Source organism: Dioscorea cayenensis, chromosome 5 (genome assembly GCF_009730915.1).
Source record: "Dioscorea cayenensis subsp. rotundata cultivar TDr96_F1 chromosome 5, TDr96_F1_v2_PseudoChromosome.rev07_lg8_w22 25.fasta, whole genome shotgun sequence".
In the NCBI taxonomy this organism is placed as follows: domain Eukaryota; kingdom Viridiplantae; phylum Streptophyta; class Magnoliopsida; order Dioscoreales; family Dioscoreaceae; genus Dioscorea; species Dioscorea cayenensis.
Window position 1 is genome coordinate 15236830 of NC_052475.1, and position 71248 is coordinate 15308077.

Consider the following 71248-nt stretch of genomic DNA (forward strand, 5'->3'; position numbering starts at 1 on the left):
GTCATTACGTATTAAACAGTGGAAGGTCTCAATCATTACCTGTCAGGATACTGGGCAGATCACTTCCAATTTTACCGAGGCCAGTATTCTGCACCAAGCCCCGGGCCGAAAGTTTGGACCATTCAGTTTGTTACATCACAGTTAACTCAAGGAATGAAGGTAGAATAGGCAACGATGCACGAGGAAAGGACCACCTCGACCACTCCTTCAACCTCCATCTCTCACTGCAGTGTGGCGTCACCACCACAAGGCCACCAACAGCAGTCTTGCCCTCATTGTCACCCAAGGAATATGCCTGAACAATCAAGATTAACGTTGAAGTTACCAAACACTGACCACTGAAAGCATAACAAAGAGACCAATGAAACGGTCATCCTAGGGAGTTCACAACAGCTTCAACACACTCATTGCCTCCATGGAAGCACAGCAATCAAAGAAACAGAATGCATAATGAATCCATAGACAACCCTTCGATAGTCGTGTCGATGGTCTGCATGAAGAGTCCTCATCGTAGCAGTTCCTTTGTTCTGCCTAGGATACACCCTGCTATTGTGTACAACTCTAAAGTTTTTCCCAATAACCTTCTTCCAATGACGACACGTTGAAGCGTAGAACCTCCTAGTTACAGTTACACCTTCAAAACCCCTAGCGAAGACCTATCTCAAGTCGTGAAAAGATCGAGAAAAGAATGCTGAAATCTGGCCGACCTGGCTTTTAAATAGGGTCGAATCGGGATCCACACGCCTGCTTGCTAGCACGGGCGTGGAAATGCCCACACGCCCGCAGGGATTCTCTGCTCGCTATTTTTCTCGCCGGGTACCGATGAACGAAGCAGCTGCCATGTACCGGGTCATGAGAAACCAGAGAAACAGAGAACATTGTTCACAAATCACGAGAAACCAGAGAAATGAGAATCCATACGCATGGGGAAATTATCCACGCCCTGTGGAAATTCCGACGGGCGCTGGAGCATCACATCACGGTATTCGCTCGATTCTAGCCCCTATTTAAAGTCGATTCAGACCCACGATTTTGGTATTCTTTTTCTCCATCTTTTACCCAACTTGAGAGGGCTTCAGCTAGGGTTTTCGAGGGTATTGGGTCAAGGTTTTGGAGAGGTGCTACCGGTTCTACATTGTCATTCCTTAGAAAAAGGTTGGTAGGGGAGCCCTGACGTGAGGGAATCCTTGCACGATCTGTAGAGGACTCTCCACAAGACCATCGACACCACTATCGAGGGGGTTTCTTTATGGATTCATTGCTTTTTACATTCTATTTCATTGATTGTACTTAGCTCCATGGAGAGCTAAACCCTAGTGGGTACTCGGCATTGTGAACCCTCTAGAATGTATTTGTTTCTTTTGAACCTATTTATTATGCTTTTCAATAAATTGATGTTTATTGTGAGTTCCAACCTCAATGCTTGATTTGTATGAACATTTCCCAGAGTGATACTAGGGTTTAGAGTTCTTGTTGGTAATCTTGTGAGTGAGTGACACACCACCCAGGCCGCTAGACAAATCTAGGTTGGAGAGGGTTGAGATGGCAGCCCGAGAGGCACGTGGAGTGTCCCCTTCCTCTAGCGTGATAGATTCTACCTCCGTTCCTCGAGTTCTTTGCAGCTATAATAGAGTGAATGGTCTAAGGGATGAACTTCCGCTTGTGCTTAGTTGGGCGTGCAACGGAGTGAAGCGCTGAGGTGATCTAGTATCTAGGGCTCAATTGTGGTTAGGGACCTTCCACCGGACCAAAGGGTTAGGTCTATATTAAGGAAGAGATTTATCACTTGGAATCCTCTAGAGCTCATTGCAACTCTATGCGAAAGTGCGTAGGTGTTGAGATTGTTCGATTTTCCTCCGGGACATGTATAGAGTTAGGCATAGTTGACCTTAGATTTGGGACTATGTAATTAAGGATGTCCACTGACTCACCATTGCATTGATTAGGAAGCTATAATAGAGGGTTCTTGCATTTGAAACAATTATCCTAGGTGGAGTATTATCCGGTACCCCATCTTTATCGCATTGCCTTACTTCTTCTTTACTTTTTGCGCATCTTTCTTATTGCTCATCGCTGAGAATTGAATAATTGTCACACTCATTATCATTGATCTTACATAGCTAATAATCGAATTGAGTATTTTTATTCCCTACTCCCCTCGGATCTCGAGCACCGCCACCCGGGATTATTATTTCGACAAAACCCGCACTTGCGGATATACGCAAGACCTTTGTCAATCTTCTATAGTATCCCGCCCTAAAATACTTCCTAATCCATACTTCCATCGAGGTAACACAAATGGGCAACACGCTCACGCCGTGATCGCTTTGCTTTTAATGATGGAAAAGTTGCGGAGATCTTGTTCTATATGCATAAGCTCGGAATGCTTGATTACGACCCGCCTCTTGTGCCCCTCCAAATGGTTGTACTAACTCAAATGCGATGAGGTTGGCACACACCTAGCATCTCACACCGACCCATGTCTTCGTCATTTGAACCATAGCAAGATTTCCTCAAAAATTGGTGCATTATGATCCACATTGTCTTTTCCTTCATAATCGGCCTCACAACCCTACCCGCATAAAAGTAACATAAAAACACACATATTAGTGTAAAACTGAGAAAGCGTAATGCTTAACACAGGAAAAATGCCGCATTTATATATATCACAAGCACTTATCAACTCCTCAAAGTTCTCACGATAAGGGACTTATTTATCTTCAAAAGGTAACAAAAATTGAGAAAGGGTAGTAGCTTCCCATATCCTCTAAGGCAGCCCTTTCCAAAGCCGCCGCTAAGATGGCTTTCACACTCTTCGAGGTGGTAGCTCTTTTCTACCATAGTGACAGTATCGCACATCCCATGAGATAGCTCTTTCTCTCATTAGGGCATCAACTAGTATCCCACTTATGAGAGTAGCTTCGTACATCATAGGTGGTAGCTCTTTCCACCTAACATGCACAACTAAACAATAAAAACAATCTTTTTAGCAAAAATAACATAAGAAACAAAAACTAAAACTAGTCAATTTAACATCAAACTTGAGTTTCCAGAAGAGTTTAAAGAGTGAGTAGTGCACAAGTGTCAATCGGGCAAAAATTTTTAAAAAGTCAATCAAGAACTAGAGCTTGAGAACATTCAATGTTAAAAATTCTTCTATACTCAAGAATACAATCATTGAAACTAAGGTGAACCGCCATTGGCTATATAGGGAGCATGTATAACAATCAAAAACTAATATAAAAGATATGTGCACTATGGAACTCCCCCCAAACTTAAGTTGTACATTGTCCCCAATTTACATATGCAACCTCACTCATGATGTATATAAATTGAGAATAAAATGCGGAGAAGCATCAAAAACAATACTCCCCGACCCCTAGTGTTCCATCCGGATGGAGCTAATTCGCTGGGGAGTGGTGTTCCAACGGGTTATGCAAGCACACGCACTCAAATGTCGAAGCACCTTGGTCGTGTCTATGACATGTTCTCAATTACCATGATGACAAGACCATCTGCACGCATACATGAGGGGGTTCAGTAAAGCTCAATAAAACAAAAACAGCTCGAGTAAATAAAAGATAGAGAAATGAATACAACTCGAAGTAACAAAACGAAAACAAACTCATAAGGAAAGTCCTTTCTGAGTATACAAGTCCATAATGAAATCAAAATAAAGAGATGAAAATGAAATCAAGTGTCGGTGCCACGCTCTGGCTCCTCTGCTGGATAGTCGAATGGCGCTAGTGGATCTGGTGAGGATAATGCAGGAGGTGCTTGAGAGGTGTGGGGTTATAGCACAAACGGTGAGGCAACATCTCTCTGGAGGATTTGCTGTAGAACATCGAAACTTTGCATGAACTCGCGAATCTGCGGTGGCTCGCGATCGCATGAACCCTCTATTGTCTCTACTAATGCCTCAACAATCTCAAATCCCAGATCACCCCCACAACACCTCGAGCCTCTCAAAACGATCATGGGCTTGAGATGGTGAGAACATGCGTACTGGCGGTGGGTCCTCTGCCGCAAGAGGTGCGTCGGTCTCCATCGGTGTCGGATGAGGCTCCAAAGCAGGTTGAGAAGCCTCGACATCGCCTCCGGCCCACCTCAACTATCTCTGTGGCAGGAATAATCGAGCATATACTCCGACCGAACTCCACTACGATCCCCATCAATTTTTGTGTCTCCATGCCCAGGGGAGCAGGTATAATAACCTTCTCGGCCTTTCTGATCGCATCGAGTAAACCCATACTGACGATTAGGGCAGGAATAATCAGAGCATATACTCCTGACTGAACTCTCCATACGATCCCCATCAATTTTACTCGTCTCCATGCCCGTGGGAGCAGTATAGTAACCTTCTCGACCCTCCGATCGCTGCCGAGTAAAACCCATACTAACGATTAGTCTCATGATATAGGGGCTCGAGAAAATCATTCCAAGTCTGGCATACTACCCCTGATGTCGAATATGGTCTTCAGAGATATGCCCTAAATGTATCGGTGTGTGCCGCACCATAGAGTACAAAGATAAAAGCTCCCTATCGCCTATGCACACCAAGATCGCCACCTTGCCCACCAACGACCTACTCAGAACAATGCAAATGTATCTTTAACTAGGGCGGGAGAGGCAAGTGGCCTTCAAAACCCCAGGCTCATGCTACCCATATCCACACAAGATTATGTATGCACGTCACGGAGTCAAACTCCCCGAGATAATCTTTGGACAGCTGCTCATACTCCTTTGTCTCTGTATAACCCGATTCATATAACTCCATCAAGATCGGAAACTGAGTCAGGCTTAAACTATGATGCTGTCCGATGGCTCTAAATTGAATGGCACTGACACTGTCGAAACTGTAGTACGAGTGATCGAACTCGAACGAGGCTAGCACCTTGAGTGTCAGTGCGCGGATGGCAGGATCTCTGATCGATAGTAAAGTGTCCCAGCTGCCAATCGCAAGCATGTCCTCGATCTCATCTGCCATACCCTCTGCCAACTGAATCTCCCTGAGTGTGCTCACATCGTGAAATCTGGTCTGACTAAATCTGAGCCTAGTCAGCAGCTCAAACCTCACCTAAAGCTTGGGAATTGTAAAACTCATGCTCTCAGCCTCGGGAGATGGTTCACGCAGCCATTTATCAGCTTGCTTCTTTGACCGAAATGCCATAACCAGCAAAATTTGAAAGAAACTCGCTTAAACAAGTTAATTGAGTAATGCTATAGAAATTCGCACGGTCGTGTGGAATTTCTGCACGCTCGTGTAGATCCATAGGGCGTGAACAAACGCACGGCCGCGCCACAAAAATCCAATAATACACTTTTAAATTCTTTCTAACTTCGTTCTAAACATGTATAATCATTCTAATTATAGAAACAAAGCATGATTGACTAGTTTCATCGATGAAAATCAAGAATTGACGAAGATAAACAAAGATAAGGGCTTACAGATGAGTTGAGATGAAAAACTTTGAATTATCCGGAACACAAAGAAAAAATCCATCCAAATTGGCAATACGAAATCGGGAAAAAGTGTGAATGTGCTTGCAGATGAATGGGAAGTGTGAAAATGAGAAGAAATGATGATCCTTTTAAAAGGACTCGCGCCTCTTGGCATTCTGTACATCCGCAAAGCCGTGCGAAAATTACCCACGCCCGTGCACCTCCATAGGAGAGCTTCACAGGGGCTGATGTACGCCTGCAGCGCCGCCGGGAATAACCCTCACTGCCTTTAAATGCTTTTGTATGGGCTTGTAGAAAATACCCATGCCTGTGCGCCCGACCCACTGTGGGGCACCAGACGTCCCCTCGTGACTTCTCTCGTCTCAACCGAAAGAATCACTAGAGCTTTTCACGCCTGCGGAAATTTCGCACGGGCATGGACATTGACATACCCAACTCACAGGGGCAGCCGCACGCTCCTGTGTCATCTCAGGATGGAGAAAGCTCATTTGCAAAGATCCGCATGTGTACGTAAAAATTCTCCCATGTCCAGACATTTTTTTCACAAGGGCGAGTCCATGCCCTTGTGTGCTCTCGGATAATTTGCCAAGTCTCATAGGAAAAACACACGCCCATGTGGAAGTTACATGATAAGTGCTTGAGTGAACATGTTTTTATGCATGTTTTACATACATTGAGCATCATATTTTATACGGTTTATGTCTCATTTCGTATTGGGTGTTCTTTTATGCATATAGGTTGTGAAGGCATTGGGATTTCAAAAAGGGAGCCAAGATAGGCTATCATGGCATAATATTGGGAGTTCTTGTACAAATCAAGTTGGAAGACACAAGAGGAGTTCGTGTATGAGGAGATGTGTGCCAACTTCCATAGTTTTTGCAAGCCAAGTTATTAATGGAAGGGCACAAAGGCAGCCATGTTCCACATTCCTCCTCTTTGTAAAGATTTCAAGACCTTTCAAGACGCATTGATGAAGGAAAAGCCAGATAGTCTTTACCATATGATCGTGTGCCCGATCGTGGCCTTAAGAGGAGAATGTTTATCATCGTGTAGCAAAAAGTATTGTAGAAGAATTCATCAGAGCAGTAATTACTATTCACACGCCCTGCTGAAAAACCCGCGACCGCTGAAATTCCTCGCAGCCCACGCGGGCGCTGGGGGCACGTGATGCACGCTGTCAGAGTCTATAAATACACCTTTGGCCGATTCTAAAGGGACTTTTTATGGAGCTTTGAGCATAGACATTGAGAGAGAGGCGGCTAGGGTTTGAGGAGAAGGCTTCACGATTGATAGGGAGTTCTTCACCAACTTTGATAGATTCCTTCGACGTCATAGCATTTTGGGGAGCCATTGGCGACCTAGCTTCGGAGAGGAATCCTTCAAGACGTAGAACTACCAATCAAGGCCAATCCGCGCGAATTCGAGGGGGTTTTCTCTATGGGTTTTATTGCTTTTCATTGTATTCATTATTGTTTTGTAACTAGGCCCATGGAGGGCTAAACCCTAGTGGGTATTTGGGCATGTGAACCCTAAGATTTATATTTTTGGATTGATTCTCTTAATGTTTCTAGTTAATCCGAGTTGTCTTGAGTTTTAATCTTGTGATTTAATTGCTTTGCTAGTGTTGTTAATCGTTGTGGTTGATTTACATTGCATGATTTAATACTTTTAATGTGAGAGGTCTCAATTAGAGTTAGATTTCCAAGATTAAAAGAGGGTTGAGATGGTGAGCCTTGAGATGGAGGAGTGTCCCCTTTCCCTTTCGATTGAGTGTTTCCTATCTCCGTATTCCATATTCTCTTTGCAACCATATTTGGTGTGAGGCGTGAGATTGCTCGATTTCTCCCCCGGGACCTTGTAGGGGGTTAGGATCCTTCGCCGGGAATTAGGGTTGGATCTACATTTAGGAATCGGTATCACTCTTAGGTTTCCTTTAGAGCATATTACGGTCATATGGGGTGTGAAGTGTTGAGATTGGTTGATTTCTCCACCGGGACCTTGTAGGGGACTAGTGCCTTTTGCTTGGAGACAAGGATTGGTTATCGTTGGACTACTCCTCGACTCATTAGACTCGATTCTAGAGCATTTAGTGAATCTTGAGCTTTAAAGAAGATCTTAGGGGGATTATCGTCCCGAATACCTCATCCTTAGTGATTGAGACTCTTCTACTTTATTTCTTGCATACTTGTTTGCTTTTGCTTTGCAATTAGTTCACTTCATTATATTCATTGATTCTCGACTCAGATAATTGAGAAGTGGTTATTACTAGTACTCCGCTCCCTCGTGGATCTCGACTCACCCGACTCACCGGGTAATTATTACTCGACACCCGTGCACTCTGCGGTTTACACACGCATATCTCGGACGTGTCATTACACACCCGGGCGCAGTGAAAAATTGCAAGGGCGCTCACGTAGGTGAGCCCACGCCCTGCGCTCTCTCGGATGAGCTCGCAATAAAATCAAGACGGCCCTCATGGAAATTCCATATGCACGTGCATTTTCTCTAGATGATATAGAAAAAACTCGCAGGCTCGAGAGAAATTTCCTCGAACATGTGTACACATTCGTGAGCTCGCCTTTTTATGCAAAAAAATACACCAGTGAAAAAAACACTAAAAAGAAGCTCAAGCGACTTAAACTCTTGCCAAATCCCTCATGAAAAAACATGATGACATTAAAATACACAATACAATATACAATAGAAGCATCTAAAAATCAAGACACCAACACCCAACAAGTTATTCATGCAAAAAAACTAAACTAACAACTAAGAAAAAGAAAAAGTAAACACTTGGATTGTCTCCCCAAGAAGCGCTTTGTTTTACGTCACTAAGCTTGACATACCTCGCCCCTTACCTCACGGGGGATCATATATGAATGTTGCCCTCTTACCCATGGCTTGAAAGCATGACGAGCAAAGTTTCTTGATGATAGAGGGAGAGTTATCGGGCTTGGGACCACCTAGCAATGGTTCATCCAACTTGGTCTGTTCACGCACATCTCCAACAGCCTTGTGGCATTTCTGTTGACGTCTCCTCACCCTCTTCATCTTCCGAAGCACCTTCTTCAGGATCCCCAGAGTACATGGTACTTCTTCCATCGAGCCAAGCATCATTACTTCTTCATTTTCCTCCTTTTGGTACTTCTTCCGGATTGAATATTTTCTACATATATTCATCAACAATCTCATCACTAGTGTCTAGAAAATACAAAGTATAATTGAAATCTAGAGAATGCCGCATGGCTTTAGCAAGGCGGTATGTGAGCTTGTCATCTCCAACTCTCAAAGTTAGCTCCCCACCATCCATGTCAATCAATGCCTTGGAAGTCCGCAAGAACAACCTCCCAAGTATCAAGGGTACATCCGCATCCTCATCGACGTCTAGCACCACAAAAATCTATATGAAATATGTACTTGTCGACCTTAACAAGCACATCTTCGATGATACCCCTCGATGTCTCACCGCTCGTCCACCAATTGCAAAGTCATCCGAGTCGGCCTAGGCTCGCCCAAGCCTAGCTTCTGAAAGAAGGTGTATGGCATGACGTTGATATTGGCCCTTAAGTTTGCCAATGCGATTTCTTTACCAAAATTGCCAATGTTGCATGAAATGATGAAGCTTCTTGGGTCTTTCCTTTTGTTCAGCATGTTCTTTTGCAAAATCGCTGAGCAAGAAGCATCTAAGATCACTACAACACTCTCCTTTAACTTCCTCTTGTTAGTCAACAAGTCCTTCATGAATTTTGCATACTTAGGCATTTGAGACAATGCCTCAACAAAAAGGAATGTTGATGTGGAGTTGCTTTTTAACAAACTCGTGGAACTTCTTGTATTGTTCATCTGCTTGGTTATTCTTCAACCCTAGAGGGATAGGGGATTCTTTTGCTTGAAAGGTAGTGGTGCCACCTCCTTTCTTTTCTTGTTTCCTCTTCAACCTCTATGACCTTGAGTGCGTGTTCATTGGGCCGCTCACCCGAAAACCTCACCTTCAACATCACGACCACTTCTCAAAGTGATCGCCTCACATGCTCTCTAGGATTGGTCTCGGTATTGCTTGGCAAGCTTCATTGTGATCTCTTAGATAGAGACTTCGCAATTTGCCCCACTTAATTCTCAAGGTTGTGAAAAGAAGCGGTGTGGTTGTGAAATGTAGCCTCAATTGATTGAAAACTTGTAGCCAATGATTGCACAAATCTAGTCAAGGCATTCTCCAAATTGGTCATTCGGGTCTCCAAATCGGAAACTCGGTTCTCCGTGTTTGGGGCTTGTTGTTGTTGGAATCCCGGTGGCCCCATGGCCTTTTGTGGAACTTGGTTACTCCACGAGAAATTGGGATGATTTTTCCAACCTGGATTGTAGGTCTTGCTATATGGATTCCCTTGATTCCTCATCGCATTACCCACAAAATCAACATTCTCAACTGAAGATGCATCACCAATAGAGATCAGGCAATCGGAGGGAGCATGTCCTCTACCACACCCATTGCAATTCGTCACGGCCGCTACTCTATTTGAAGTTAGGAGATCTAATTTCTTACTCAAATTTTCCACTTGAGTCGCCAATGAAGTTACTGCATCTATCTCTTCGAGACCGCCCACCTTTTTCTTCTCCCTAGCATTCCATTGGTAGCTGTTTAACCCCATTTCTTCAATTAACTGATGGGCCTCATCGGGGTCTTGCTACCTAAGATACCTCCTCGCTCGCATCCAAGAGTTGCCTTTGTACTCGGGTTCAAACCGTTATAAAAAGTCTGAACAATCATCCACTCTAGAAATCCATGTTACGGGCACTTTCTCAGGAGCTCCTTGAACCTTTCCCACATCTCAAATAGAGACTCCAATTCTGATTGTACAAAGGACGAGATCTCATTCCTAAGCTATGCAGATTTTCTGGGAGGGAAATAACAGGCAAGAAAAGCTTCTACCATCTCCTCCCATGTGCTAATTGATACTCTAGGTAATGAGTGTAGCCACTGCTTCACTCAACCCTTTAAAGAAAATAGGAAGGCTCTCAACTTGATGGAATCATCCGTCACCCTGTTTATCTTGAGCATATCATGCACCTCGAGAAAGTTCTCTATATGACTATTTGGATCCTCATCGGCCAAACCATTGAACTGTGCAGATTGCTGCAACCTATGGATGAATGACGGCTTCAGCTCGAAGTTTTGAGCTATAATCGGTGGAAGGAAAATACTCGATTGTGTCCCAATACTGAAAGTCTGGTATAATCGGATAATGTCCTCTGTTGTTCATTTTGTTCCGCCATATTATCCGACCCTTAAACTTCCAAATCAACCATATTATACTATTCTTACACAAGTTCTTTCCCTTTTGTTTTAAATGTACGTTCGAGCTCGGGATCTCCTTCAATGAATACAGAGGGGTTCCTTCGGGTTATGAACTTGGAGCTGTACCAAAAGAAAGAAAACAAATCAGAACGATGATAGAAAATAAGATTGAAATAGAATGAATAAATGAATAGCTTAGAAAACAAAGTGCAAAGTATCTCTAAACGCCTATTCCCCGGCAACGACGCCAGAAACTTGACAACGCCCCTTGCATATGTCCCGCAAGTGCATGGGTTTGTTGAAATAATAAAATCCCAGTTGAGTGGGTATCATATCCACAGGGAGTAGGGAGTAAAATACTTAAATTGCTTCTTAACTAAGCGAAATATGAATAGTGATTTATATGACAAGATGTAATTTAAACCAACATAAAAGAGACAAAAGAGAGAACACAAGTAAAGGAGATGTAAGGCAATTGATATAAATGGGATACTCGGATATTGATCCGCCTAGGACAATCCGCTATGGGGTAGTATGAAATTCCTGTTTTCTTCTCTTTTCGCCCAAATGATATCTTCTTGTTCTCCATGGCTTCCTTATGCCCTACAAAACAAATAGTAGACGATTAAGCATAAAACGGGCATCAAACCTCACAAAATACACGCAAAGTGAATATGATATATACATGAAAACATCTACATTTAGACACTTATCACCTCTCAAAACCCTAGCCGCAGCCCTCTCTCAAGTTGGAGAAAAGATGGAGAAAAGAATGCTGAAATCAGGGCGGAAATCTGCTTTTAAAGGGCTGGAATCGGGAATCCACATGCCCCTGTGGATATTCCACACGAGCTTGTGAAATTAACACACGGGCCTGTGGAATTTCCACATGCCTGTGTGGCTTCTCTATTCTGAAACACTCCCAAAATCATGCTTTCATCGAGGTAACATAAAAGGGCGCACATTTACAACATAGATCGCTTTGCTTCTTCAATGAACGGCTGCGTTGGTGGATATCTTGTTACACATGCACATGCCGGAATACTTAGAATGTGACTGCCTTTGTGTCCCTCCAACTCATTGTGCTAGCTTGAATACAAGGAGGTTGGCACACATTCTAGCATCTTAAACCCAACTTATATCTTCGCGTTTGAACCTTCTCAAGATTTCATCCAAATAGTGCACTCACGATCTACATTGTCTTCTTTCTCTAAGATTCGGCTTCACAACCCTATATGCATGAAAGTAATATAACTACACACATATTAGTGTTAAAACCCAATAAAAGTAATGCTCATCATAAGAAAAGAACACTTGCATTCTTATCACACAAGCACTTATCATGCCGGACCCTCGCTTTTGGGCACATAGTCTTGTTTTTGTGCGACCACCGATTCATGACTCGAATTTTTTTAGCTAAAAGCCGGCATTCATCCACATGTTATAGCAAAGACACATAGTTTAATGGGTTGGCCGATGAGGATTCAAACAATCACAAAGAGAATTTCTTGGAAGTGTGCGGCATGCTCAAGATCAATATTGTTACGTATAATGCCATCAAGTTGAGAGCCTTCCCATTTTCTTTGAAGGGGAGAGTGAAGCAATGGCTACGTTTATTACCTAGAGCATTGATTATTACATGGGAGAAGATGGTAGAAGCTTTTCTTACCTGATATTTTCCACCCGGAAAATCTGCAAAGCTTAGGAATGAAATATCCTCCTTCATGCAAATGGAATTGGAGTCTTTATTTGAGACATAGGAGAGATTTAAGGAGCTCATGTGGAAATGTCCTTAACATGGGTTTCCCGAGTGGATGATTATTCAGACTTTTTAAAATGGGTTAAACCCTAGCACAAGGTAGTTACTTGATGTGCAGCAGGAGATAGCATATGTAGCAAGACCCCCGAAGTAGCACGAGAATTGATTGAAGAAATGGGTTTGAATAGCTACCAATGGAATGCAAGAGAGAAGAAGAAAGTGGTCGATCTCCATGAGATTGATGCGGTTATATCGCTGGCGACCTAAGTTGAGCTCATTGAGTAAGAAGTTGAGCATGCCTAACTTCTCCCTAGATTGGTGGTCGTGATGAATTATAATGGATGTGAAGGAGGCCATGCTCCATCTGATTTCCTGATAGCTATTGGTGGTAGATCCTCCATGGAACAAGTTGGTTTTATAGGTAATGGGATGAGGGTCCATGGATATACATATAGCAATACCTACAATCCGGGTTGGAGAAGCCATCTGAACTTTTCTTGGCATAATCAAGGGCAATAAAAGGCCACCGTGCATGACCGGGTTTCCAACAACAATAAAGAATCCCGAGCAGGGGAGAATCGAGTTTCAAGCTTGGAGACCTGAATGATCGATCTAGAGAAAGCTTTTGACTATATTTGTTCAATCATCGGATACAAGATTTCAGTGGGTCAAAGCTATACTTCGCAACCACACCGCTTCATTGCACAATCTAGAAAATCAAGTGGGGAAAATTGCGAAGTCCCTATCGAAGAGACCTCAAGGGAGTTTACCCAGAAACACTGAAACCAATAAGAAAGAACATGTGAAGGCGATCACTTTGAGAAGTGGCCGTGAGGTTGAGGTTAGGTTTCCAAGTGAGAAAAACCAATGTTAAAAGCACCGAGGTCGTGGAGGTTCAGGAGAGAACTAACAAGAAGAAGGTGGTGGCACCCCCACCGTACAAGCCAAGAATCCCTTACCCTTCAAGATTGAGGAACAACCAAAATGATAAACAATACAAAAAGTTCTTGGTGCTATTGAAGAAATTGCACATCAACATTCCTTTATGGAGGCGTTCTTAGATGCCTCTTGTTTAGCAGTTTTGCAAAAGAATATGCCGAAGAAGAAGAAAGACCCCGGAAGCTTCATTATTCTGTGCAACATAGGTAATATGGGTAAAGAGATGGCATTGGAAGATTCAGGGGCAAGTATCAATGTCATGCCATACTCATTCTTTCATAAGCTAGGCTTGGGAGAGCCTAGGCCCACTCGGATGACACTTCAATTGGCTGACCGAACTGTTAGACATCCGAGGGCCATTGTTGAAGACGTACATGTGAAGGTTGACAAGTACATATTTCTTGTAGACTTTGTAGTGTTGGACGTCGATTAAGATGTAGATGTTCCTTTGACCAACAAGAGGAAGTTGGAGGAGCACAGGCATCGGTGATCTTATATGCCTCTTGTTCAGCAGTTTTGCAAAAGAATATGACAAAGAAGAAGAAAGACCTCAGAAGCTTCATCATCCCGTGAAACATTGGTAATATGGGTGAAGAGATGGCATTGGCGGATTCATGGGCCAGTATCAACATCATGCTATACTTGTTCTTTTAGTAGCTAAGCTTGGGAGAGCCTAGGCGCACTCGGATGACACTTTAATTAGTGGACCAAATAGTTAGACATTCGAGGGGCATTATCGAAGACATACTTGTGAAGGTTGACAAGTACATATTTCCTGTGGACTTTGTTGTGTTGGATGTTGATGAGAAAGTAGATGTTCCTTTGATACTTGGGAGGCTATTCTTGCACTTCCAAGGTACTTATCGACATGGACGGTGGGGAGTTGACACTAAGGTTTGGCGATGACAAGTTGACATACTACCTCATTTGAAGCTATGCGATATTCTTCTGACTTTTATAATATCCTTTAATTTTTGACACTAATGATGAACTAATTGATGAATATGTGTAGGAAATGATGAATCCCGACCCATATGAAGGGTCTGCTAGACCAAGAAGTGGAAAATGAAGAAGTCTTGATGCTCAGTCTAAAGGAAAAGGGTACCATCTACCCCGGGGATAATGAACAAGGTGCTCTGACAAATGAAGCGAGCAAGGAGATGCCACAAGAAACACCCCAACGCTAATGGGGAAATACAAGAACGAAGTGAGGGGTGACAAACTCTCATGTGTTAACATTCTCGATAACTCCTCCTCTACCCTCAAAAGATTATGTTCATCATGCTTTCGTGTTATGGGTAAGAGGGAAACCTTCATCTATGAGCCCCGATAAGGTAAGGAGAGGTAAGTCAAGCTTAGTGACATTACACAAATGCTTCTTGGTAGACAACCCAAGTCTTTACTAATTTTCTACGTTTTTAGTTTAGAACTTGCATGAATAAGGCATTGAGTGTTGGTGTCTTGATTCTTACATGCAAATTGCCATGTTTTTATTGTGGACCGTTGGTGTCTTCATTTGCTTACTTTTTGTGTGGTGAAGTATCATGGTCATTTAAGCATGTTTTTTATGTTTCTCTAGTTACTTGTGCATATGTAGGCGTGCTTTGAATGAGTGTATTTATTTAGTATTCTTACGCAAAGCCTACAAATTGTTCTAAGTCATCCAAAAAAAACACTCGGCCATGTGGAAATTCCACACAGGCATGTGTTTTCATTCAGACCTCATCCCGAGAGGACATAGGGGCATGTGTCTGCCCCTGTGAATGACCTTGTGATAGTGACAAGGTCCCCTTGCGTATATCCCGCAAGTGCACGGGTTTGTCAAAGTAATAATCCCGGATGAGGGGGTATCGAATCCACAGACAGTAGGGAATAAAAATACTTAATCCGCTTCTTAGCTATGTGAAAGATCAGTAGTGATAAGTGTGACAATAATTCAATTCCCAAAAGTAAAAACAACAAGTAAGAGAGCACGAGTGAAGGAGAAGGTGAGGCAATCGATAAAGATGGGGTACTCGGATAATACTCCTCCTAGGACAATCGTTTCAAGTGCAAGAACCCTCTATTATGCTTCGTAATCAATGTAATGTTGAGTCGTGGAAATCCTTAAATACATAGTCCCAAATCTAAGGTCAACTATGCCTAACTTTATACATGTCCCGGAGGAGAGATTAGATAACCTCTCAACCTCGCACTCGAATAGAGTTGCAATGAGCTCTAGGGATTCCAAGTGATAAATCTCTTCCTAATTATAGGCCTAACCCTTTGGTCCAGGTGGAAGGTCCCTAACCACGATTAAGCCCTAGATACTAAGATCACCTTAACGCTTCACTCTGTTGCACGCACAGCTAAGCCCCAGCGGAGGGTCATCCCTTAGACCATTCACTCTATTATGGATGCAAAGAACTCGAGGAATGGATGTAGAATCTATCACATCGAAGGGGAAAGGGGATGCTCCTGTACCTCTCGACTCACCCTCTCAACCCTCTCCAACCTAGATTTTTCTAACGCTCGTGGTGTGTCACTCACTCACAAGGTTACCGACAAGAACTCTCAACCCTAGTATCACTCAAGGGGAAATGTTCATACAATCAAGCAGTCAAGGTTGGAACTCACAACAAACATCAATTAATTGAAAGCATAATAAAGAGATTCAATGAAACAAATACATCCTAGGGTTCACAAATACCCAAGTACCCACTAGGGGTTTAGCTCTCCGTGGAGCTAAGTACTATCAAAGAAATAGAATATTAAAGCAATGAATCCATAGATAAACCCCCTCGATAGTTGTGTTGGTGGTCTTGTGGAAAGTCCTCTACTCGTCGTCCAAGGATTCCCTTGTCCGGTATAGGATATGCCTCGACGGAAGCTCCCCTACCAACCTTCTTCCAAAGGAATGATCATGTCGGAGCTGTAGAACCTCTCCAAAACCTTAGGCAATACCTCTCAAAACCCTAGCCAAAACCCTCTCTCAAGTTGGGGAAAAGATGGAGAAAAAAATCCTGAAATCGGGGCTGAATCAGCTTTAAATACGGCTGGAATCGGGAATCCACACGCCCCTGTAGGCGCCCTTGTGGAATTTCTGCACGGGCGTGGGTAATTTCCACATACCTGTGCGGATTCTCTGACTCTGTCATTTTTGGACGGCTGTGAACAGTAACTGCTACAGTGTTTGCTAGCCATCCCGTCTGAACAGTAACTGCTACTGTCATTTTCCATATACCCGTGTGATTTCCAGCAGCAAAGACCTCACCATCCCGAGAAGACACAGGGGGTGTTGATGCCCTTATGAGTACCCCTGTGAAGATCCACACACACGTATGAAATTTCCACAAGGGCGTGTGGAACACATAGGAAATTTTTTCTCGGTTGGACAAAGAAGCCACAGGAGTGTGTGGATCCCCTGTGGGTCGGGCACACGGGCATGTAGAATTTTCACATGCCCATGTGGATGCATTCAGAGACAAAGTATGCTATCCTGAGAGCACACAGGCGTGTGAGTGCCCATGTGAAGCTCCCTTGTGGAGTCACATGGGCGTGGGTAATTTCCACACGCTCGTGTGGATGTACAGAACGCCAAAGACCGCGAGTTTTCTTTATAAATCTTGTTCGCCTTTTCATTTTTACACTTCTCCACACCGAAAGAATGCTCTCTCGTACTCTCCCGATTTTACACCATCGTTTTAGAGGGATTTTACTCTAGTTATCCGGCCGATTTCAAGTTTTCTATCTTCATCTCGTCGGTAAACACTTATTCTTTTTTTTCTTAGCCATGCTTAATTTTATTTGATTGAATCCTGTGAATGTGCTTCATTTTGTTGTCTAAATGATAGATTCATGTTTTAGAAGCATTTTAAAATGAATTTATGATGTATTTTTGAGTATATTGCATAGAAGCCATGTGGTTTTCACACCTCGTGGATCCACATGGGCATGTGGAATTTCAACACGACCGTGTGGATTCCTGCACTATTGTTTTGTGAGTTTATTTGATCAATTTTCTTTTCAATACTTGCAGATATGGCACCAAGGACTAAGAAAGTAACCGGCAAGCATCCTCGAGAGGCCTCATTTGAGCCTGGACATATAGAGTTCTCAATTCCCGAGGACCAGGCTCGATTCGAGCATTTGTCTAAGCTCAAGTTCAGTCAAAAGCGATTTTCAGATTTGAGTTCGCTCAGGGAGGTGCAGTTAGCTGATGACATGGCTGATGAGGTTGACGGGCTCCTCTCAGTGGGTAGTTGGCTGCATTTACTACTGATAAGAGAGCCGGCTATCTGCATGCTTAAATTGGAGGTGCTCGCCTCATTTGAGTTTGACCGCTCATATTCTAACTTCGATACCGTTAATGGCATTTAGTTCAGAGCTTTTGGATATCATCGTAGTATGAACATTACGCAGTTTTTAATCAAACTCAGGTTATATGATGAGGCGCTCATAGATACTGAGGCGTACGATGTTTGCCACAAACTACCCAGGTAGCTTGACGCTACAGCGCACATAGAGAGCGCTGTGTGGACAGGGGTGTACGAGCACGGGGTGTCAAAGGCCACTTGTTTGTCTCGACTAAGCTACAGATACATTCATCCAGTCCTGATCAGATCTGTGAATGGTCGTGGTGACAGTACCGGAGTTTTGAGCAGATAGGAGCTTCTATACTTATACTCCATGGTACAGAGAGAGCCATTACATCTGGGACACATTATGGCCGAGTATTTCAGCCACTAGTGACAGTATGCCAGGATCTATGTTCTCTTCTTCAGCCCGAACATTACCAGACTCATCAACGAGATGGGTCTACTGGACGCCATCAGAGGGGTCGAGAACATTACCAGACTCATCAACGAGATGGGTCTACTGGAGACCATGCGACTCATAGGTATGAACCGCAAGTATAGAGGCAAGGTGTATGTGATGAACATGTCTTGACAAGGTCCCCTTGCGTATATCCCGCAAGTGCACGGGTTTGTCGAAGTAATAATCCCGGGTGAGCGGGGTCGAATCCAAAGGGAGTAGGGAGTAAAGACACTTAATTCGATTCTTGGCTATGTGGAGTATCAACAATGATAAGTGTGATAATGATTAAATTCTCAACAATTAAAAAGCAACAAGTAAAGAGAGCAAAAGTAAGGAGGAGGCAAGGCAATCGATAGAAGATGGGGTACTCGGGATGATGCTTCACCTAGGAAAAAAATTGTTTCAAGTGCAAGAACCTCTATTATGCTTCCTAATCAATGCAATGGTGAGTCGTGGAGATCCTTACATACATAGTCCCAAATCTAAGGTCAACTATGCCTAATTCTATTCATGTCCCGAGAGGAGATTAAATAACCTCTCAACCTCGCACTCGAATAAAGTTGCAAAGTGCTCTAGGGATTCCAAGTGATAAATCTCTTCCTAATTATAGACCTAACCCTTTGGTCCCGGTGGAAGGTCGCTAGCCACAATTAAGCCCCAGATACTAAGATCCCCTCAGCGCTTCACTCCATTGCACGCGCAACTAGGCCCCCAGCGGAGGTTCATCCCTTAGACCATTCACTCTATTATGGCCGCAAAGAACTCAAGGAATGGAGGTAGAATCTATCACGTCCGGAGGGAAAGGGGACGCCTCCTGCACTCTCGAGCTGACCCTCTCAACCCTCTCCAACCTAGCTTTTTGTCTAACGCACTGTAGTGTGTCACTCACTCACAAGGTTACCAACAAGAACTCTCAACCCTAGTGTCACTCTAGGGGAAATGTTCATACAATCAAGCATTCAAGGTTGGAACTCACAATAAACATCAATTTATCGAAAAGCATAATAAAGAAGTTCAAAGAAACGAATACATCCTAGGGTTCACAATCACCCAAGTACCCACTAGAGGTTTAGCTCTCCATGGAGCTAAGTACAATCAAAGAAATTGAATGTAAAAACAATGAATCCATAAAGAAACCTCCTCGATGGTCGTGTCGATGGTCTTGCGGAGAGTCCTCTACTCGTCATCCAAGGATTCCTTCATCCGGTTTAAGATACGCCTCGACGGAAGCTCCCCTACCAACCTTCTTCCTCTGGAATGACGATGTCGGAGCCGTAGAACCTCTCCAAAACCTTGGCCAATACCCCTCAAAACCCTAGCCGAAGCCCTCTCTCAAGTTGGGGAAAAGATGGAGAAAAGAATACCAAAATTGGGGCTAAATCGGCTTTAAATAGGGCTGGAATTGGGCAACTCCATGGGCGTGGATGCTACACGCGCCCGTGCGGAATTTCTACACGGGCATGGATAATTTCCACAAGCCCGTGTGAATTCTCTGTTTCTCTGATTTCTTGGCCGGCTGTGAACAGTGCTGCTAACAACCATACCTGCATAATAGTAACATAAAAACACCCATATTAATTTAAAAACCTGAGAAAAGTAATCCTCAAGCAAACATTAAAACATTCTGTGCATCAATGAAGAAAATATGAAAGTGCTTGCCATTAGGTTCACCGAGGTATACAAAGAAAGTATTCTACAAGTAAGGAAAATTTCAACACTAAATACGAAAAATCAATGCTCTAGCTAAAAACTTGAATCAAAAAGGACAACAAACCTGAATTTCGCGTAAGTGTGTGAACTCACTCAAAACAACCCAAGTTATACTCCTCAAAGTTCTATGTACAAGGGACTTATTTATCTACAAAAGTGATAAAAATTTTAAAAGATGGTAGTAGCTTCACACATCCTCTAAGGTAGCCTTTCCAAAGCGGCCGCTAAGGTGGCTTTCACACTTTCAAGGTGGTAGCTCTTTCTACCCAAGTGGTAGCTTTCACTCATCCTATGAGATAGCTCTTTCTCTCATTAGGGCATAACTAGTATCCGACTTGTGAGAGTAGCTTCATAATTCACAGGTGATAGCTCTTTCCACCCAACAAACACAAATAAACAATAAAACTATATATATATATATATATATATATATATTTTAGCAAAAGAAGTAAACCTAACTAGTCCCTTTAACATCAAACATGAGTTTCCAATAGAGTTCAAAGAGTGAGTAGTGCACTAAGTGTAAATCGGGCAAAAATTCCTAAAAATTCAAGCAAGAACTAGAGGATGAAAACATTCAATGTTAACAATTCTCCTAGACTTAAGAATACAAACATTGCAACTAAGGTGAACCGCCACTGGCTATGTGAGCATATATCAATTAAGAACAATAGAAAAGATGATGCGCATTATGAAACCCCACACACACACACACACACTTAAGTTGTACATTGTCCCTCAATGTACTCATGCAAGCTCACTCAAAAATATATCATTCAAAAATAGATGTGGGAGAAGCAATCAAAAGAATACTCCCTGACCCCAGTGTCATGCGCTTGATGAAGCTAATTCGCTGGGCGAGTAGTGTTTCAACGTCTTAGGAAGCCTCGCACGGCCAAGTGCCAGCCACCTTGGCCGCGCCCATGACTAAGTCTTAATTCCAAAGATGTCAAGACCATCTCGCACGATACACGAGGGGGTTCAAAGTGAAGCTCAAGAAAAACCCGAGAGTGTATAAAAAGATGAAGCAATGAATACAACTCGATAAATGCAACATAACATAAACTCAGAAGGAAAAAACTTTATGAGTGAACAAGTCTAAAAACAAGAAAATAGAATAAAGTAAAATGCACGAAAGTAAAAGAAAAAGTCAAGTGTCGGAGTCACCTGGCTCCCCGTTGCTACGTCATTGCAAGTGGAAGCATGATGGTGGGTTCTCCGTGTCGGGGTCGAGGATGGAGGTGTCAGAGGGAACCGAGGGCATCTGAAGAGTCCTCGACTGCAGGACAAATGATGAGGCAACGCTCTCGTAGGATTTGTTGTAATATGTCGAAATGTCCATGAACTCTGTGTCGTAAGTGGCACATGGCGTAGGCCCTAATCTCGGCAACCTCGGCTCGACCACTCCTATAGCATTCGAGCCTCCCCAAAGCGATCATTGGCCTCGAGAAGGTGAAAACATACACGACCGGGGTGGTTCCTCGGTCACTGGAGGTTTCTCGGGTCTCAGCCGGGCCGAGGCTCGGCTGGCCGAGATGCTGCGCTCATCACCTTCATCCCGCGCCTATCTCTGGGCTGGTAGGAATCAAAGCAAAACCCCGTCCAACCCTGCGGATCATGCCCATCAACCGCTGCCTCTAGACCTGTGGGAGCAGGTACACTCATCTTCTCGGCCCCAGACCGAATCCAAGAGACCCATGGCCAGCACTAATCTCGTGAATGTAAGGGCCCCGAGAAGATTGCTCCCGCCTAGTATCTCGTCCCGATGTCCGATGTAATCACCGTGATGTGCCCTACAGTGGATCTGCAGAGGCGCCTACCAGTCATAAGCATGGCCAGCTCCCGACGGCTCAAGACACCGGTCATCAGTCACCATGACCATTCACCGACCTACTCAGTGATGGCATGCAAATATCCGATACGGTGTCGGGGAAAGGCACGTGGCCTTGGACACCCCGGCCATACCCGACCTTGGACCACTAGCACTCGTAGCTCCTCGAGGTCAAGGTTCCAGTGGATCGCGAGGGGCAACCCAGCGTCATACGATCGTAGTTGTGAATGCCTCCCTCAGACAGGCCAAGTAGTATGGAGCTGCGAATGCTCAAGCTATGGTGGGGCGTCCCAACATCTCGAATCGAATGGTGCCCAAACTGTCAAAGCTCGCATATGCTCTATCAAACTTGAACGAGGAGAGCACCTTTAGTGTAAACTCTCGGATGGCTAGCTCTCTAGTAGTCAGAAACTGCCGCCAACCGCCTTCTGAAACTAGATCATCGATCTCATCATTGAACTCATCACTCTTGTCAAGCTCCCGCAGATAGTAGTGGCCTCAATCAAGTCCGTCGAAAATGGAGTCCTCGGCAATCGCTCACTCGACGTGATGTTCGAGAATGCAGAAATTGCATGCCCTGCTCCGGGAGGATGACTCCACGGGCCTCTTATCATCTTGCTTCTTTGAGCTAGGTGCCATAATCTGTAAAATTTAAACAAAATTGTTCAAACAAGTTCATAAAACAATATCAGAAACCACACGGTCGCGTGGGAATTTCCGTGACACCCGCGTGTATTCACGAGGCGTGAGAACCGCATGCACCATGCAACAACAATCCATACAACTCAATATTTTCTAACTTCGTTTCTAAACGTAAATCATTGTTCCAATTGAAGAAACGAAGCATTATTAACCAGATTAATCAATAGAAATCATGAATTGACTGAAGAAGATGAAGAAAAGGAATTTACCAACGAGGGAGAAGTGAGAAAATAAAAGAGCCGCCTGAAAACTTTGCTAAAAATCCCACCGATCAGCGCAATGGACTCGGAGAATATTGTGAGAGTGTTTTCAAGTGAAAAAGGAGTCGCTAAAGAGGGAGAGAAATCATCCCCTTTTAAATAGAACTCGTGACTTTGAGCCGCTACAGTATCGACATGGCGCAAGTGTGGAAATTCCCCACGTGTGCCTCACTTGAAAAAGCTTCACTGATGGGCATATGCACGCATGTCTTTCTCGGGACTCCTCACCGACTTAGAACGATCTCCCGACGAAGCGCAGGAAAATATCCACCATGTCAGGCCATACCCATGCATACGACGCCTGCGCGGCTCCCTGGACACCCGAGAATAACATCAAGTCATCCACACGCGCGCGGGAATTCCACCGAGCGTGGACATTCCTAGCCCACTCACAGGCGGCCATGCACTCGTGTTTTTCTCGGGATGGAGGGAGCAACATGCGAGTTCCGCACGGGCGTGGAAATTACCCAGTGTAGCAGTTCACAAGGTCACCCATAGGGCGAGTCCACGCCCTGCTGTGTTCTCGAAAATCGGGGCAAAAATTGAGTTCAAAGGTTAGTAGTGCACTCAAAGTGTAAATCGGGCAAAAATTCCTAAAAATTCAAGCAAGAACTAGAGCATGAAAACATTCAATGTTAACAATTTTCCTAAACTTAAGAATACAATCATTGCATCTAGGGTAGAACCACCATTGCTATGTGAGTATATATCAATCAAGAACAATAGAAATGATGTGTGCACCATGAAACTCCCCCACACTTAAGTTGTACATTGTCCACTAATGTACACATGCAAGCTCACTCATAAGTGTATATCAATGAAAAATATATGTGGGAGAAGCAATCAAAACAATACTCCCACTCCTAGTGTTGGGTTTGATGGAGCTAATTCATTGGGAGTAGTGTCTCCAACGGGTTTAGGAGCTCGCACGGCCAAGTGCCAGCACCTTGGCCGCTCCATGACTAAGTCTCCAATTTCAAGAAGATAAGACCATCCTGACGATACACGAGGAGGTTCGATGAAGCTCAAGAAAAACAAAAATAACTCGAGTGTATAAAAGGAGGAAGCTATTAATACAACTCGATAATACAAAATAACATAAAATCAGAAGGAAAGTCCTTCTTGAGTGAACAAGTCTAAAAATAAGAAAATAAGATAAAGTAAAATGCATGAAAGTAAAGAGGAAAGAAGTCAAGTCGCTGCTACGCATGCGGGCTGTGCCCCCGTGCTTGTACGTAAGTGGAAGCACATGGTGGGTCCGCTGCAATGAGAGGAGCCGACGGGCGTCAAGTGGTCCTACCGTCAGGACAAATGACGAGGCAAACATCTCGCTTCCTAGGATCCGCATTGTGAAAATGTCGAAAACATGCCATGAACTCCTCGAAATCGAGTGGCTTTATGTAGTCCAATCTTGGCAACCCTCGGGCTTTTGACCACCTTGAGTACCATTCTCGAGCCTCCTCAGCCACCATCGCTCGAGAAGGTGAAAAATACGCACCGTGGTCTCCTCCGCCAATCGGAGGTGCCTCTCGCCTCGACCAATGCGGCCGAGGCTCTGCTGGCTTTAGATGCTCTACGGCATCACCCCTCATCCTCGCCTACCTCAATGGTAGAACTCACGCAAAACCCCTATCCAACCCCGAGGGACCACGCCCATCAACCGCATTGTCTCTAGACCCGAGGGAGCGGGTACACTTGTCTTCTCGACCCCTGAATCGAATCGAAGAGACCCATGCCCAGCGAGTAATCTCGTGATGTATGGGCCTAAGAAGATCACTCCCGAGCCTAGCATCATCAGTCTCGATATGCGATGTAATCCGCCGAGATGTGCCCTAAGTGGATCGGTACGCGCTCACCATCAGTACAAGTACTAAGCAACTCCTCGATGGCTCGTAACACCAGACTGCTGTCGCGGCCATTCACCCACCTACTCATGATGGCGTGCGACATATACGATGCAGTCGGGAAAAGGCACGTGGCTTTGACACCCCGACTCATCTTGGCCTTGACCACACAACACTCTATAAGCTCTTTGCTTGGTCAAGGTTCCAGGATAATCGAGTGAGCAGCGTGCATACTCCTCTGTATCTCGTGAATGCCTCACGTATAAACCAAGTAATATGAAAAAGCTGCGTAATGCTCAAGCTATGATGGTGTCCAAATAATCTGAGCGAGCAGTTGCCTAAAGCGTCGAAAGCTCGCATGCACGCTCTATCAAACTCGAGCGAGGAGAGCACCTCCGAGTGCAAAGCGCTCGGATGGGCTGGCTCCCCTAATCATCAATAACTGCCGCCAACCACCATCTGAAACAAGATCCTCAACCTCCTCAGCGAACTCATCTCCCTGCTGAAGATCTCGCAGTATAGTCGTGTCCGGGGAATCGAGTGCAGTCGAAAAGCGGAGTCTCGATAAGCGTTCATGCTTGAACCGATGTTCGGGAATCGCAAATCGCATGTCCTCAGCTTCAGGGGGATGACTCACGTGGCCTCTTATCGGCTTGCTTCTTTGACCTAGGGTGCCATGATCCGCAAAATTTTTAAACAAAATTGGTCAAACAAGTTGATAAAATAATCTGCATGTAAATCCACAAGGTCGTGTGGAATTTCCCATGCCTTGCATGTGGATCCGCAGGCGTGACAAGCTGCATGACGCTAGGCATCATCAATCCAAAAAAATACTACTCAATAATATCTCTAACCGTTCCAAAGCGTAATTCATTGTTCCAATTAAAGAGCGAGGCATTATTAACGATTATTCAATAGAAATTATGAATTGACGAAGAAGGTGATGAAAAAGTTTACCGACAAGGAAGAGTTTGAAAATGAAGAGCGGCGGAAAACTTCGCTAAAATCCGGTAGCTATGGACTCGGAGTATGTTGTGAGGGTGTTTTTCGAGTGAGAAGAGTCGTGAAGAAGAGAGAGAAATCATCCCCTTTTTAAAACAAAACTCGCGACCACGGCGTTACTGTGCATTCCACAGGGCGTCGCGGAAAATACCCACGCCCGTGCGCTAGACCCGAGGAAGAGCCTTGCGCCCACAGTGGCTTCCACTGAGCATCCGAGAAAAAAATATCAAGTCTAACACACGCCCGTGCGGAAAATTCCCCAGGCGTGGTCGTTCCCATGCCCCAATTCACGGGGTGGCCGCATGCCCCTGTGTTTTCTCGAGATGGAGGGAGCAATATCGCGAGTTTCGCTTGCGGGCATGCTGAGTACACGCCCGTGAGTGGTTCATAAGGTTTCCCACAGGGGTGAGTCCGCCCACAGTGTGCTCTCGGGAAAAAGCTGCCCACTCTGCCGAAATTCACGCCCGTCTTGAAGTACCCGCAGGCGTCGCCCGGTTTGGTGGTCGTCCACGAGGCGGCCGCATGCCCACTGCGCCTTCTCTGGATGAGGCTCGCGGTGAACATACGCAGGGCGTGTGGAAATTCCATACGCCCTGTGTGTTCTCTCTGGATGACTTAGAAAAACACGAGGGGCTATGCAGAATTAATCAGAACATGTCCACACCCTTGAGCATGCTCTATGCAAAATTACAGGAGGAAAACACAATATAAAACTCAAGCGACCAAAACTTCACCAACTCACAACAAAACCAACAATGAATTCTTTTAGAGATCCACAATAAAATCACAGCACAAGCACTCAAAAATTGAAATGCCAACACTTAACAATTTATTCATGCAAGCAAACTAAACTAAAAGATGCAACGGTAAACACTTGGGTTTGCCTCCCAAGAAGTGCTTGTTTAACATCACTAAGATTGGCGTATCTTTCCTTACCCTCAGGGGTTCATGAATGAAGGTTGCCCTCTTACCCATAACTTGAAAGCATGATGAGCAAAAGTCTCTTGAGCGTAGAGGGAGTGTACTAGCGGGACTTTTGGACCACCAAGCAATTGTTAGTCCAACTCCCTTAGCTCATGTCGTCTCCAGCAGGTCTTGGGGCGTTTTTAAAGTGGCGTCTTTGAGCCCTCTTCATTTTTGGAGCACCTTCTACAAGATTCCCGGTAGATGTTTCCTCTCCAGTCGAACCAAGCATCAGCACTTCTTCATTGCTTTCCTCTTGGTCAAACAAACCTTTATACGAGTCCGGGTTGAACATTTCCTGTATATATTCATCAACAATCTCATCAGTAATGTCTAGAAAATACAAAGTGTCGTTAAAATTGAGAGAATGCCGCATGGCTTCAGCAAGGCGGTAAGTGAGCTTATCGTCTCCGACTCTCAATGTGAGCTCTCCGCCGTCCATGTCAATCAATGCTTTGGAAGTCCGCATGAGCGGTCTCCCAAGTATCAAGGGTACCTCTGCATCCTCCATCGACATCTAGCACTACAAAGTTAACCGGAAAAATATACTTGTCCACCTTGACAAGCACGTCTTCAATGATGCCTCTCGGATGTCGTACCGTTCGGTCCGCCAATTGTAAAAGTCATCCGAGTGAGCCTAGGCTCACCCAAACCTAGCTTTTGGAAAAAAGTGTATGGCATGACATTGATACTCGCTCCTGAATCCGCCAATGCCATTTCCTCACCTAAGTTGCCGATGTTACACGGGATAATGAAGCTTCCCGGGTCCTTCTTCTTGTTCGGCATATTCTTTTTGTATATGCCGCCGAACATGAAGCATCAAGCACCACTGAAGCACTCTCCTCCAATTTCCTCTTGTTGGTCAATAGATCTTTAAGGAACTTAGCATACTTAGGCATTTCAGCCAAAGCCTCAACAAAAAGGAATGTTGATGTGGAGTTGCTGACTTAGGAACTTCTTATACTTCATTCATCCCCTGGTCATTCTTCAATCTAGAGGGATAAAGAGTTCTTGGCTTGAAAGGTGGGGTGCCACCTCTTTTCTCCTTTGCTTGTTCCCTTGTCAACCTCTGACCTCGGGTGCGTGTTTTTCGGCTTCTCACTTGGAAGCCTCCCTTCAACCTAATGACCGCTTCTCAAAGCGATCACCTTCACATGTTCTCTCGGGTTGGTTTCGGTGTTGTGGTAAACTCCCATGTGGCCTTTCGGAAAGAGATTTACATTTGCCCCACTTGATTTTCAAGGTTATGCAAGGAGGCGGTGTGATTGCAGTGTAGCCTCGACTGATTCAAACCTTGTGTTGCCGATTAAACAAATCTAGCCAAAGTGCTTCTCCAAATCCTTCAGTCGGGTTTCCAAGCCGAAATGCATGTTTTTCCACTTGAGGGCTTGTTGTTGTTGTTGGAACCCGATGGCTACCATGAGTCTGTACGTGGTCCTTGATTACTCCATGAAAAGTTGGGATGATTCTTCCAACTCTGAATTGTAGGTGTTCTTTGTATGGATTCCTTGAGGTCTCATTCCATTACCTACAAAGTCGACATTCTCAAGCGAAGAAACATCACCAATGACGATTGGGCAATCGGAGGGAGCATGTCCTCCACCACAACCGGTGCAATTGATTCTGATCGCAACTCTATTCGAGCTATAAGATCTAGCTTCTTACACAAACTCTCCACTTGGGCCGCCAATGAAGTTACCGCATCAATTTCATGGAGACCGGCCATCTTTTTCTTCTCCCTCGCATTCCACTGGTAGCTATTTAACCCCATTTCCTCAATCAATTGACGAGCTCGTCAGGGGTCTTGCTTCCTAAGGTACCTCCTGCCGCCACATCCAAGAGTTGTCTTGTACCTGCATTCAACCCATTATAGAAGGTTTGAACAATCATCCACTCGGAAATCCGTGTTGCGGACACTTGCGCGGAGTTCCTCGAATCGTTCCCATGTCTCAAATAGAGACTCCAATTCCAATTGCATAAAGGATGAGATCTCATTCCTACAGCTTGCTAATTTTTGGGAGGAAATAACATGCTAGAAAAAAGCTTCTACCATCTCCTCCCATGTAGTGATTGATGCCCTAGGCAATGAGTGTAGCCACTACTTTGCTTTCCCCTTTAAGGAAAAATGGGAAGGCTCTCAATTTGATGGCATCATCCATCACACCATTGATCTTGACATAGTCGCACACCTCGAGGAAGCTCTCTATGTATTTGTTTGGATCCTCATCGGCCAACCCTTTGAATTGTGCTTGACTGCATAGCATATGGATGAATGCTCGGCTTTAGCTCAAAATTCTGAGCATAATTGGGGACGCACAATACTCGATTGTGTCCCCAACATTGAAAAGTCGGCATAATCGGATAGTGTTCGTTGTTGCTCATTACATTCCGCCATGTTCTCGGATCCTTCTACTTCAAATCAGGTGGATTAGGTTGTTCTTGTACGGGTTCTTTCCACTTTCCTTGAAGTGTATGTTCAAGCTCAGGGTCTTCTTCAATCAATATTGATGGATTCCCTCGGGTCATAACCTGAAGCTGTACCAAAAGAAAAAGAAAAAGAAAATCAGAAAAATGATAGAAAAAGAAGATATGGAATAGAGTAATGTGCGTGAAATAGCTAAGAAAAACAAAGTGCAAAAGTGTCTCTAAATGGCGCCAATAACTGACAAGGTCCCCTTACTTATATCCAGTAAGTGTCGGGCTTGTTGAAGTAATAATCCCGGGTGAGCGAGGGTCGAATCCACGAGGAGTAGGGGTAAAAAAATACTTAATTTTGATTCTTAGCTATGTGGAATATCAATAGTGATAAGTGTGAAATTGATTCAATTCTCAACAATAAAAAAACAACAAGTGAAAGAGCAAAAAGTAAGAAGAGGGTAAGGCAATCGATAAAGAATGGGGTACCGGATAATGCTTCACTTAGGATGATTGCTTCAAGTCCAAGAACTCTCTATTATGCTTCCTAATCAATGCAATGGTGAGTCGTGTGAAATCCTTACATACATAGTCCCAAATCTAAGGTCAACTATGCCTAACTCCTATACATGTCCCGGAGGAGAAATCGAGCAATCTCAACACCTGCACTTTTCATAGAGTTGCAATGAGCTCTAGGGATTCCAAGTGATAAATCTCTTCCTAAATATAGACATACCCCTTTGGTCCAAGTGGAAGGTCCCTAGCCATAATTAAGCCCTAGATACTAAGATCCTCTCAACGCTTCACTCCATTGCACGTAACTAGGCCCCAGCGGAGGTTCATCCCTTAGACCATTCACTTTCGATTATGGCGCAAAGAACTCGAGGAACAGAGGTAGAATCTATCACATCGGAGGAAAGGGGACGCTCCTGCACTCTCGACTCACCCTCTCAACCCTCTGCAACCCTAGCTTTGTCTAGCAGCTGAGTGGTGTGTCACTCACTCACAGGTTACCAACAAGAACTCTCAACCCTAGTGTCACTCTAGTGGAAATGTTCATACAATCAAGCGTTCAAGGGTTGGAACTCACAATAAACATCAATTTATTGAAAGCATAATAAAAAGTTCAATGAAACGAATACATCCTAGGGTTCACAATCATCCAAGTACCCACTAGGGCTTTAGCTCTCCATGGTGCTTAGTACAATCAAAGAAATCGAATGTAAAAAGCAATGAATCCATAAAAGAAACCCCCCTCGATGGTGCGTGTTGATGGTCTTGTGGAAAGTCCTCTACTCAGTCGTCCAAGGATTCCCTTCATCCGGTATAGAGATGCGCCTCGATGGGCGCTCCCCACCAACCTTCTTCCTAATGGAATCACGATGTCAGACCATAGAACCTCTCCAAAACCTTGGCCAATACCCCTTGAAGCCCTAGCCGAAGCTCTCTCACAAGTTGGAGAAAAAATGGAGAAAAGAATACCAAAAATCGGGGGTTGAATCGACTTTAAATAGAGGTGGAATCGAGGGCGACTCCACGAGGCGTGGACGATACACGCACCCGTGCGGAATTTCCACATGGGCGTGGATAATTTCCACATGCCAGTGTGGATTCTCTGTTTCTCTAATTTCTCGGCCGGCTGTGAACAGTGTTGCTACGGTGCTGCTTTACAGCTCTTCGACCTGATTAACTTCCCAATTCCTTGAGGATAGAGGGTGTACTCTCGGGCTTTGGACCACATAGCAATGGTTCGTCCAACTTCCTTGGCTCATGAACGTCTCAAACAATCTTGGAGCATTTTCGGTGGCGTCTCCGAGACCTCTTCATTTTCCGGAGCACCTTCTTCAAGATCCCCGGGGTAGATGTTTCCTCTCCATTCGAACCAAGCATCATTACTTCTTCATTGCTCTCCTCTTGGTTGAACAATCCTTCATACGGATCCGGGTTGAACATTTCCTACATATATTCATCAACAATTTCATCAGTAGTGTCTAGAAAGTATAGAGTATCATCAAAATCGAGAGAATGCGCGTGAAAGCTTCGAGCAAAGCGGTATGTGAGCTTATCATCTCCAACTCTCAAAGTGAGCTCCCAGCAGTCCATGTTAATCAATGCTTTGGAAGTCCACAAGAACGGTCTCCCAAGTATCAAAGTTACATCTGCATCCTCATCGACATCTAGCACTACAAAAGTCAACCGAAAAAATGTACTTGTCCACCTTGACAAGCACGTCTTCAATGATGCCTCTCGGATGTCGTACCGTTCGGTCCGCTAATTATAAAGTCATCCGAGTAGGTCTAGGCTCACCCAAGCCTAGCTTTTGGAAGAAAGTATATGGCATGGCGTTGATGCTTGCCCCCTGAGATCCGCCAATGCCATTTCCTCACCTAAGTTGCTTGATGTTACATGGAATGATGAAGCTTCGGGTCTTTCTTCTTGTTCGGCATGTTCTTTTTGCAACACCACCGAGCATGAAGCATCTAGCTTTCCATGAAGCACTCTCCTCCAATTTCCTCTTGTTCAGTCAATAGGTCTTTTGGGGAACTTAGCATACTTAGGCATTTGAGCCAATGCCTCAACAAAAGGAATGTTGATGTGGAGTTGCTTGAACAAACTCAAGTAGTTCTTATATTGTTCATCCCCTTGGTCATTCTTTAATCTAGAGGGATAAAGGGATTCTTGGCTTGAAAAGGTGGGGTTGCCACCTCTTTCTCTTTGTTTTCTCCCTTCTCAACCTCTACAACCTCGGGTGCGTGTTTGATAAGTAGCTGTGCGATATGGATGCTGAGCATTCATTCCTTATATTGAGCATTACTTTTCTCGGGTTTTTACATTAATATGTGTTTTTATGTTACTTTTTATGCGAGTGGGGTTGTGAGGCCGAGTATGAAGGAAATAGGCCAATGTGGATCATAATGCACCAATTTTGGAGGAGATCTTGCTAAGGTTTAAACGCGAAGACGTAGGGTGTGTGGAAATCTGAGAAACAGAGAATCCAGACGGGCGTGTGGAAATTATCCACGCCCGTGTGGAAATTCCACAGGGGTGTGTGACATCATACACGCCCATGCAGTCGCCCGATTCCAGCCCTATTTAAAGTCAATTTCAGCCCCGATTTTGGTATTCTTTTCTCCATCTTTTCCCCAACTTGTGAGAGGACTTCGGCTAGGGTTTCGAGGGGTATTGGCCAGGTTTTTGGAGAAGTTCTATGGCTCCGACATCATGATTCCATTAGGAAGAAGAGTTGGTAGGGAGCTTCGATTGAGGCGTATCCTATCCCGAGACGAAGGAATCTTTGGGACTGACAGTAGAGGACTCTCCACAAGACCATCGACCACGACCATCGAGGGGTTTCTTTATGGATTCATTGCTTTTACATTCAATTTCTTTGATTGTATTAAGCTCCATGGAGAGCTAAACCCCTAGTGGGTGCTGGATGATTGTGAACCCTAGGATGTATTCGTTTCATTGAACTTCTTTATTATGCTTTCAATAAATTGATGTTTTATTGTGAGTTCCAACCTTGAATGCTTGATTGTATGAACATTTCTCCTAGAGTGACACTAGGGTTAAGAGTTCTTGTTGGTAACCTTGTGAGTGAGTGACACTACCACGGCGTTAGACAAAAACTAGGTTGGAGAGGGTTGAGAGGGTGAGTCGAGAGTGCAGGGAGCGTCCCACTTTCCCCCTCCGGCGTGATAGATTCTACCTCCGTTCCTTGAGTTCTTTACTGGCCATAATAGAGTGAGCGATCTAAGGGATGAACCTCTGCTCGGGGGCCTAGTTAGCGCTGCAATGGGTGAAAGCGTTGAGAGGATCTTAGTATCTAGGGCTTAATTATGGCTAGGGGACCTTCCGCTCTGGACCAAAGGGTTAGGTCTATATTTGGGAAGAGATTTATCACTTGGAATCCCTTGAGTTCATTGCAACTCTGTCGAGAGTCGCGAGGTGTTGAGATTGCTGATTTCTCCTCCGGGACATGTATGAGTTAGGCATAGTTGACCTTAGATTTGGGACTATGTATGTAAGTTTCCATGACTTACCATTGCATTGATTAGGAAGCATAATAGAGAGTTCTTGCACTTGAGGCGATTATCCTAGGTGAAGCATTATCCAGAGTACCCCATCTTTATCTGTGCCTTACTCCTCTTCTTACTTTTGCTCTTTCACTTGTTGATTTTATTGTTGAGAATTGAATCAATTTTCACCCTATCACAGATTGATCTTCCATAGCTAAGAATCAAATTAAGTATTTTCACTCCCTACTCCGTGTGGATTAGACCCGCTCACCGGGATTATTACTCGACAAGCCCATGCACTTGCGGGATATAAGCAAAGGGAACTTGTCGAGTGTTCTTTCATATCTTCTCACTCAAAAAGCCTCCCTTGACCTCCGACCACTTCTCCAAAGTGATAGCCTTCACATGTTCTCTAGGGTTGGTTTCCGTGTTGCTTGGTAAAGTTCCAGAGTGGCTTTTCGGAGAGAGTCTTCATAATTTGCCTCACTTGATTTTTCAAGATTGTGCAGGGAGGCGCTGTGATTTGCGAAAGTGTAGCCTCGTGATTCAAACCTTGTATTTTTCGATTGAACAAATCTATGCCAGTGCTTCTCCAAATACATCATTCGGGTTTCCAAGCCTAAAATTCTTTTTCCACTTGAGGGCTTGTTGTTGTTGTTGGAAACCTGATGGCCTCATGGTCTTCTGTGGTCCTTGATTACTCCATGAAAAGTTGGGATGATTCTTCCAAACTGAATTGTGGAGTATTCTTTCGTATGGATTCCCTTGAGGGTCTCATTCCATTACCTACAAAGTCAACGTTTTCAATTGAAGAAACATCACCAATGACGATTGGGCAATCGGATGGAGCATGTCCTCCACCACAACCGGTACAATTGGTCATGGCGCAACTCTATTCGCATGCTATAAGATCTAGCTTCTTACTCAAACTCTCCACTTGGGCCGCCAATGAGTTACGCATCAATTTCATGGAGGGCGGCCACCTTTTTATTCTCCCTAGCATTCCAGCTGGAGCTGTTTAACTTCCCATTTTTCTCAATCAATTGATGAGCCTCGCCGGGGTCTTGCTACCTAATGTCTTGATCGACACAAAGTGTGTACACCCGCATAGCGCACGCAGGGGTAGGTCAAGTAATAAACCACTCGGCGCATGCAGGTGGGCTCATATTCCCAAGGGGCACTGAGGAGCTACCCTACTCACTTCTTACATTGTTTAGCTCACCGATTCCAAGGTAGGGAGAAAAGAAGAAAGAAAGCAAAATGAAAAAGCAAGATGAATTCTTAAAAATACGAAACAAAGCTAAACACGGGAGATGCTCAAGGTTGGAAAAGCGGTCAGGATGTGGATTCCCAAGGGGGTTACTAAAGTGCAAAGGATCCCAGAGTAATTAAGCCGCGTGGCTAGTTGGACCGAAGAAACCAAAACCTAGGTCGACCCGATGGTCACGGCAATTGACTAACCGGTGCAAGTGTTGAGCGTAATCTCTTCCACCCAACTTCCCACGGTTTGCAAGGGAGAATGTTGGTTTTCTACGAAGTTAGGGAGTGGAAACACAAGTAGTTTTCAACCCCTAGGATTGGAGGGTATAAATACCCGATGGTCACGGCATATTTATACAATGAGACCCTTCCCTAGTTTGGTGGAGTCTAGCACTAAGGCAATGGTCATGCTACAAAGTGCTACCAAGAATTTGATACATCACTCAATTAAATGTACCAAAACAAGTAAGAACACCAAACAAGGATCTCAACAAAGCCAAACATGCATAAACTACTCAAATAGTCCAAAAACATCACAAGTTCACCCCCTAGGTTCAACTACATTCGGTGACCTAGGGGTTTTAGTTATTCATGCTCAACAAAGAAAACCAAATAATCCATACAAACAACTAAAGTAAACATGAGGAACACTCCCTCAAATGATGAAGGTCAAAATGAGCCTTAAGAATCCCCGGAGAAAAGCCTTCCGAAGAGCGCCACTCAAATGGGGTGGCTTCCCGTTATCTTCAACCTCCAAGCAATGATGCCCTAGAGTAGATCCTCCTCGTTCTTGCTCTCCCATGAAATGCTCGGGTTTTCCTCCCTTTTTGCCCTCCTAAAGCTTGGGTTCAAGTGATGTGGAAGTGTCCTCCAAACCCTAGCCGGCCTTACCCCCAAAGAAGATGAAGAATCAAGAAGAAGATGCCCAAAAATGCCCTTCAAGACCTTATAGTGCCGGATCCCAGCAGTGGCGGGTGAGTCTGATCGGCTAGTATCCGAGCCCTCGGGAAATTTCGGTTTACGCGAGAAGCCCGCGATGAGCTACAGTGACTGCTACAGTGAAACTACTACAATGAGTAGTGAAGTGATATTAGCTTTGTCTCATCTAGAATGCCCCAATGAGTGTGTGCAACCTCCACCTTGACCTCCACACCTGGATTATCCCGGGATGCCCTTTCACCACACAGAGAATGAAGATGACATTAAAGTGCCAAGACTTCTTCAATACTCGGGGTAAAAGTCCTCTGGTTCCTCAACACGATTTTAACCCTTAAGTGATTGTGAAAGCGAGGTTCCAAGAGATCACAAGAGATGCTTTATTTTTCTTCCCACACACTTATACACACTTTCTCTTTTTTCTTGGGTCCGCCTAACATAGGCAACTGAGAAAATAATCTTTTCGAGATGGATGCACATCTTTGGTTGAGGCACAAAGTCACTCACTTACTCAATTCGGGTCTACATAGGCGCATTCATGCTTATAAACTTATAAAGCGAGAGGAATCTTGACATAGACCCTTCTCTTTTAACCTCTCATGATCCACGACAAACAACCTTTGCTACAAACAAGTTCAGTGGAGGAACTCAGAAGCTTTTAAAAGTGCATTGAAGACCGAATTTAACAAATTAATGCCAATGTCATCATGATGGGTTGGTTAGGCGTACAAGGTGAGAGTGATCGTGAACATGTATACAGGTGCACTAGAGATGAAAGCAGAGCTACATTCAAGCACATGCAATGTCTGACTCACACCTATCATTCTCTGAGCCAGGAAGTCCCTAAGTAAACATTCACTTAGCCATCATAGGTAGTAAGCATGCAAAAAGGGATAAAAATACTCCAAAGTAAGAAAAACATCCCCAGACCTAAAGTCGTACATTGCCCTCAATGTACCTAAGTCAGAGAGAAAAATGGGGAATGAAAAACAATAAGCACAGAAATGGGGTAAAGACACTTCCCTGATTCCCTGGTGTGATTCCAAATTCTCCACATGGATCAGTGCATACCACATAATGAGGGTGAAAAGTACAAGCTTCACAAAATTAATGATCCTGAAAAGACCAAGAAGCCAATCATCATTCACAATTTTTTTTTAAAGGGGGAAATGGAAATAAAATACGGGAGGCAGCGCAGCAGAAACAAAATAGGAGCATAGTAGGGGAAAGGCCTAGCTAGCTCAAAAGTACAAAGTCTGAACAACACACAACAAACAAAGATAGAAACGAGAAGAACAAATACAAAAATACACAAAAAGTATGTCATGGGTCTATGAAGCTGGAGGAAATGATGATGCGGCTACAAAGTGCTTGGTAGCAGGAGAAAGCACCAAAAGAATGATTCAAGACAATGCTAGTGCTACAGTAAATTCGAAAACCAATGTCAAGAACTTTGCTTGCAAAAGTAGCCAAAAATTGTACAAATCAAGGAAAAATTCTTGATAATCATTAAGCATTCATTCAACAACAAAAAAATCCAAGAAACTTCACCCACAAAAAGCATGAAAAGCTCAAAGTTTTTGAGTGAAAAGAACAAACCTTCAACCAAGAGTAAGATGTGCAAATATAATGGTTGGATCTGGCCAAAAAGCTTGCTCAAACTCTAATTTTATGTCACTAAAAATGGAGAGAGGGAGAGAAGAGCAAAACTAGAGCATTGAAGGAAAAGCGGTGGAGAAATGAGGAGAAAAGGGTAGAAGAGTGGAGAAGATGAATGAATAGTTTGCTGCCCTAAGTCCTTAAGTACCCTTCACTCTTGTGGTCTTGCCGACCATCCTTGCAGCCGCAAGGATGGTCCTCAAGACTCTCAGGGATGAGTCTGAGGGGCATCCTTGCGGCCGGGATGGCCGCAAGGATGGTCCTCGAGATCTTTCCTCTGACCGACGTTGATTCTCCACGCGTTGCACACTTCGTTTTATGATTAAAACCATGAAAAATAAAAGCCGGAAACATCGACAAAACACTCAAAACATCATCAATATTGCATCAAAAACAAGAATTACTCAAAGACCACATGACAACTAAGAGAATACAGAGGCTAATGAGCTAAAAAAAAAATGATGAAAACACAAATACAACCAAACCACACTAAAAATACAAGTCAAACACACAAACACAAATGAGAAAAATAATACGAGGAATGAAATGAACTTGGGTTTGCCTCCCAAGAAGCGCTTGTTTAACGTTGTTAGCTTGGCGTGCATTACCTCAAAACGATCATGGTGGAACAAATGGATGGAAGTTACCTCGAGCCCTTGGAGTTGTGTTGCCACTTGGAAAAATTCAATGAAAGGCATGAGAAAACTTTAAATTTACCATGGTTTCCAAAGAATAAATGATCAACTTCATCCGGGTGTAATGTGGACAACTTTTTCTCCACTTTTTGTTTCTCCTTCGATTTTCTCCAAATCTTCTTAACACCCTATAATTTTTCTTGCCATTGAGTGGTGAATTACCCTCCACTTGATTAATTTGTTGTGTTGGTGGAGGGAAGTTCTTCCTCGACATGCATTTGCACGGGAACTCATCCAAAGTACTCATCCAAAGGGTTTAAGGCAAGCACCTCCTACACACAATCGAAATAATCTCATCAGTAGTATCGGTGAAGTATAGTTTGTCATCATGATCAAGTGTGTGCTTCATTCCTTTGAGGGAGGGTGAAGACCACTTGCTCGTCTCCGACCCTCAAGGTCATCTTGCCCTCTTTAGACATCAATTAGAGCACCTAAAGTATTAAGGAATGGACGTCCAAGGATTAAGGGAACCTCAACATCATCACCCACATCTAGAATCACAAAATCTACTGAGGGAATGATGAGTTTGTCAACTCTAACAAGGACATCTTCGACTACCCCTCGAGTGTCATACTTGCATCTATCGACAAGTTGCAATGTCATTCTTGTAGGCCTTGAGGTCTTCTAATCGATTTCAAGAACAAGTTGTATGGCATTACATTTATACTAGCCCCAGAATTCGGCTAGAGCATGCTCCGTCATTCCTTCACCAGTACACACGGAATTACAAAACTACCCGGATCCTTTAACTTTTGTGGCGACTTTTCTCTAGAATAGGCGGCGTAGTTCCCGATAAGTGCAAGCTGTACGATCCTCTAACTTTCTCTTATTAGTGACAGCTCCTTCAAAAACTTTGGCATACTTTTGGCATTTGAGCCAGTGCCTCAATGATTGGACATATTTATGTGAAGTTGTTTGAAGATATTGAGAAATTTCTTGAGATTGGGCCTCATCCTTATCTTGTTTGAGTCTAGAAGTGCAGTATCAACGGCGTATTCGTACCCCTTGAAATGTTAGGGATTAGGGGAGTCTTCAACAAGTTTCCTCCCATTGTCCTTGCGTGCATGTTCATCAAATTAGGGTCTTCGGATGATTTCACCCCATCATTGGGAGCACTTGGGATCTCTTTTTCCCTTTACTTGGCCCTACACTTCTCAAAGTAACGACATAATTGTTCCCTTGGGTTGCATTCGAGTGTTGCTCGTGAAACTCCCGAGGATCGTTCGGCTTGACCACGAGCAAAGCTGTCCCACTTAGTTTTACTAGAGTTGGATGGGCGGCTTGAACATTTTTCGATGCTGACACCCGAATTCATCAAGTTTCTTTTCATTCTAGCGAAGCGTGCCTCTGTGCCGAAAAGCATGAATCTTGCCAATACATCCTCCGTGGAGAGTTTCTTCTCTTGTGGAGGAGGAGGCATGGTATTGGTTTCCACTAGAAATGAGTGGAGCTTGTACTTGAGATTGGCCTTGATTCCAAGAGAGGTTTGGCGAGCCTCTCAACCATAATTGTAAGTGTTACCAAATTGGTTCCACTGGTCCACGTGGTCCACCCCAACATAATCAAGTGCTTTCTCACGGGAGGTGATGGGGCAACAAAAAAATAGGACATTGTGATGTTGCATGCCCGACCTACAAGTGTCACATGACAAAAAGCAGCCTTGGAACCCAGACTCGGACCCCAACTTTGGTAGGGTCAACTATTCGTGCTAGGGCATCATGCTTTTCGAATTCTGCTCAGATGATATGCTTCAGTCAAGGCATCAATCTTAGCGGCCAATCTGTGGATTCATTCACCTCATATGACCCTGCGACCCTTGGAGAACTTCTATCCTAGTGCTCCAATGACACTCGTTGCTGGACATATTCTCAATTAATTCCTCGGCCTCTTTAGGAAGCTTGTTGCTTAAAGAACCACCTATGTTGCATCGATAAGGCGCCTAGTAGCATGGATTCGACCCTGATTACACAACATCATAGCTCTCATCCATCGTCGGGAAGCCATGATGAGGACACTTGCGAAGAGATCCTTAAATCGTTCATGGGCTTCAAATAGTGTCTCACTATCACCTTGCACGAAAGAGCGATATCTCCTATCTCAATCTTGCGGCTGCTTGGAGAAAATATCGGGCTAGGAACCTCAGAGCCATTTCCTTCCAAGTGGTAGATGGACCCCGGAGCTAAGGATGTGAGCCATGCTAGTCATCTTGCATCTCTCAAGGCTGAGACAGGAACAACCTCGATTCGATGGCATCATCGACACGAATTGATCTTGAAAGTGGAGCGATTTGGAAGGAACCCAGAGCAAGATGGGCATGGGGATCCTCATCCAGCTAGACCATCAAAGCTATCTTGAATTCTGAATCATCCCTATGGTACTGCCTTTGATTTTTCAAAGTTATTAGCCGGAGCAGTTGGTACTTGGACACTAAATTCTTCTCCCGGTGAGCTGTGGCCTTTCATATTCCGATAGGGTCTTCCCTAGGCTCCTCCATGATCGGCCGGTTCACTTGACTCAACCCGAACCTCTTGTTGTCTAAAACTTTCTCGCTTCTCTCAATCTTTGATGCAAAGTTCTTTCTATCTCGTTATCGGGTTCAGTCAAGTTTTGCTTGACTCGCTCGTGTCATAAGATGTGACCTACACGAATTGAGGAGTCAAGAAGTTAGTTAATAGTAAGAACACAAAGATGGGTAATTACAAAAGATCATCAACCAGAAACACAAAAGACAAACAAAACAAAAGAGCAAAAACAAATGAAAAAGAAAAGGCTAAATCAACAGGTAGTAAAGACTTTCCAAATATTCCTCGATTGATTGGTCCCCAGACAGCGTCGCCAAAAACTTGATCGACACAGAGTGTGTACACCCGCTAAGTCGCTGGGTCATCAAGTAATAAACCACTTGCTCATGCGAGTGGAGTCAGGTGTTTCCCCAAAGGGGCACGAGGAGCTACCCTACTCACTTCTTACCCGTTGTTTAGCTCACCGATTCCAAGGTAGGAGAAAAAAGAAAGAAAGCAAAAATGAAAGCAAGATGAATTCTTAAGAAATACTGAAACAAAGCAAAACACGGAGATGCTCAAGGTTGGAAAAGCGGTCATTGATGTGGATTCCCAAAGGTTACTAAAGTGCAAAAGGATACGTGAATAATTAAGCACGTGACTGGTTGGACCAGAAAACCAAAACCTAGGTCAACCCGATGGTCAGCGACAATTGACCCTAACCGGTGCAAGTGTTGAGCGGAATCTCTTCCACCAAACTTCCCACACGATTGCAAGGAGAATGTCGGTTTCTGAGTTAGGGTGGAAACACAAAGTGAGTTTTCAACCCTAGGATTGGAGGGTACAAATACTCCGATGGTCACGGGCATATTTATACAATGAACCCTTCCTAGTTTGGTGGAGTCTAGCACTAAGGCAATGGTCATGCTACAAAGTGCTACCAAGAATTTGATACATCACTCAATTAAATGTACCAAAACAAGTAAGCAAACACCAAACAAGGATCTCAACAAACTAAACATGCATAAACTACTCAAATAATCCAAAACATCACAAAGCTTCACTAGGTTCACCTACATCCGGTGACCTAGGGGTTTTAGTGTTCATGCTCAACAAGAAAACCAAATAATCCATACAAACAACTAAAGTAAACACGAGGAACACTCCCTCAAATGATGAAGGTCGAATGACGCAAGAATCCCGGAGAAAAGCTCTTCCAAGACGCCACTCAAAGGGTGGCTTCCCGTTGTCTTCAACCTCCAAGTAATGATGCCCTAGAAGTAGATCCTCCTCATTCTTGCTTTCTCCCACTGAGAAATGCTCGGGTTTTCCTCCCTTTTTGCCCTTCTAAAGCTTGGGTTCAAGTGATGTGGAAGTGTCCTCCAAACCCTAGCCGGCCTTACCCCCAAAGAAGATGAAAAATCAAGAAGAAGATGCCCAAAAAATGCCCTTCAAGACCTTATAAGTGCCCAGATCCCGACTGGTAAACGGGTCAGTATACAGGCCGTATACCGACCCCTCAGGAATTTCAGTTTCTGCCGAGAAGCCCGCGATGAGCTATAGTGACTGCTACAGTGAAACTACTACAGTACCACCGCTACAGTACTGTACTACAGTAATCCCGGCCCCCCGGAAACGCCGCTTTGTTGCTGAATTAATCCCCAATCGCGTCGCCGAGGCCCCAAGGCTTCAAATGGGCCTAAAATGTAAAAATAACACAATTTAAACCAAAAGGGCATTGATTCAACAAATAAATATAAAGAATCCTACAAAACAAATACATGTAGAGTAGGACTTTTAGACGTTTATCATGTACCTCCCAGCACGCATCCAAGAGTTGCCTTGTACTCGGGTTCAAACCATTGTAGAAGGTTTGAACAATCATCCCACCTCGAGGAATCCATGTTGCGGACACTTTTTGCGGGAGTTCCTTGAACCTTTCCCATGTCTCAAATAGAGACTCCAATTCCAAGCCACGGAAGGGTGAGATCTCATTTCTAAGCTTTGCTCGATTTTTCCAGGAGGGAAATAATGGGCTAGAAAAGCTTCTACCATCTCCTCCCATGTAGTGATTGATGCTCTAGGTAATGAGTGTAGCCACTGCTTTGCTTTCCCCTTTAAGGAAAATGGGAAGGCTCTCAAGTTGATGGCATCATCCGTCACACCATTTATCTTCAGCATGTCTCTATGTGACTATTTGGATCCTCATCGGCCAAATCGTTAGATTGTGTGGAGTCTGTCAGACGATATGGATGAATGCCGGCTTTAGCTCGAAGTTTTTGAAGCTGCAATTGGGGATACGCAACTTTCTCGATTGTGTCCTCAGCACTTTGAAGGTCCGCATAATCGGATAATGTTCATTGTTGCTCATTTTGTTCCGCCATGTTGTCGGATCCTTCTACTTCCAAATCAAGCTGGATTATCTCGTTCTTGCCAGGTTCTTTCCCTTTTCTTCTAAGTGTATGCGTTCAAGCTCGGGGTCTCCTTCAATCAATATTGATGGATTCCCTCGGGTCATAACTCTGAGTCGCACCAAAAATCAAGTAAAAGAAAAATCGATGCGATGATAGAACAAGAAGATATGAATTAGAATGTGTGGTGAAATAGCTAAGAACACAAAGTGCAAAGTATCTCTAAACGCCTAGCTCCCCGGTAGACGGGCCAAAAACTTGACAAGGTCCCTTAGCGTATATCCATAAGTGCGGGTTTTGTCAAGTAATAATCCCGTGGGTCGGGTGTCGAATCCATAGGGAGTAGGGAGTAAAGACACTTAATTCAATTTTTAGCTATGTGGAGTATCAACAATGATAAGTGTGATAATGATTCAATTCTCAACAATTAAAAAAGCAACAAGTAAGAGAGCAAAAGTAAGGAGGAGGCAAGGCAATCGATAAAGATGGGGTACTCGGGATGATGCTTCACCTAGGAAAAATTGTTTCAAGTGCAAGAACTCTCTATTATGCTTCCTAATCAATGCAATGGTGAGTCGTGGAGATCCTTACATACATAGTCCCAAATCTTAGGTCAACTATGCCTAACTCTATTCATGTCCCGGAGGAGAGATTAAATAACCTCTCAACCTCACACTTTCGAATAAAGTTGCAATGTGCTCTAGGGATTCCAAGTGATAAATCGCTTCTAATTATAGACCTAACCCTTTGGTCCGAAAGTGGAAGGTCCCTAGCCAAAATTAAGCCCCTAGATACTAAGATCCCTCAGCGCTTCACTCCATTGCACGCGCAACTAGGCCCCGCGGAGGTTCATCCTTTAGACCATTCACTCTATTATGGCCGCAAAGAACTCGGAGCGGAGGTAGAATCTATCACGCCGGAGGGGAAAGGGGATGCTCCCTGCACCTCTCGACTCACCCTCTCAACCTCTCTCAAACCTAGCTTTTGTCTAGCAGCTCGTGATGTGTCACTCACTCACAAGGGTTACCAACAAGAACTCTCAACCCCTAGTGTCACTCTGAGGGATATGTTCATCAATCAAGCATTCAAGGTTGGAACTCACAATAAAACATCAATTTATTGAAAGCATAATAAAGAAGTTCAAAGAAACGAATACATCCTAGGGTTCACAATCACCCAAGTACCCACTAGAGGTTTAGCTCTCCATGGAGCTAAGTACAATCAAAGAAATTGAATGTAAAAAGCAATGAATCCATAAAGAAACCCCCTCGATGGTCGTGTCGATGGTCTTGTGGAGAGTCCTCTACTAGATCCTTCCAAGGGATTCCCTCATCCGGTATAGGGATGCGCCATGAAGGAAGCTCCCCTACCAACCTTCTTCCTCGGGAATGATGATGTCGGAGCCAGTAGAACCTCTCCAAAAACCTTGGCCAATACCCCTCAAAACCCTAGCCGAAGCCCTCTCTCACATTGGGGAAAAGATGGAGAAAAGAATACCAAAATCGGGGCTGAATTGGCTTTAAATAGGGTGGAATCGGCAACTCCACGAGCGTGGACACTAGCAGCGCCCGTGCGAATTTCCACACGGGCATGGATAATTTCACACACCCGTGTGAATTCTCATGCTTCTCGATTTCTAGGCCAGTGTGAGCGAGTGTTGCTACGATCGTGGCCGTAGATATTTCTACAATGCTCGCATACGGGTCTTCGACCCGAATAACTTCCCCAATTCCATACTTTCATCGGGTAGCATAAGCGGGCACACGTTCCCCATCATGAATCACTTGCTTCTTCAATGATATATATGTTGGTGGAGTCATTTGTCTTATATGCATAAGATGGAATGCTCGAGTGTGACTGTGATAAACGCCTAAATGTATGTATTTTATATGTATTAATCGTGTATTATTTGTGAACATGTTAATGAATTGATGCCCGTTTTATGTCTAAATTGGTTATTTCGGTGTTGCAGGTCTTAAATGAGTCAAACGATGCTCAAAAATGTAAATCGGATGAATTCGACATCAAAAACGGCATTTTTGGGGTCCCGGCACTGTAGCGGAACTGTAGCAGGTCATTGTTCTTGCTGCGGGCATTTGGCTGGGAGTTTCACGGGCTCCATGCGCCCGCATGGATGCCCGTGAGGTTTGCTGGAAATTCTCAAGGCTCGGTACTGTAGCAAAAACACTGTAGCATAAATACTGTAGTAAATTACTGTAGCTGAGTACTGTAGCACCGACATGTTTTCTGGGCATTTGGCTGTGAGCTTCACGGGCTCCATGCGCCCGCATGGACTGACGGGATTTAAATAGAACATGATTTTCTAGGGCAAAGGGAGAGCTTTTTGGGGGAGTTTTTCTCTTGGGCCTCTAGGGCCGCCGCCCCACTCTTCCCACCGGTGATCTACTGCGCAAGGCTTCACCAAGAGGGAGACAAACTTTGAAGGAGAAGATAGGGAGAAGATCCTAGGTATCAAAAGTATCATTTGATGGGAGATCTCTTCAAAACTTCAAGATCTTCACCATCTAAGGGGATCTAAAGCTAGAGGGAGTAGTTCTTACTTCTTTTCATCTTTATTTGTTCCTTGGATTTGTATGAGTGGTCCTCTTTCATGAGGCACTAACTTATTTGTGATTTGGATATGATGAACTCTAGGGTTGATTGTTTGTAATTTGGATGATCATCTTTATTGATGTATTGTTGGATGTTGTATTTCTTTTTATGGAAACTTGTAGTTTGTGGTTCAAGTCTTGTGTACTTTGATGTGTTGATTTGCATGAGAACTCTGTATTTCAACTTCTAGGTTGTACTTGGTTGCGTGACCATCGCCCTTGTACTAGACACACTTGGCTTGGAAGGGATCCATGTACAAATACACCGTGACCATCGGGTATTTTGTACCCCTCCGAAAGCATTAGGGGTTGGACCTAGTTTGAGTATCGACCACGATTAGAGATTTCACGAGTGTAATGCAATCATACGAGGATTTTGGGCGAGGCGATTCGACCCAATACTTGTATGGGATTAGGGTTCAATTGCCGTGACCATCGGGTTGAGCTAATTTAGGATTCTCTTGGCCCAACTACCATCTCGCATTTCATCCTAAATTCAGGGACCTAATGACAACCCTAGGCGGATTAGTTGTCCAAATCACTCCCTTAACTGTTTGATTCTCCCTTGAGTTCAGTATTGTGTGTAGTAGTACCCCGGATTTCATTGTAGTTAATTCTTTTCTCTTTTTATAATTACTATTCATCTTTCGAGTGTTAGGCTAGGAAATAGACGAAAGGGAAGTAATAGTAGCTCCCTCGCACGAGAGGTACTACTTACTGACTCCGCACTTGCGGATCTCTCACGGACCCGCCTTTGTGCCCTCCAAAATGGATGTGCTCACTCGAATGCGAGGGAGGTTGGCACACACTCTAGCATCTCACACCCTGCCCCTATGTCTTCAAGCATTTGAACCTTAGCAAGATCTCTCCAAAAAAATCTCCCAAAAAAATAGGTGCATTATGATCCACATTGCCCAATTTCCTTCATACTTAGCCTCACAACCATACCTACATAAAAGTAACATAAAAACACACATATTAATGTAAAAACCTGAGAAAAGTAATGCTCAACATAAGGAAAGAATGCTTCGCATTAATATCACACAAGCACTTATCATGTCTTCACCAGAGCCATTAGAGGCTGAGGGATTTACTACAGAGGGGTCTTAGCCAGCGCAATAGCCTTCGCCAGAGCATATAAAGAGCGAGGCATCTCCTGTAGAACAAGAGAGGCCACTAGTGTGCATGTTCTCCCCATCTCAAGCCTATGATCATTTTGAGAGACTCGAGAGTACTATAGGGGTGCTCCAGACTGAGATTGCTGACGTTTACGCAACACAGGTCATGAATCACACTGAGGTTATAGCACGTCTTGATATCCTACAGCAGATCCTTGAGCGAGACGCTACCTCACCATTTATAATGAGAGACAGGACACCTCATGCACCTCCAACATCACCATCACCAGATCCACCGGCACCATTTGACTTAGCACTAGTAGCAGCAGAGGCGACCATGCCTGACACCGATGCTTGATGAGTCTTTTCTTTTCTTTGTTTTTATATTTTCGTATTTTATTTCCGTATTTTATTTTGGACTTGTATTACTCAGAAAGGATCTTCCTTATGAGCTTATCTTTTATTTTTTTATTTTTGAGTTGTATTTCATTGCCTTTATCCTTATATACTTGAGTTGTTTTTTTGTTTTTTTGTTGAGATTCACTTAACCCCCCATGTGTATACGTGCAGATGGTCTTGTGAGTATGAAATTTAAGGAGCTAGTCATGGACATGGTCTTATGGCCATGTGTGCTCCACAACACATTGAGACTCAACTCTCAATGAATATAGTTCCATCAAAAGTACCATTCGGAGTTCAGGGGAGTATTGTTTCAATTGCCCACTTCCACATATGCTTTTGATTGATTTACATCCTATTGTTCTTGCTTGAGCACATTGAGGGCAATGTACATCTTAAGTGTGGGGGGGAGTTCACATTACACATGTTCATTACATAAGTTTTGACTGAAATATATGCTCACGTAGCCAATGGCAGTTCACCTTAGTTGCAATGATTGTATTCTTCAGTTTAGGGAATTTTTAACATTGAATGTTCTCATGCTCTAGTTTTTAGTTAAAGTTTTTGGAATTTTTGCCCGATTGACAATTGTTGCACTACTTGCTCATTAAACCCTTTTGGAAACTCAAGTTCAATGTTTAAGGGACTAGTTAGTTTTGGTTTCTTGTGTTAATTTTGCTAGAAAAAAAAATGAAAATAGAAAACTACTTGTTTTAGTTGTGCATTTGGTGTGGAAAGAGCTACCACCTATGAAGTATGAAGCTACTCTCATAAGTCGGATACTACTTATGCCCTAATGAGAGAAAGAGCTATCTCATGGGATGAGTGAAAGCTACTACTCCGGCAGAAAGAGCTACCACCTTGAAAGTGTGAAAGCCACTTTAGCGGCCATTTTGGAAAGGACTACATTAGAGGATGTATGAAGCTACTACCATATCTTTATTTTGTGTTATTTTGTAGACAATTAAGTCCCTTTATACCTATAACTTTGAGGAGTATAAGTTGGGTCGACTTGAGTGAGATTACACATACTTACATGATTTTGGGTTTGTTGTCCTTTTTTATTCGAGTTTCTAGCTAAAGCAAAGGTTTTTCATATTTAGTGTTGAAATTTTTCCCTTACTTGTAGAATGCTTCACTTGCATGCTTCGTGAACCTAAGGCCAAGAACTTTCAATATTTCCTTTTTCTATGCTTCAATGTTTTATTTTTTTCTTGAGGACAATCAAAAAGCTTAAGTGTGGGGTAGTTTGATAAATGTTTGTGTACTAAGAATACTGAAGTATTTTTTCTTACAATAAGCATTATTTTTATCAGGTTTTATTGCTAATACTTGTGTTTTTTTGTGTTCTTTTGCGCATATAGGGTCGTGGAGATAAATACAGAAGAAAAATGCCAAAGTAGATTGCGACTGCATTATGTTTATGGAATCTTGATTTGGACACATGAGAACACACAAGTTGTGCTTGAAGACATATGAGTGTGTGCCAACCTCTATTATGCTTGATGGAATATGTAAATTGAGGGGCACAAAGGCAACCACACTTATGTGATCTCGACTTGTGTAATGATAGCAAGATCTTCATCAATGTTATCCCTTATTGAAGGAGCGAAAGCTGATCTACGGCTTAGACTTGTGCCTCGCTTATCTTGCCTCGATGAAAATTGTGGATTCGGGAGTGTTTTTGGCGGAGTACTATAGCGGTTACTATTCATAGGCCACATAAAAATTAGGGTTCCCGTGAGATTCACATGGGCTCATGGGAAATTCCACACGCCTGTGGATTCTTGATTCTAGCCCTTTATAAAGCCAGCAACTTGTATTGATTTGGGAATCCTCTTTTTCCATCTTTTTCTCCATCTCTTCCCCAACTTTGGAGAGGCCAGTGGGTAGGGTTTAGAGAGGCTTTTGGCATGGTTTTTTGGAGTGGTTTTTATGGCCTTTGACACGTTGTTACATCGGAAGATAGTTATTGGGAGAGCTTTCATCAACACCTATTCGGCGTGATGTGCCCTAGGCTTGACAAGAGATCCTTTGAAGAGGCCGACACTACTCCATAAGACCATCGATATGATTACCAAGGGGGTTTTATTCATGTATTGCATCTCTTTATGACTTCATTGTTGATTGTATTTTTGCTCCATCGAGATAAACCCTTAGTGGGTGCTTGGACTTGTAAACCCTAGGATGATATTGTTTCTTTGACCTTTTATTATGCTTTCCTGAATTGAAGTTTTTTTAATTGAGTTCCAATCTTGAATGCTTGTTGTGTTGATTTTCCCTTAGAGTGACACTAGGGTTGAGAATCCATCTTGGTAATCCTTATGGTTAAGTGACATACCATGAGGGTTAGACAATGCTAGATTGGAGAGGGTTGAGAGGGTGAGTCCAGAGATAGCGAAGCATCCCCTTTCCCCTCCATTGTGATTCACCCTACCTCCACGTTCTAAGAGTTCTTTGTGGTCACAATAGAGTGAAGTGCTAAGAGACGAATTGCGCTAGGTCTTAGTTGCGCGAGCAACAGAGTGAAGCATTGAAGTAATCCTAAGTATCTGGGGCTTAATTATGATTAATTATCTTTTGACTGGACCAAAGGATTAGATCTAGATAAGGGAATAGGGTTTATCACTTGAATCCCTAGAGCCTAAAGCAACTAAGTATGTCGTGTGTCGAGACCGAGAGATTTCTCCACCGTGGCATAGTGTAGGGTTAGTCACTACTGACCTTAAGTTTTGGGGGTCGTGTGTTTAAGGATTGATTAGTGTCTAAATGTACATATTTTTAGTGTATATATTTGATGTAGTTAGTATGTATTTTATAAGGATTGATGCCCTGCTTTTGTGCTTAATCGTGTGTTATTTGCTTTGTAGGGCATAGAAACGCCATCGAGGACACGATAATACAATTTGGGCGAAAAAGAGAAGAAAACCAGTGTCGCAGATCAGAGCATATTCAGGTAGCGTATAACCGTAGGTGGAGTAATCGTAGTAGTGTACTATAGCATCGGCACTCGTAGTAAAAATCACTATAGCTTCCACCGTAGCACATGGAGTGTTTTTTTGAGTCGTGAATTGAACCATGGCATACGGCCTCATTGCTGCCCCGGATTGAGCTCTGGATGATTACTCGTAGCTGCAGAAGAGAATAATGTGTTTGAAGAGTATACCGCTCAATGAGGTAATCATCGAGCTAGTATACTGCAAGTATAGAGGCCAATTTGAGCCGGGGATACCGCCAAGATGGAAGCCATTTTTGAGGGTGTTTTGAGTTTATTTTGAGTGCATACGGGCTAGTTTGGTGAGGGAGTATAATCGGGGTACAAGAGGGCATTTGAGGCCATTCTTTGGGGACTTTTTGACATTCTTCTACAGCCTAACACTTTGGGAAGGGCAGGAAAAACGAAGACATCATCTTGGGAGAGTTTAGCTTGAGTCTTGAGGTGATCAAGGGCTTGAACCTCAACGAGAGAGCTTCATCATCAAGGGAGAAGGAACATTCGGCATTCTTTTGAGCTAGAGGAAATGTTATTCGCTCAGGGTATTGTTCTTCTTCACCATCATTCGGACTAGGGAGTTCCATTTATGCTTTGGTTTCTTATGTTTCTTGAGTTTGTGATTTTTGTTTGTATGATGGCACACTAGGGCCCCCAAGGCCACCGGATGTAGGTGAACCTTGGGAGGGTCTCATCATGTATGTGGATGCTATACTTTTTATTTTGGAATGCATTGGTGTGATTTATTGTTTGACTCATTGTTCTTCATGTTCTAGAACTATAAAATGGAGTGATCCTTAGTTCTTTGTTGAGTTGTATGTGTAGATGTGACCCTACTCGCATATACTAGATCATTAATGAGCTAGAAGGGGTATTCTTGTATCGACATGCCAAGAAATTAGATGTTGGTAGGCCTCCGAATTAAAATGATGGACTTAGGTTCAGTCTATCCAAATTGCATGATCTTCCTTGGCTTAATGCAATCATAGAAATGTGATTAGGAGAGATCCTTGTCATTATTCATATGGGATTAGGGTCTAACCGCCGAGAGATTGCGGTTGAACAAATTTTGAGATCCATCGGTCTAAATCACCCTTGCCATGTCATTCTTATGCACCCATATATCATGATGACCCTCATGGGGATCCTCATCCCTAGGCCTATTTATCATCATCATTGCTCTTGTGAGTTCTTGCTTGCCTTGGAATTTTTTTATACTTGTGACTTATTGGCATTGTTGCATGTATTAGGAATGAAATACCACATTTAGGTTGTAAGGTTAGAAAGTAAGTGATGGAGGAGTAATAGAGCTCCTTAATCCCTGTGGAATATGACCCCTCGTGTCACTCAGAGCGATTACTTAGCGAATCCCCATACACTTCAGGGAAAGCAATCAAGTTTTTGAGCGCCTGCTGTGGACTTAAGGAATTTGAGGAAACTTCTAGCTTATTTCTCTAACCATTTTTCTTTTCTTCTATTGCTTCTTTTCTTTTGTTTCACTTCTTTTTGAGCTTAACTTTCTTTATCTTTCTTGACTTTGCAAGGTACAAATGCATGACACAAGCAAAACCATCAAATTTAGTTGCGAAAAGATGTGGAAATTGAGAGAACCTTGCATCAAGGGACTAGAGAAAGTCGAAGGAGCTTCGCCATGGAAGGTTTGGACTCTACACCGTGGAGTGAGCAAATTATGGTTGATATATGGCATGATTGGGTACTACCTTTGCAAAAGACCTATTGCACATACACGATAATTCTATTTGTAGATATAAACCATGGGAAGGCACAACACAACAGATGAAAATAATATTTGGAAGGCTATGCTCACAGCACTTTCATGAATTTTGGAAGAGTTCCAATCAAGGAAGAGATTAGTTTACCGACTCGACTTGATCGCTACTGACATTGATAAACCGCAAAACATCTTAGTCAATTCCAAAGAGTCAACCTAGCTTAGATGAAAGGGAAAAAGACCGTGGGCAATGTGCAGCTTATGTGTGGCATATGTGATAGTTCTGATGAGAACTCAATATCTACAGGAAAAGAGGAGCCAGAATAAAGTGACATACTGATGAATAAAAATCTAAGACCTTCAACAGAGGAAGTACCTGAACTGGAACTAAAATAGTTACCTGAGCACCTTGAATATGCTTTCCTTTGGGGAAGGAACTTAGCTTCCAGCTTATCATTACCCTCGAATCTCACAGCTGAACAAAAGAGAGATTTGGTGAATGTCTTGAAGAAGCACAAAAAAAGCAATTGCTTGGAAGATAGTCGACATTATGGGAATAAGTCCTTCATTTTTACACTCACAAAAATTCGATAGAGGATAATCATAAACCGTCAGCCTTTTACCACAAAGAAGATTAAATCCAAACATGAAGGAAGTGGAAAGGGTCAGTAGTGATCAAACTTTGATGCAGTGTATTATCTATCCCATTTCCGACAAAGAAATGGGTGAGCCCGGCAAGTAGTTCCCAAAAAGGGGGATGACCGTGATCACCAATGAGATGAATGAGTTAATTCCTACCGAACAATCACCGGATGGCATGTCTACATCGACTCATCGAAAATTGAATGATGGTACACGAAAGGATCATTTCCCGCTACCATTTATCGATCGATGCTTGAGAGGCTTTGCCACGCATTCATGCAACTCGCTTTTGATGGCTTTGCAGGGTATTTCCAGATTCCCATTGCACCAGAAGACCAAGAAAAACCACATTCACATGTCCTTATGGAACATTTGCGAACGCCGCATGCCTTCGCCTCACGTAATGGCCCCGCCACTTTTCGTAGGATGCATGATGGCAATTTTTGAAGACATGGTAGAAGACTTTATGGAGGTGTTCATGGATGATTTTTCTGTGTTTGGTGACTCCTTTGAATTATGTCTCCGCAATCTGAGCGTGTTTTCACCGATGCTAGTAGACCAACCTTGTATTAAGTTGGGAGAAATGCCACTCATGGTTGAAAACGCTATAGTTCTGGGGTCACAAAGTTTCCAAGGAGGGAAATCTGAGGTAGACAAAGCAAAACTTTTCATTATAGAGAAATTACCTCCCCCAACTTTAGTAAAAACTATCAGAAGTTTTCTTAGGCATGCAGGTTTTTATAGACGGTTTATCAGGGACTTCGCCAAAATTGCTAGACCATTAACAAAATTGCTCAAAAAGATGTACCATTCAAGTTTAACGATGATTTCATGGAAGCTTTTATCACCGAAAGAAAAACTCACTCAAAGCACCCATAATGGTAGCTCCGCATTGGAATTCTCCATTTGAATTAATGTGTGATGCAAGTAACTTTACACTCGGGTGCGCTCTTAGGGCACCACGAGACAAACATTTCCATCCTATATACTATGCTAGAAAAACATTGATGTATGCCCGTGAGAACTATACCATAATAGAAAAAGAGTTACATGCCATTGTGTTTGCATTTGATAAAATTCAAATCATATCTAGTTCTATATAAAGTGGTGGTATACACCCGATCATTCTACTTTGAGATATTGACAAGGTCCCTTGCGATATCCCGCAAGTGCACGGGTTTGTCAAGTAATAATCCCGGATGAGCAGGTATCGAATCCACAGGGAATAGGGAATAAAAACACTTAATCCACTTCTTAGATATCTGAAAGATCAATAGTGATAAGTGTGACAATGATTCAATTCTCAAAAAGTAAAAAGCAACAAGTAAGAGAGCACGAGTAAAGGAGGAAGTAAGACAATCGATAAAGATGGGGTACTCGGATAATGCTCCACCCAGGTTAATTGTTTTGAGTGCAAGAACCTCTATTATGCTTCCTAATCAATGCAATGGTGAGTCGTGGAAACCTTTAATTACATAGTCCAAAAATCTATGGTCAACTATGCCTAACTCTATACATGTCCCCGGAGGAGAGATTAGATAACCTCTCAACCTCGGACCTCATAGAGTTGTAATGAGCTCTAGGGATTCCAAGTGATAAAATCTCTTCCTAATTATAGACCTAACCCTTTGGTCAAGGTGGAAGGTCCCTAACCACGATTAAACCCTAGATACTAAGATCACCTCAACCCTTCACTCGCACGCACGTTCAAGCCATAAGGGAAGGTCATCCTCGCACTATCTCACTCTATTATGGCCGCAAAGAACCTCGAGGAACGGAGGTAGAATCTATCACGCCAAGGGAAAGGGAACGCCCCTGCACCTCTCGACTCACCCTCTCAACCCTCCCAACCTAGCTATGTCTAACACTCGTAGTGTGTCACCTACCTACAAGGTTACCAACGAGAACTCTCAACCGTAGTGTCACTCTAGGGGAAATGTTCATACAAACAAGCATTCAAGGTTGGAACTCACAACAAACATCAATTAATTGAAAGCATAATAAAGAGATTCAATGAAACAAATACATCCTAGGGTTTACAAATACCCAAGTACCCACTAGGGGTTTAGCTCTCCATGGAGCTAAGTACAATCAAAGAAATAGAATGTAAAAAGCAATGAATCCATAGAGAAACCCCTTGATGGTCGTGGTCGATGGTCTTGTGGAGAGTCCTCTACTCATCGTCCAAGGATTCCCTCGCCCAAAGATAGGATACGCCTCGACGGAAGCTCCCCTACCAACCTTCTTCCTAAGGGAATGACGATGTCGAGCCAGAGAACCTCTTCAAAGCCCCTAGCCAATACCCCCTCAAAACCCCTAGCCAAGCCCTCTCTAGTTGGGGAAAAGATGGAGAAAAAGAATGCCGAAAATGGGGTTGAATCGGGCTTTAAATAGGGTAGAATCGGGCGACCACACGGGCTCGTGGATTTTTCACACACCCGACCATGTGGAATTTCCACACCAGGGCTGTATAATTTTCACACACGCAGTGGATTCTCTCGAATTCCTATTTTTCTCGGCCGGCTCGAACAAAGAATCGATACAGGAATTTGATTTTGAGATTAAGGACAAGAGAGGGGCTGAAAACCTTGCAGCAGATTATCTATCCCGACTAGAGAATCCCAATCTTGATACTTTTAGAGAGAAATATATCAATGATTCATTTCCTGAGGAACACTTGTACAGTATTCAGACAGTAGAAGAGTGTGAACAACCTTGGTTTGCCGATTTTGCCAACTATTAGTCGGGGGTGTCATCCAAAAAAGGTTTACACATCAACAATGAAAAATAGACTCGTAGTACTATGTGTAGGAAGATCCTTATTTTTAGAATTTGTTCGGATCAGGTTGTTCGAAGATGTGTGTCGCATGAGTAAGGTTTGAGTATCTTAGAACACTGCCATTCAGGACCAACTGGTGGCCACTACAATGCAAACCGAACCTCAAAGAAAATTCTTGATTTAGGATTTTATTGGCCATCACTATTTCAAGACACCCACAAGTTCATACAAGCATGTGATAGATGTCAGAGAGTAGGCAACATTTCTTGCGGGATGAGATGCCTCGTAATTGGAATCAAGCTTGTGAAATTTTTTATGTGTGAGGGATTGACTTCATGGGACCGTTCCCAAGCTCACATGGTTGCAAATTCATTCTCGTGGCAGTCGATTACATGTCTAAATGGGTGGAAGCTCATGCCTTACCAACAAGCATTGCAAGGGCAGTGGTGAAATTCTTAAAGAAACCCTTCTCCAGGTTTGGAACACCATGAGTAATCATTAGCGATCGAGGCACACACTTTTGCAATACTTAGTTTCCAAAAATTCTAAAGTTCTATAATGTCTACCATAAACTCTCAACACCATATCACCCATAAACTAGCGGGCAAGTGGAAGTTTCCAACAGGGATTTAAAAAGAATCTTGGAGAAGAATGTTGCTCAGAACAAAAGAGACTAGGTGGAACACTTGGATAATGCTCTCTGGGCAAACAGAGCTACATATAAGACTCCTATAGGGACCACTCCATACAGATTATTCTATGGAAAAGCCTGCCACTTACCTGTTGAACTTGAACCCGAAGCTTATTGGGCTATTAAATTTCTAAGTCTTGATTTCACTCTTGCAGGTGAGAAGAGGAAGCTTCAATTGAATGAATTGGATAAATGGTGTGCCATGGCGTACGAAAATTCCAAATCTTACAAAGGGTGAAGGAGTACCATGATAGGCATATCAAGCACCCTAAACAATTTCAAGTGGGAGACAAGTTTTACTATTCAACTCCAGGCTAAGACTATTGCAAGGAAAGCTTAGGTCACGTTGGTCTGGTCCATATATGGTTACTCAAGTTTCTCCACACGAAGCAGTTGAAGTAACTCACCCCGAAAAAGGCACTTTTAAGGTGAATGGACAGAGGTTGAAGCTATACTTTAATAACAACAATTCAAAGATAATCGGGGGTAATTTCAAATTATTTGAACCCCCGTGAGGTAAGTGAGAAGGTACGTCAGGCTTGTGACGTTAAACAAGCGCTTATTGGGAGGCAACCCAAACATTCGGGGGTTTATTTTGATATTTGTGTTCATGTTCTTGTTATTTTTCGTATTCTCTTGGAGTTATTAATTTGAATAAGTTCATGCTCTCATTGTTTTATTTATCATGATCATTGTCCATGTGGTTTGTTTTACTTTATTTTTTTATTGTTGAGTCATGCTTGTTTTGGCTATCATTTTATGCATTAGATCGAACTTTTGAACCATTATTTCATGTTGGAGATGATTATAGAACACTTTGTAGACATGCCCATGAATTTGGAGAAGCATTCAAAGCTTTTAAAGTATAATTTTAAGTCCAAAAGGCCTCAATGAGCATCATATCTTATATGTTTTATATCTCATTTTGTGTATTGGGAGTTCTTTCATGCATATAGGTTGTGAAGGCATTGGGAATTCAAAAGGAAGTGAAGATAGGCTAGCAAGGCACAATGTTGAGAGTTCTTGTGTGAATCAAGGAGGAAGACACAAGAGGAGTTCGTGTATGAGGAGATGTGTGCCAACTTCCATGGTTATTGATAAGTTCTTGTGTGATATTAATCGCGAACCATTCTTTCCTTATGTTGAGCATTACTCTTCCTCGGGTGTTTACACTAATATGTGTGCTTTTATGTTACTTTTATGAAGGTAGGGTTGTGAGGCCGAGTATGAAGGAAAGAAGCCAATGTGGATCATAATGCACCGATTTTGGAGGAAATCTTGCTAAGGTTCAAACACGAAGACATAGGTCGGGTGCGAGATGCTAGAGTGTGTGCCAACCTCCTCGTATTTGAGTTAGCACAACCATTTGGAGGGGCACAAGGCGCGTCACACTCAAGCATTCCGACTTATGCACATAGAACAAGATCTCCACCAATTTGTCCATCATTAAAGAAGCAAGTGATCCACAACATGAATGTGTGCCCGCTTTGCGTTACCACGATGAAAGCATGGATTCGGGAAGATATTCGAGCGAATCTCGTAGAAGGACAATGTAGAAAGCATCTGGCAGACCTGCTTATTGCCGGCGGAGAAAAGCAGGGAATTGAGAGAACCCACCTGGCGTGTGGAAATTATCCAAGCCCAGTGTGAAAAATTCCACATGGGCGTGTGGAAGATCCATGATTTGAGCCCTATTTAAAAGCCGATTCATCCCGATTTCGAGCATTCTTTTTCGATCTTTTCCCCTAACTTGAGAGAGGGTTTCGCTAGGGTTTTGAGAGCTATTGGCTAAGGTTTTGGAGAGGTTCTACGGCTCTGACATCGTCATTCCTTCGGAAGAAGGTTGGTAGCGGAGCTTCCGTCAAGGCGTATCCTATACCTGACGAGGGAATCCTTGGACGACGAGTATAGGACTTTCCACAAGACCATCGACACGACCATTGAGGGGGTTTCTTTATGGATTCATTGCTTTTACATTCTATTTCTTTGATTGTACTAAGCTCCATGGAGAGCTAAAACCCCTAGTGGGTACTTGGGTATTTGTGAACCCTAGGATGTATTTGTTTCATTGAATCTCTTTTTAATATGCTTTCAATTAATTGATGTTTTATTGTGAGTTTCCAACCTTGAATGCTTGATTGTATGAAGATTTCCCTAGAGTGACAGTAGGGGTTGAGAGTTCTTGTTGGTAATCTGTGATTGAGTGACATACCACGAGCGTTAGACAAAGCTAGGTTGGAGAGGGTTGAGAGGGTGAGTCGAGAGGTACATGAGCGTCCCCGTTACCCTCCGCCGTGATAGAATCTACCTCCATAATAGAGTGAATGGTCTGAGGGATGTCTCTCCGCTGGGGCTTAGTTGCGCGTGCAACAGAGTGAAGCGTTGAGGTGATCTTAGTATCTAGGGCTTAATCGTGGTTAGGGATCTTCCACCTGGACCAAAGGGTTAGGTCTATAATTAGGAAGAGATTTATCACTTGGAATCCCTAGAGCTCTTTTGCAACTCTATTCGAGAGTGCGAGGTTGAGAGGGTTATCTAATCTCTTATCCGGGGACATGTATAGAGTTAGGCATAGTTGACCTTAGATTTGGGACTATGCAATTAAGATTTCACGACTCACCATTGCATCGATTAGGAAGCATAATAGAGGGTTCTTGCACTTGAAACAATTATCCTAGGGCGGAGCATTATCCGAGTACCCCATCTTTTGATCGATTGCCTTACCTCCTCCTTTTACTCGTGCTCTCTTACTTGTTGCTTTTACTTTTGAGAATTGAATCATTGTCACACTTATTACTATTCATCTTTCACATAGCTAAGAAGCGAATTAAGTGTTTTTATTCCCTACTCACTTTGTGGACCACGATACCCGCTCATTCGAATTATTACTCGACAAACCCGTGCAATCGCGGGATATCATGCAAGGGGACCTTGTTAGTTATGCAAGCCAATTTATTAGTGGAAGGGGCACAAAAGGCGATCCATGTCTCCACATTCCTTCTCTTTGTAAAGATTTCAAGACTTTTCAAGGCGGCTCGATGAAGGAAAAAGCCTTATAGCCTACTACATGATTGTGTTCCCGATTGTGTGGCCTTAAGAGGAGAATGTTTATCATTGCGTTTTTGTGGAATCACTGTAGCAAAATCATATGTGAAATTATTACGGAAGCAACTGTGAGTGAAGTTACTATTCACTCACCCGCTGGAAATTCTGCGTGCCGCATGAAAATTCCTGCAGTCCATGCGGGCGCATGGAAATTCCACAAGGCCAATCCACACGAATTCGACATTATAGCATTGGGGGAGCCATTGGCGACCTAGCTTCGGAGGAACCCTTCAAGATGTGGAACTACCAATCAAGGCCAATCCGCCTGAATTCGAGTGGGTTTTCTCTATTGGTTTTATTGCTTTTTCATTGTATCCATTATTGTTTTGTAACTAGGCCCTATGGAAGACTAAAAGCCTAGTAGGTTTTTGGCCATGTGAACCATAAGATCTATACTTTGTATTGATTCTCTTAATGCTTCTTGTTAATCCAGCGTTGTTTTGAGTTTTAATCTTGTGATTTAATTGCTTCCTAGTGTTGTTAATCCTTGTGGTTGATTTACATTTGCATGATTATTACTTTGATGTGAGAGAGGTCTCCATTTTTGAGTTAGATTGCTAAGATTAAAGATGGTTGAGAGGTGAGCCTTGGGATAGATGAGTGTCCCCTTTCCCTTTGATTGAATGTTTCCTATCTCCAGATTCCTTTTCTCTTTGAAACCATATTTGGTGTGAGGGCTTGAGATTGTTCGATTTCTCCGTCGAGACCTTGTAGGGGGTCGAGGATCCTTTTAGTCGGGAATTAGGGTTGGATCTACATTTTTGAATCGGTTTCACTCTTAGGCTTTCCTTAGAGCATATTGCGGTCATATGATATGTGAGGTGTTGAGATTGGGTGATTTCTCCACGGGACCTTGTAGGTTACTAGTGCCTTTTGCTTGGAGAAGTATTGGTTATCATTGGAATACCTCAACTCATTAGACTCGATTCTAGAGCATTTAGTGAATCTTGAGCTTCATAGAAGATCTTAGGGAATCATTGCCCGAGTACCTCATCTTTAGTGATTGAGACTCTTCTACTTTATTTCTTGCATACTTGTTTACTTTGCATGCAATTAAGTTCACTCTATCATATTCATTGATTCCGACTAGATAATTGAGAAGTGGTTATTGCTAATACTTCCGTTCACTCGTGGATTCGACTACCCGACTCGCTTTGAGTAATGTACTTACTTGACATCCCGTGCACTTGCGGTTTGTCATCATATTAGGAAATGTCGCTCTCATTGTTTTTATTTATCATGATCATTGTCCATGTGGTTGTTTACTTATTTTTATTGTTGAGTAACACTTATTTTGGCTATCATTTCATGCATTAGATCGAACTTTTGAACCATTATTTCATGTTAGAGATTATTTTAGAACACTTTCTAGCCATGCCCATGAGTTTGGAGAAGCATTCAAAGCTTTAAAGAATAATTTTAAGTCCAAAAGGCCTCAATGAGGAGCTAATTGAGGGCCGTTTGGATTTTCCGGAAAAGTTTAGTTTGCTCTAAAGCGGCCTTAATGAGCACCTCATTGAGGGCCGTTTGGATTCTCAAAAAATTTGAACTAAGCCAAACAACCTCAATGGAGGTGCTCATTGCCCTGATTTGGAAATTTCAGCAACTTTACACTACTCAGAGCGAGCCTCGATGAGCACCTCATTGAGATTTTCATATCAGAATCATATTTTACATGGGAACCTTGCCACCTTTTCTCTCTATTCATTCTTCTTCTCTAAACAGAACCCTAACTCTTCATTATCCATAAAAGCATGGCTAAAATCTCACAAAGTATTGTTCTAAATCATCTCCTCATCTCCTTGGGAAGTAGATGCTAGTAGTTCTTCTTCAAGCTAAACTCAAGTGCTCTCAAGCTTTTTGTTAGTAGAAACTTGATGGCATGCAAATTTTTCTCTTCTTTTCTTTCTTTGCTTTCTTGAGCTTTTGTGTGGATTATTTCAAGCTTTTAGCTTGTATTGTGTGATATGAAGATCATGTCTTTGAATTATCTTGAATTTATGTACAAATGAATTCATGATGATGGGAGCCTCTTTGCAAAGTTGAATAGTATCCATGCACTTATGGATCCTATTCTCTTGAGTTCATCATGTTTTTATCCATTTCATGCCATATTATGCACCCTCTTGGATTCACATGAAATTCTTACTTGAATTATTATTGATATAGGAATTCCACATATCAAGAAACTCGCTTCTAAACGGCAGAGAATGACTCTTACACCCGAAGAACGGTTTCTCTGTTCTCTTCACAAGTCTTGCTATGAAAATTTAAAGAGACCAAACCATTTGGTATTTTTCAGCACTACTAATTGGAATATTCTAGGAGAACTCAGGTGGGATGAGCAAGTGAAAAGATTTATTTTGCTCAAAATGGTTGGACAAGTACTTTTCAATTGATGAACCTACTTTTTCGCCAACTCACATTGGAGGTGTTGAGCACATTTGAGGTGAAGCAAGATGGAGGAGTGTTCTCATTCGTGACAAGGTGCCATTAGGTTTCAAGCTTTTGGCCAAGATTCATGAAATGAACACGCATGGAGTTTGCAAAAATACATGGGAATTTATGATGATGAGTTCATTAAGCGCATCGTTGCTAATCGTCACTGCATTGATTATCCATTTGGCATGAGTGCAAGCAAATATTGGAAGTCCTTAGCACTTAGTGACACCACAAATGTCACGGAAGGCTACTCATTTGGTGAACCCCCACTCCATAGATAAATTCATGCTTTTCATCTCACGCTCTATTGGAGGTGCGAAAAGATAGCAGGTGTAGTTACATAATCCGACTTATTCACCATGTATGGCATCCTCGAGGAGTATCCAATCCATCTTGGGCATCTTGTTGCTGAATCGTTCATTCATCAAGGTTAGTTTGTTCATCTGGGATCTATCTTTGCAGGGCCCTACATCACAAGATTAATCCGCGGTATGAATTTGTTGGACGCACTTTCGAGGCATGACTATAGTCGGAATGTGGCACCTTATGGAGCACCTATCTTTCGAGCAATTGGTTTGTTAGAGAAAAAGAGTGGCATATGTAGACTTGCTTCACACTTGACCACAGGAGAATCCAATTAGCATAACCATGATGAGTCAGAGTCCGAATATGATGGGGCACCCACTCAGACCCTCCTAGCACTTCATTCCCATCAGACTTCGACTCTAGATTCAGAGACTATGGAGGATGACATTCGGGGCTACTCCGATCACGAGTAGCGCGAGATGTGAGGATGGATTTACCCGAGTTTTAGAGGTCGGTACCAGCTAGCTGAGCATTTCTAGCGGTTTTATCCATCTCCTCCCGTGGATCGTCCTCTGCAGACCACTCTGCTTCACAGCTTCATCGAGCCCGCCATCTGCTGCATCTTTTGAGTGATATCTTTCACTTGAGCATGGACACTTGTTTTTATTTCTTTGACTTGTTTCTTTTACTTTTTGTTGCAAGTGTGTTTGTTTAATTTTAATAAGTTGGGAAGAGGATGGCCTACCAACCTTGTGTTGAACTTTGCTTCCTTTTATCTAGTATGTTTGTGTTTGGCTACTCCCTAGTATTTATTTTTGCAATCATAGTTTTGTTTTGGAATGATGATGCCCCTTTATGCCTTGCATGGTATTAAGGAGCTTGGTGAGTCTCTCCACATTCCATGGATCTTTGGACTTGACATGGAGCTTGCAACACCTTTTGTTCGGGTCACATCTCGCCGTGTGCACAAGATTGAACTGGGGAAGTTTGTTCCACCCTGCTCCATTGTTTTCATTGCATATATTATTATGGTTTTCATGACTAGTGTACATTTGGGGACAATGTACAACACTAGGAGTGGGGATGGGTGTATCTTTTTGATCTAGGGGTATTATTTGCATGCTAGTTTACCCATGATGGCTTGTTCATTATTGTAAGACTTATCTAGCATGGATTAATGATTAATTTGAGTTGCACATTTGTTATTGTGCTCAATTGAATCTTGTTTCACCTCTAGTATTGTCTTGTGCACTGAATCTTGTGTTGATGCCTTGGGGAATAGCTAACTGACTACTCTAACTCTCTTGTATGTAACACATAACTTTGAGTATTTTGGTTTTAGAGTACTAAGTTCTTTCATTCAATGAACTCTTAAGAACTTTTAAGTCTTGTTGTGCTAGCCATAGTTTTTGGCATGTAGAGTAGTATGAAGGCGTGATCTACGGTGAATGTGAAAAAGAAAATATGATGAAAAGTGAGAAAAATGAGGTCTATGTTAGTATTCCTCATTAATTGAGAGCATGAATGCGTCATGTAGGTAGCAATCGCAGTGGTTAGGGTGGCTCTTATGCCCTAACCAACATGTGCACCTCACAAAAATTTCCTTGTGTAGTCTATGTTAGTCGGACTCGGGAAATGAATGATGAAATGAAAATGAAAATAAAAACCCTAGTGATCTTGTTAACTACCTACTAGAGGCTTTGAAAGGAAAGAGGATTTAGTTCAAGTTCGAGGACTTGGGAAGGATCTTACTTGTTTATTTAAGTAACACTTAGCATTTTAAGACATAGTACTCTTGGCATGTGGAGTGATTAGCATCTAGAGTTGTCTTGATTAAAGTCGATGAGGCTGAGACCGAGTTAGGGTAGATGAAATACAAGATTCACACATGGCACATACATATAAGAGGTGAGACGGGATCTTTTTGTTGTGCTTTAATGTTTTTGTAACTCATTATCTAGTTGTCATTTCCAATGCGTGTAGAGTCTTGTACTTATTTGAGCCGGAGGTAATACATTTAGCCACTTATCATTTCCCTTGTTCTTCATGATTTGTTTGCTTAGGGACAAGCAAAGCGCTTAGGTGTGAGGGATATTTTGATAAGTGTCTAATGTATGTATTTCAGTCGTATATATTTGATGTATGTAGCATGTATTTCATAAGGATTGATGGCGGTTTGTGCTTAATAGTGTGCTATTTGCTTTGTAGGGCACGCGAAACACCATGGAGGACACGGAGATACAATTTGGGCGAAAGAGAGAAAACCGGGGCGTAGTGCTTGTAGCATATTCTTTGCCTGTGAATCGTTTGCGGGTGAAGTCTTATGTAGCGATGTACAGTAGCATTTGGCACTATAGCAAAATCACTTTAAGCGCCACTATAGCACTTAGAGTGTTTTTGAGTCGAGAATTGAACCACGACATCACGGCCTCATTGCTACCCTAGATTGAGCTCGGGATGATTACTATAGCCGAGAGAGGATAATGTGTTTGATGGCATCTTTGGCTCGATGAGGTGCTCATTGAGCCAATATGGATACTATTACATGAGTGAAGTGCACTTTTCCCTATCCCAAATGACCTTAATGAGGGAACTCATTGAGCCGAGATACCTCATAGTATGGAGCTAATTTGAGCCGAGCCTCACGGCCAGTATGGAGGCCATTTTTAGTGTGTTTGAGTCTATTTTTGAGGGCATATGGGCTGGTTTGGAGAGGGAGTATCTCGAGGGTATAAGAGAGCATTTTGAGGCCATTCTTTGGGGACTTTTGACATTCTTGGGCAGCTAACACTTTGGGAAGGGAAGGAGAAATGAAAACATCATCTTGGGGAGGAGTTTAGCTTGAGGCTTGGAGGTGATCAGGACTTGAACCTCAGGGAAGAGCTTCATCATCAAGGGAGGAGGAACATTCGGCATTCCTTGGGCTAAAGGCGTCATTCGAAATGGGTATTCTTCTATCACCATCATTCGAACTAGGGAGTGCCATTTATGCTTTTGTTTCTTATGTTTCTTGAGTTTGTGATTCTTGTTTGTATGATGGCATACTAGACCCCCAAAGGCCACCGGGATGTAGGTGAACCTTGGGGGGTTCATCATGATTTTGGATGCTATACTTTTATTTTTGGGAATGTATTGGTGTGATTTATGGTTTGGCTCATTGTTCTTCATGTCTAGAACTATAAAATGGAGAGATTCTTAGTTCTTTGTTGAGTTATGCGTGTAGATGTGACCTACTCGCATGTACTGAGATCATTAAAAGAGCTAGAAAGGGGTATTCTTATGTCGACATGCGAAATTTGATGTTGGTATCCCCTCCGAATTATAAGGATGGACTTAGGTTAAGTGTTTTCTTAGTGTATGATCTTCCTTCACTTAATGCAATCATAAGAATGTGATTAGGGAGAGATCCTTGTCATTATTCATATGGGATTAGGGTTTTAACCACCGAGAGATTGGTGTTGAACTAATTTTTGAGATCCATCGGTCTAAATCACCCTTGCCATGTGATTCTTACTGCATCCATATATCATGATAACCCCTCATGGGGATCCTCATCCCTAGGCCCTATTTATCATCATCATTGCTCTTGTGAGTTCTTGCTTGCCTTAGAATTGTTATACTTGTGATTTATTAGCATTGTTACATGTATTAGGTGAAATACCATGTTTAAGTTATAAGGTAAGAAAGTAAGTGATGGAGGGTAATAGGAGCTCGTTAGCTCGTGGAATATGGCCCCGTGTTACTCACGAGGGGTATTGCTTGGAGACCTTGCATACTTGAGGGAAAGCAATCTACAATCTCCACGACTCATTAGACATCAGTTAGGAGGTATAATGATTGGTATTGCACTTGGAACAATAGTCCTAGGAGGAGCAATGTCCAGGTGCATGATAAGTTCTTGTATGAGTATGAATCCGAAAGCACTTCTTTCCTTATGTTAAGCATTACCTTTCTTGGGTTTTTACACTAATAAATGTGTTTTTATGTTAGCTTTTTATGTGGTAGGGTTGTGGAGTCGATATGAAGGGAAGAAGCAATGTGGATCATAATGCAAGCGATTTTGGGAGGAAATCTTGCTAAGGTTCAATCGGGAAGACATATGTCGGGTGTGAGATGCTAGAGTGTGTGCCAACCTCCTCATATTTGAGTCGATTACTAACCATTTGGAGGGCACAAGGGCAGGTCATACTCAAGCATTCGACTTATGCATATAGAACAAGATCTCCATCAACTTATTGATAAGTAGCTTGTGCGATCTGAATGCGAAGCGTTCATTCCTTATGTCGAGCATTACTTTTCTCGGGTTTTTCACTAATATGTGTGTTTTATATGTTACTTTTTATGCGGGTAGGGTTGTGGAGGCCGGTATGAAGGAAACTAGGCCAATGTGGATCATGAATGCACCAATTTGGAGAAACTTGCTAGGTTCAAACTAGCAAGACATAGGTCGGTGTGAAATGCTAAAGTGTTTTGCAACACTTTTATGCGGTGGAGGTTGTGTGACATTACGTAGCAACATAGTAGCATATCTTGTGACAGACCGCTTGCTCCGACGGGCAGACACTAGGCGAGAATCCCACCAGCATGTGCAAAATTATCCACTTGAGTGTGGAAATTCACTGCGGTAGCGTCACGGCCTCCACGCCCGATGTGAGTCGCCTCGATTCAGCCCTATTTAAAGCTGATTTAGCCCGATTTTTGGTATTCTTTCTCCCCATCTTTTCCCCAACTTGAGAGAGGGCTTAGCCTAGGGTTTTCGAGGTATTGGCCAAGGTTTTTGGAGAGGTTCTCACGATTCGACATCTTCATTCCTTAGGAAGAGGTGGGTGGGGAGCTCGTCGAGGCGTATTCTATACCGAGCAGGGGAATCCTTGGACGGCACGAGTAGAGGGACTTTCCACAAGACCATTAACATGATTACCCGAGGGTTTCTTTTATGGATTCATTGTTTTTACATTCTATTTCTTTGATTGTACTTAGCTCCATGGAGACCTAAACCCCTAGTGGGTACTCGGGTATAGTGAACCCTAGGATGTATTTGTTTCTTTGAACCTCTTTATGTGCTTTCAATAAATTGATGTTTATTGTGAGTTCCAACCTCGAATGCTTGATTGTATGAACATTTCCCATAGAGTGACACTAGGGTTGAGAGTTCTTGTTGGTAACAGTGGTGAGTGACACATCACGATGTTAGACAAAAGCTAGTTTGGAGAGGTTGAGAGGGTGAGTCGAGGAGAGTGCAGGGGCGTCCCATTTCCCCTCCGGGCGTGATAGATTCTACCTCCATTCCTCGAGTTCTTTGTGGCCATAATAGAGTGAATGATCTAAGGGATGAACTTCCTCACAGGGGAGGGCTTAGTTATGCAGTACAACGGAATGAAGCGTTGAGGTGATCTTAGTATCTAGGGCTCAATTGTGGTTAGGGGACCTTCCACTGGACCAAAGGTTTAGGGTCTATAATTAGAAAGAGATTTATCACTTGGAATCCCTAGAGCTCATTGCAACTCTATGCGAGTGCGAGGTGTTGAGATTGTTCGATTTCTCCTCCGGGACATGTATAGAGTTGGGCATAGTTGACCTTAGATTTGGGACTATGTAATTAAGATTTTCCATGACTCACCATTGCATTGATTAGGAAGCATAATAGGGGTTCTTGCACTTAAAACAATTATCCTAGGTGGAGCATTATCCGGGTACCCCATCTTTATCGATTGCCTTACCCCTTCTTTTACTTTTTGCTCTCTTACTTGTTGCTTTTCTCTTTGTTGAGAATTGAATCATTGTCACACTCATTATCATTGATCTTTTACATAGCTAAGATTCGAATTAAGTATTTTTATTCCTACTCACAATGGATTCGATACGCAGCTCACCGGGATTATTACTTGACAAACCTTTGCACTTGAGGATATACGTAAGGGACCTTTATCACTTATCCGTCATTGAAGAAGCAAAGCGATCCATGGCGTGAAATGTGTGCCGTTTGCATTACCTCGATGAAAGTATGGATTCGAAGTATTTCGGGCCGAATCTTGTGCGAGCACCATAGCAAAATCTTGTGAAACCTGCATTCACGGTACGCCGAAAAGCTGTCGGGAACAAATAATCCACGCGTTAGGTGGAAATTCCACATGAGCTGTAGAAAATCCGCAGGGGCGTCCACGAGCTTGTGGATTCCCAATTCTAGCCCTATTTAAAAGACTGATTCGACTGGATTTCGACATTCTTTTCTCGATCTTTTTCCCCAACTTGAGAGGGCTTGGCTAGGGTTTTGAGAGATATTGGCTAGGGTTTTGGAGAGTTCTCACGGCCCCAACATGCATACGTTATTTGGAAGAAGGTTATTGGTAGAGCTTTTGTCGGCACCTGATCCGTGAGGTGTATCCTAGGCGGACAAAAGGACCTAGTGGGTACTTGGGTATTTGTGAACCCTAGGATGTATTAGTTTCATTGTATCTCTTTGTTATGCTTTCAATTAATTGATGTTTTGATTGTGAGTTCCAACCTTGAATGCTTGATTATTTGAATAATCCCCTAAAAGTGAGACTAGGGTTGAGAGTTCTTGTTGGTAACCTTGTGCAGTGGTGACACACCATGAGGTGTTAGACAAAGCTAGGTTGAAGAGGGGTTGAGAGGGTGAGTCGGGAGGTCATAGGGAGCTTCCCTTTCCCCTCCGTGTGTTAGATTCTACCTCCGTTCCTCGAGTTCTTTGCGGTCATAATAGAGTGAATGGTCTAAGGATGACCTTCCACTGGGGCATAGTTGAGGGTGCAATGGAGTGGAGCGTGAAGTGAGTCTTAGTATCTGGAGCTTAATTGTGGTTCTGGACCTTCCACCTAGACCTATAAGGTTTAGATCTATAATTAGGAAGTCGATTTATCACTTGGAATCCCTAAAAAGCTTATTGCAATTCTATGCGAGTGCGAGGTTGAGAAGTTATCAATCTCTCCTCCGGGTTATGTATAGAGTTAGGCATGGTTGACTTTTTAGATTTGGGACTATGTAATTTAAGGATTTCCATGACTCACTATTGCATTAATTAGGAAGCATAATAGATGGTTCTTGCACTTGAAACGATTGTCCTAGGCGGAGCAATATCCGGGTGCCATCTTTATCGATTGCCTTACCTTCTCCTTAACTTGTGCTCTCTTACTTGTTGTTTTTACTTTTGAGAATTGAATCATTGTCACATATATCACTATTCATCTTTCACATAGCTAAGAAGCGAATTAAGTGTTTTATTCCTACTCACTTGTGGACCCGATACCCGCTCATCCGGGATTATTGCTCGACAAACCCGTGTGCAATCGCATGATATACGCATGAGGACCTTGTCATCACTTTCTATCGATTGCCTTTATTCTCCATTTTATTGTGCCCTCTTTCTTATTTCCTTTAGTTCTTTTTATATTGATTTTGTTCACACCACTATTGATTCATCTTCACGTTATTAAATAGTAATCTTTGTGTTTCGATCACTATTCCTGTCGGATTTGACTACCCACTCATCGGGGTATGTTATTCTTTGACAAACCCGTGCATTTGCGGGTCACACGCATAAGGGGTGTCTAGCATGGACCATTCATAGCACTGTCACAAGTGTTCCCTCATGGTGTTGTCGAGATAAGTCATTAGGATAAGTTGATATTCAGTCAATGGTCTTGAGTGAAGCCCTACTTCTCATGCGACACACGAGAATCGGAGGAGATTCTCTTTGATTTGTTCCACCTCAAAAGTAAGTGAACTTTAGCTTCTTGTGTGGTAGTGAGACAATGCCAGACTTGCATAGCGAGGAGAAGTCGTGGGTAGGGCTTGGCATCCCGCCGTGAATTAGGGATAACAAGGCGATGACTCACAAGGCTCTTATTGACAAAGTCATCTTTCAGGAGAAGGTTAACATCAAATCGATAAGGATGGTATGCCTTTGAGGTCAACACTTTGACCAAACAACGGAGTTCAACAATCCTACGAAGGCTTTCAACTATTCTTACAAAGGAAAAGGTGAACGGGTTTCCCTCGAGTATGAAGCCTAGAAAATCATTTAACCATCGATGACTCTCTACCCTATCCATCCATTCCTCTAATGATGAATTTTTGTCCTTCATCAGAACTAGCCACGCAACATTCCATATGCCTCTTTTTGGTTCGATTACTCAAAAGTCTAGTAAGGAACCCAATGGATAGGACTTTATGGGCTTCTAAAATAAATTTATGTCCATGACCAATACTGCATTGGTTCTATACATATGGTAGCCCAGTCGGAAAGAAATAATTACAATAGCTAAATGATGGTGTGCTACTTTGCTTAGCTACGCACCCTATTATTGGATCTAATCCCCAACGAAAAACTCAAAAATTCTGCATATTTTGACCAATTCAAGTAAAAGAAGGGGTTACTCTCTTGGCAAAGATGGGATAAAGTTAAACCAAAAGATCCTGATTCAAGATAAATTCATGAGGAAGTAATTTTTCTTTAGGTCCAACTCAGATCAACTCTAGCATTGATAAATTGGTTAATCCATGTGTCAAGCTAATGACGTTAAACAAGCGCTCTTGGGAGGCAACCCAAAGTTTTCATTCCATCCGTTTTGTTATTTTGTATTCTTGTGTGTCTAGTTGTTTAGTGCTCCTTTATTTTCTCTCTTTTGTTGTGCTTCATACACATACCCTTCTTCTTTGTGTGTGTGTTTATCAAACTTGTGCTCATTCACGTGTGGTGTATCCTCTGTTGGTTAGTGTTTTTATGCATGCATACTTTCTTTTCATTCTTATCATATTTCATGCCATGTTTTGAGTGCTTAATTTCTATCATTTCATGCTTGATTGATGTTTCTTGATGATTATTCATTGAGTTAGTGAATGTTTGATGAGTTTTCATGCTCATGTTGATGTGCTTTAATGTATTCTCACATGGTTGATGATTGTATGAAAGCTTGAGTGTTTTGAGAGTTTTACTGCGCATAAGGTTGCTTCATGGCTGATTCCTGGCTCATAAAGCATGGCGGGAGGCTTTACCGCTTCTCAACCCGGCAAGCGAGGCCATAAAGCTCTCGAGATTAGTTTCACGGCCCTTTGATACCCGAGTAAGGACCCATGAAAGCTCCACAAGAGCTTCATGAGGGGGCTTAAGTGTTGGCTAATATGTGTAATGCAAGCAGGGCAACCCCATTGTTAGCCCCTTTGCCACATTCTCTCTCTCTCTCTCTCTCTCTCTCTCTCTCTCTCTATATATATATATATATATATCTTATTCTTCTCTTCTCATATCTCACTCAATTCTCGACTTTTTCACACATTTTTGCACCACTTTTCATCAAATGTCTAGATCACTCTCTACTCTTGCTACTCTTGTTTTGACAAGGTTTGTTGGGTGTTTCACCATCATTTCCATCAACTATTAGAGGCATGTCTCTCCAAACCCTAGTTTTTAGAATTTTTCTTTTTCTTCTTCTATGCCCTTATTTTCTCTTGATGAATGGATGAATTTCTTATGGGGGATTGATTGTTTGTCATTTTTGTGGGGTTTTGAGGGGATTTTAAGCCTTGTAAAAATTTTTATCCTTCACGTACAGGAAACTCTTGTAAATGGAGATTAGTATATGGTGATAAGTGCTTGTGTATTAGTAATATAAAAGTATTCTTTTCTTGCAATGAGCATTATTTATCAAATTTATCTCTTATACATATGTATTCGTGATCTCTTTTGTGCATGTAGGGGTTGTGGAGACAAGTATGAAAGAAAGAAGCCAAAGTAGATCATGCATGCATTTGTTGATGAAATCTTGTAGTGCACACAAGCGTGAAGACACAAGTTGTACTCAAGACATATGGTGTGTGCACACCTCCGATTAATACTTGACAAACATGCAAGTGGAGGGAGCAAGGCGGTCACACTCACGTTTTCGACTTTTGCAATTCTAGCAAAATTGTCATCAAATGATTGTATTGAATATATAATGTGATCTACCGTA

The 71248-nt window shown here is 42.9% G+C and overlaps 4 non-coding genes across 4 annotated transcripts; 3 read left to right on the plus strand and 1 right to left on the minus strand.

Annotated features, from left to right (window-relative positions):
• Positions 1–10238: 10238 nt before the first annotated feature.
• LOC120262618 lies at positions 10239–10344 on the plus strand. The gene has a single exon (XR_005536882.1). It is a non-coding gene; the product is annotated as a small nucleolar RNA R71 (small nucleolar RNA).
• A 2109-nt stretch (positions 10345–12453) lies between these two features.
• Positions 12454–12560, minus strand: LOC120262529. Its single transcript, XR_005536798.1, has one exon. It is a non-coding gene; the product is annotated as a small nucleolar RNA R71 (small nucleolar RNA).
• A 15902-nt stretch (positions 12561–28462) lies between these two features.
• LOC120262666 lies at positions 28463–28568 on the plus strand. Its single transcript, XR_005536926.1, has one exon. It is a non-coding gene; the product is annotated as a small nucleolar RNA R71 (small nucleolar RNA).
• Positions 28569–41945: 13377 nt separating this feature from the next.
• LOC120262616 lies at positions 41946–42053 on the plus strand. Its single transcript, XR_005536880.1, has one exon. It is a non-coding gene; the product is annotated as a small nucleolar RNA R71 (small nucleolar RNA).
• Positions 42054–71248: the final 29195 nt, after the last annotated feature.